This window comes from Mixophyes fleayi, chromosome 1 (assembly GCF_038048845.1).
Source record: "Mixophyes fleayi isolate aMixFle1 chromosome 1, aMixFle1.hap1, whole genome shotgun sequence".
Lineage (NCBI taxonomy): Eukaryota > Metazoa > Chordata > Amphibia > Anura > Limnodynastidae > Mixophyes > Mixophyes fleayi.
The window spans coordinates 408,546,377-408,618,465 of record NC_134402.1 but is presented as its reverse complement, the minus strand read 5'-3'; the positions used below and the strand labels follow the sequence as shown (position 1 = coordinate 408,618,465).

The 72,089-nt window shown below is 40.5% G+C and overlaps 1 protein-coding gene across 1 annotated transcript; it reads right to left on the bottom strand.

The window, feature by feature from the left end:
• Positions 1-42,622: 42,622 nt before the first annotated feature.
• On the bottom strand, positions 42,623-45,053 carry S100Z (S100 calcium binding protein Z). Its single transcript, XM_075182123.1, has 2 exons — positions 44,913-45,053; positions 42,623-42,907 (listed from the first exon to the last, which is right to left on the bottom strand). The coding sequence occupies exons 1-2, from the start codon at positions 45,051-45,053 to the stop codon at positions 42,749-42,751; spliced, it is 300 nt and encodes a 99-aa protein (XP_075038224.1). The 3' UTR covers positions 42,623-42,748.
• Positions 45,054-72,089: the final 27,036 nt, after the last annotated feature.

Genomic DNA, 72,089 nt, shown 5'->3' with positions numbered 1-72,089 from the left:
GCGGTCGCCGCACAGTTTTAAAGTCATTTACCATTCTGTGGCGCCCTCCAGGCGCCCTCCAGAGCCCGGCGCCCTAGGCAAGTGCCTAACCTTGCCTAATGGGAGCGCCGGGCCTGCATCCAGAGCATGTCAACTGGACCCTTGCAGCAATCTACAGGGGCTGAAGAAGAGGCTGATGAGGATGATTTATGTTTCAAGAAGACTTTAGTCTGTTCAGGAGATTCTGAGAGAGTTTGACTGTCAGTAAGCTTCTGTCACAATTCAAATCCGTGCTGCTAATCAGGGTTAGAGCAGGCTGTTGTGAATCTAGTGTCCACAGCATGCGTACTCACTCAGAGAGGCTCCCAGGAGGTTCAGTGACATCATTTAGCTGCACCTTAAGTGTTGTCAGGCATGATGCTAGGAGACAGGCAGCAACAGAAAGTGTTAGAATCTGAGTACACTAAAAATGACTACAGCGATGCAGAAAAGACAGAAAGTGTGAGATAATGACATAGAGCCTCATTAAGGGACGTATCTCTCTTTTTTGTACGTATTGTACGCAATTCCCTTATGCGCATGCCCACACTCGGCCGTCAATGAAAGCAAGTCCGCTGCGTATGCCAACGCAAATGACAGTTACAATGGCCTACGATTTCAGGGAGTGAACGGGGCGGGGAAGGGGTGTGTGTCCGTACTTGATGCACAATGTGGGAGTGCCAAACTCAAGCGAATGCAGCCACGGGTCTAGTCTAAGTCCTGGGTCAGTGTCGTATGCATGTTATAACATGTGTCTGCAAGCAAGAGCAACTGTAACAATGTATTTTACGTACAGTAGACATTAAGGACAGCCTAATAAATATTTTTCAATGGGAAAAAAAATTGTAATTTTTTTTTTTACACAATTTCCATTTCATAAATGACTATATTATTGACAGGTAACATTAATTGATTAATATTTTTTTTGTTCTGTGCGATTTTTTGAGATTTCATAATCCACATATGTACTGTACACATCCTGCAGTGTCTGGTTTAGTAGAGCTGTCACTCACCGGACTGTGAGTGCTTCTTCCCGGACTATTAGGAACCGTGGACGTCCTCTATCCTGAGGGACTGCGCATGCGCAGCCCTTTCCAAACCTTCAGTGTATGTTCCTTTAACTTAATTGGCAGATCAGGCAACCTCCCTATATTAAGCACCTGTGGTCAACACCACGTTGCCTGATCTTGGAGTCTCATTCCCCATGAGTCTCTGAAGGTGTTCCTGTGTTTCCTTGTTTATTCAGCCCAGCTGATTCCTGTGGTTTCCAAACCACTTCTACCTCTGTGGTTTCCAAACCACTTCTGCTACTGTGGTTCCCATACCACTTCTACCATCTACTGTATCATCGTGACTGTGAGCTGATTCCTATCCGCTGCCTCCGTGCACTACAGTCTTCTAACCACTTCAACTCTACCATGTATCATTGGGACTGTTAGCTGATGCCTATCCGCTGCCTCCGTGCACTACAGTCTTTCATTCACATCCACTCACCTGTTCATGATTGTGACTGCCAGCTGATTCCTATCCGCTGCCTCCGTGCACTACAGTCTTCAACCTGCAACCCGTCTGTGTTTCATCGTGACTGTTTAGCTGATTCCTATCCGCTGCCTCCGTGCACTACAGTCTTCAACCTGCAACTCGTCTGTGTTTCATCATCGTGACTGCTAGCTGATTCCTATCCGCTGCCTCCGTGCACTACAGTCTTCAACCTGCAACCCGTCTGTGTTTCATCGTGACTGTTTGGCTGATTCCTATCCGCTGCCTCAGTGCGCTTCAGTCTTCAGTCCTTGTCAACGCTCCCGTGTTTCCTTGAGTCTGCCTCCACTATTGCTACCCGCTATTCTCCGTGATCAACAGTGCCTGTTCAACTCTGCTCTCCCGTGTCCCATCGTTACTGCACCTGCTGGTTGCTATTGGCTACCTCCGTGTTCCCGCAGAGACCCGCTGCTGCTACTCCTCAGCGCTACTCATCCATCTACTGCTGATCCGCTCTCCACGCTTTCCTGTGTTCCCTGCTGGTCTACCTACCCGTGCGCTGCACCTACTAGACCACCGCTTCACCCATCCAGGGACTTCGCATTCTGCCGGCCTCCTGCCGTTCAGGTATCTCTGCACTCCTGTCTGACTGCCTCCTGAACCACGGTATGCATACTTCTCATTGACTGTGCTGTGTATTGCATACCTTGCTGGACTGTATTGGTTCTCCTCTGGAGTGTGCTATCCGCTGAGTCTATTGCCATCATTGACTGTGTTATCTTATGCTGGACTACTTCAAGAGACTTTCTATATTGGCAGTATTGTTCAGTCATCTATACATTTATATTGTGCATATCACTGTGGTTCAAAGTCAAGGTGCCCGTGTATATATTGTGTTGCAGTCTCTCCCCGTGCACCTCCTCACATATATATTCAGTGGTACAACTTGCTAGTGGCAGACCACAGACCCCTGTTTACAGTTTCACCTGTTCCAGTATCCTCTCACATAGCAGTGGTACAACTTGCTAACGCAGACCACTGACTTCCCGGATACCTCCACTTGGATTCCATTCCTTCACTCAGACAGCGGTACAACTTGCTATCCGCAGACCGCTGACTCTCATCACCTCCTCGTTTCTGTTGGACATTCCTCCTCACTATAGCAGTGGTACAACTTGCTACCGCAGACCACTGACTACCTTCACGTGTCCTTTGTCCATACAGTTCCTCGTGTATTACTACCTCCATATTGCCAGTGCTGCTAGTCATAGACTTTCCTGAGCATCTCATCATCTGCTATTTCCTGTTCCGTGATCACCCTGCTACCAGAGTACCATATTACCACCTATAATGCTCTGGTAAGCCTATCACCTGGTGATCCCTGGGTAAAGACTCCTAGTGCCCGTGACAGTAAGATCAGGCCATGACAGACCCAGATACGGAACCTACTGCTAAAGAGATGCTGCAGCATCTGGTCAGCCGTGTGGAGCAACAGGATGCTCGCCAACAGCTGTTACTTCAATGTTACCAATCGTTAACCTCCCAAGGAACATCTGGACAGACTGTTACAGCTAATATTGAAGCTCCTGTGCTTTCCTCCGTTTCCCCAGTGCCATCCCAGGTGTCTACAGCTCCTACGCTTCACCTGCCTACTCCGTCAAAATATGACGGGGACCCCAAAACTTGTAGAGGTTTCCTTAACCAATGTTCAGTCCATTTTGAACTCCAACCTCAAAATTTTTCTACCCATCGTTCCAGAGTGGCCTATCTTATCTCATTGTTTTCTGGACAAGCCCTGGCTTGGGCCTCCCCTCTGTGGGAAAGAAACGATCCAATTCTACAAGATAGTGCCAAATTCATTTCCACGTTCCGAAGTGTGTTCGATGAACCAGGTCGTGTGACCTCCGCTGCTTCCAGCATTCTTCGTTTGCGACAAGGCTCCCATACAGTAGGACAGTATGTCATTCAATTTAGGATCTTAGCCTCTGAACTTCAGTGGAACACTGAAGCATTAGTTGCCGCCTTCTGGCAGGGGCTCTCCGATAAAATTAAAGATGCACTGACTACCCAAGAGCTTCCTTCGTCACTAGAAGATTTGATCTCTCTTTGCCATCGTGTAGATATGAGATTTCGTGAAAGAGAGTCTGAGAAAACAACGGCTGTCAAAGCACCTCTTCGTTCAAACCCTCAATTTCGTCCAGCTTCATCCTCTGTGATTCCCATGGAGATAGGACGTTCCAAATTATCTTCAGAGGAGAGGAAACGAAGAGTAAAGAATAGACTCTGTATCTATTGTGCTGATTCCACGCATATGCTCAGCTCTTGCCCTAAGAGATCGGGAAATGCCAGGCCCTAACTAGTTCTGGAGAGGTGAAGTTAGGGTCCCTGGAGTCCTCTCCATTGTCTATGAAATCTAAAGTCTGCGCTTTCGATGTTACGATTTCCTTTGCTACCAAATCCTTTGAGTCACAGGCATTGATTGATTCCGGAGCAGCAGGAAATTTCATTTCTAAATCACTAGTGAATCAATGGTCCCTACCAGTGATCACTTTAAAAACACCCATTACTGTGACGGCTATAGATGGATCACGTCTCATCAATGGTCTCATCACCCAGAGTACGTCTCCAGTAACCCTTCAGATTGGTGTACTACACCATGAAGAAATTTCGTTTTTAATTCTTCCAGTTACGACAAGTCCGATTGTCTTAGGCCTTCCATGGCTTCAATGTCACTCTCCCCAGATTGACTGGCGCACCCCTCAAGTTACGTCTTGGGGGTCTGAATGTCACCATCGTTGTCTCTCTCAAGTTATTCCTCTTAAAGTACAGCAATCTTCCATCTCATCTTCCTCCCCGGGACTCCCTCCTCAGTATGCTTCATTTGCCGATGTGTTTGATAAAGCTCAGTCTGAACGTCTTCCTCCTCATCGTTCTTGGGATTGTCCGATCGACCTTCTACCTGGCAAGACTCCTCCCAGGGGTCGGGTCTATCCTCTCTCGTTACCTGAAACTCAAGCCACATCTGAGTACATACAGGAGAATCTCCAGCGTGGGTTCATTCGACCTTCCACCTCTCCCGCTGGAGCTGGGTTCTTCTTCGTCAAAAAGAAGGATGGATCATTACGCCCTTGTATAGATTTTCGTGGACTCAACGCCATTACTATCAAGAATCGGTATCCCATTCCGCTGATCACTGAGCTATTTGATCGCATCAAGGGAGCTCGGATATTTACTAAGTTGGATCTTCGTGGTGCCTACAATTTAATTAGAATCCGTTCCGGTGACGAATGGAAGACCGCGTTTAACACCAGAGATGGGCATTACGAATATTTAGTAATGCCCTTCGGGCTGTGTAATGCCCCCGCTGTTTTCCAGGGTTTCATCAATGAGATCTTTCGGGACTTATTATATGTATGTGTCGTTGTCTACCTGGACGACATATTGATCTTCTCACAGGACCTGCCTTCTCATCACCAACATGTGGCAGAGGTCCTCTCCAGACTACGGAAAAACTCGTTGTTCTGTAAATTGGAAAAATGTTCATTCGAGTTACCCCAGATTCCATTCTTGGGGTATATAGTTTCCGGAGTTGGCCTGAAGATGGATCCAGACAAAGTAAATGCTGTACTACATTGGCCTCAGCCAACTACTCTTCGTGCCATCCAGCGTTTTTTAGGTTTTGCCAATTACTATAGACGCTTCATTCAAGACTTTTCATCCATTGCATCTCCCATTGTGGCCCTAACTCGGAAAGGGGCTAATACTAAGCAATGGTCATCTGAGGCTCTCCAAGCCTTTCAAATCCTCAAAGAGTCCTTCTCGTCTGCTCCCATTCTGCGACAACCTGATGTGACACTCCCCTTCTTCCTAGAAGTAGATGCCTCTAATGTGGGCTTAGGAGCTATTCTCTCCCAACGCTCGGAGCAACAAAAATTACATCCTTGTGCCTTCTACTCTCGGGGTCTTCTGCCCGCAGAGAAAAACTATACTATCGGGGACAAGGAGTTGCTGGCCATCAAAGCTGCATTAGAGGAATGGAGATACTTGTTGGAAGGAGCTCGCCATCCGGTGACGATCTTCACGGATCATAAGAACTTGTCATATTTGCAATCTGCTCAATGCTTGAACCCTCGTCAAGCAAGATGGTCTCTTTTCTTTTCCCGTTTTGAATTAATTATAACCTTCAAACCAGCTGCTAAGAACAAGAAAGCTGACGCTCTATCTCGAGCTTTTGTGACGTCCTCTGATGTAGAAGAGGTTCCCAACCATGCTATTCTAGACCCCAAATGTATTTCTCTGGCTGCTTCATCCACCAAAATGCTACCATTTGGGAAGACCCTTGTGCCTCCTACTCTGAGGAGGAAAATCCTTTCGTGGTTCCATGCCTCTCGTTTTTCTGGACACGCCGGTGAACACAAGACCTTTGAGATTCTCTCTCGTAGTTACTGGTGGCCTTCAATGAGGAGAGACGTCAAAGAGTTTGTTGCTTCCTGTGATTTATGTTCTCAGTTCAAATCCTCCCGCAGAACTCCAGCAGGGTTGCTGCGACCACTACCCATTCCGTCCAAGCCTTGGACCCATATTAGTATGGATTTCGTTACTGATTTACCACCAAGTAAGAATCACAATACTATTTGGGTAGTGGTAGACAGATTTTCGAAGATGGCCCATTTCGTCCCTCTGTCCGGTTTACCTTCCTCGTCTACTCTGGCTGAACATTTCATTAAAGAAATCTTCCGTATCCATGGATGTCCGTCTGAGATTGTGTCGGATAGAGGAGTACAATTCGTTTCCAGATTCTGGCGGGCCCTTTGTAAAACCTTGGGCATACGATTAGCACTCTCATCTTCTTACCATCCGCAATCTAACGGACAAACGGAACGAGTCAATCAAGATCTTGAGACCTTTATTAGGATGTTCTCTTCAGCCAACCAAGACAACTGGGTAGAATTGCTTCCTTGGGCTGAATTCGCCCATAACAACATGTACCATGAGTCATCATCCAAAACTCCATTCTTTGTGGTCTACGGTCACCATCCGTCTTTTCCGGAATTTCCTGCCCTCCCGCCCACCCAAGTTCCTGCTGTGGAGACTGCTTGTCAGACCTTCAAAAATATCTGGTCTCAGGTCAAAACCTGTTTAAAGAAGACATCTAACAAATATAAGTCTTTCGCAGATAAGAAGAGGCGGGCTATTCCACCACTAAAAATTGGAGATCGTGTCTGGTTATCCACCAAAAATATTCGTTTGAAGGTCCCATCTATGAAATTCGCCCCTCGTTTTATTGGTCCATATAGGATCATTCAAGTTATCAATCCAGTATGTGTTAAACTTCTTCTTCCTAAGAATCTTCGGATTTCCAATGCCTTCCATGTGTCCTTGCTCAAACCTCTCATCATCAACCGTTTCTCGACTCCTCCCTCAGCACCGCAGCCAGTTCAAGTTCATCAGGAGGAGGATTTCGAGATTACTGAGGTATTGGATGCAAAAATTTCGCGAGGAGTCCTCCGTTTCCTCGTTCATTGGAAGGGCTTTGGTCCTGAAGAGCGTTCATGGATCAAAGCTGAAGATCTTAATGCTCCTGCCCTTCTGAAGAAGTTTTATTCCAAAAATCCGGACAAGCCCGGTTCCAGGCGTTCTGTGCCCACCTTTAAAAGGGGGGGTACTGTCACTCACCGGACTGTGAGTGCTTCTTCCCGGACTATTAGGAACCGTGGACGTCCTCTATCCTGAGGGACTGCGCATGCGCAGCCCTTTCCAAACCTTCAGTGTATGTTCCTTTAACTTAATTGGCAGATCAGGCAACCTCCCTATATTAAGCACCTGTGGTCAACACCACGTTGCCTGATCTTGGAGTCTCATTCCCCATGAGTCTCTGAAGGTGTTCCTGTGTTTCCTTGTTTATTCAGCCCAGCTGATTCCTGTGGTTTCCAAACCACTTCTACCTCTGTGGTTTCCAAACCACTTCTGCTACTGTGGTTCCCATACCACTTCTACCATCTACTGTATCATCGTGACTGTGAGCTGATTCCTATCCGCTGCCTCCGTGCACTACAGTCTTCTAACCACTTCAACTCTACCATGTATCATTGGGACTGTTAGCTGATGCCTATCCGCTGCCTCCGTGCACTACAGTCTTTCATTCACATCCACTCACCTGTTCATGATTGTGACTGCCAGCTGATTCCTATCCGCTGCCTCCGTGCACTACAGTCTTCAACCTGCAACCCGTCTGTGTTTCATCGTGACTGTTTAGCTGATTCCTATCCGCTGCCTCCGTGCACTACAGTCTTCAACCTGCAACTCGTCTGTGTTTCATCATCGTGACTGCTAGCTGATTCCTATCCGCTGCCTCCGTGCACTACAGTCTTCAACCTGCAACCCGTCTGTGTTTCATCGTGACTGTTTGGCTGATTCCTATCCGCTGCCTCAGTGCGCTTCAGTCTTCAGTCCTTGTCAACGCTCCCGTGTTTCCTTGAGTCTGCCTCCACTATTGCTACCCGCTATTCTCCGTGATCAACAGTGCCTGTTCAACTCTGCTCTCCCGTGTCCCATCGTTACTGCACCTGCTGGTTGCTATTGGCTACCTCCGTGTTCCCGCAGAGACCCGCTGCTGCTACTCCTCAGCGCTACTCATCCATCTACTGCTGATCCGCTCTCCACGCTTTCCTGTGTTCCCTGCTGGTCTACCTACCCGTGCGCTGCACCTACTAGACCACCGCTTCACCCATCCAGGGACTTCGCATTCTGCCGGCCTCCTGCCGTTCAGGTATCTCTGCACTCCTGTCTGACTGCCTCCTGAACCACGGTATGCATACTTCTCATTGACTGTGCTGTGTATTGCATACCTTGCTGGACTGTATTGGTTCTCCTCTGGAGTGTGCTATCCGCTGAGTCTATTGCCATCATTGACTGTGTTATCTTATGCTGGACTACTTCAAGAGACTTTCTATATTGGCAGTATTGTTCAGTCATCTATACATTTATATTGTGCATATCACTGTGGTTCAAAGTCAAGGTGCCCGTGTATATATTGTGTTGCAGTCTCTCCCCGTGCACCTCCTCACATATATATTCAGTGGTACAACTTGCTAGTGGCAGACCACAGACCCCTGTTTACAGTTTCACCTGTTCCAGTATCCTCTCACATAGCAGTGGTACAACTTGCTAACGCAGACCACTGACTTCCCGGATACCTCCACTTGGATTCCATTCCTTCACTCAGACAGCGGTACAACTTGCTATCCGCAGACCGCTGACTCTCATCACCTCCTCGTTTCTGTTGGACATTCCTCCTCACTATAGCAGTGGTACAACTTGCTACCGCAGACCACTGACTACCTTCACGTGTCCTTTGTCCATACAGTTCCTCGTGTATTACTACCTCCATATTGCCAGTGCTGCTAGTCATAGACTTTCCTGAGCATCTCATCATCTGCTATTTCCTGTTCCGTGATCACCCTGCTACCAGAGTACCATATTACCACCTATAATGCTCTGGTAAGCCTATCACCTGGTGATCCCTGGGTAAAGACTCCTAGTGCCCGTGACAAGAGCAGAGTGAACCAACATCCATACTCAACACCAGACTTGAGATCCGCTCATTGCTGACTCCGCGAGTATGCACAACACTCGGCACGATGCGCTCAATATGCGTGCCTTAATGAATCAGGCCCATAGAGTGTCAACTCGGAGTATCAACTCTAAGGGGTAAATTTATCAAGCTGCGGGTTTGAAGAAGTGGAGACGTTGTCTATAGCAACCAATCAGATTTTAGCTATCATTTTGTAGAATGTACTAAATAAATGATAACTAGAATCTGATTGGTTGCTAAAGGCAACATCTCCACTTTTTCAAACCTGCAGCTAGATAAATTTACCCCTAAGAATCAAGTGATTATAATTCTCATGAATGAAGAGTAACTAAGTGCTTGACAGGAGAAGTTGGCAGCTGTAAATAAGTTATTGTAAACTGTGAAACCTCATGGTGCAATATTTGGATGGATGCTAATAAAGCAGAGTGATACTAGGAATCCATTGTTCTATCTTCATAATATGAACTTTCAATGTTTCACTACCTTACAGTTTATTTGCATTTATTGTTCTTGTGAGTTTATTAAACATATGTTATTGGATGCAATGAGTATTGATGGTAACAGGAATATGGTTATATAAGCCAGACAAGGTATTCTTAAATGACGCCAGGTGGAATGTAAATCAGGAAGTGAGGACGAGATGTCTGGGTTAAACATTTGGTGTACCCATGGATAATATTATCAAATATCTTCTGTTTTGCCAACCAAATAATTTTTATTCTAGTATCCCTGGATTAGACTCCAAAGCACCTTCTGCATATGGTGCCAAGAGTCACCAATCACTATAGGGGAGGTTATGCCTTATCTATGATCCACCTATCATAATCTGGCTACCACCACTAATCTGATCATCATTAGCTCTACCACAGTGAGAGTATTGAAGGGCATATAACCTGTGTTTTGACTGTATTAAAAGTATTTGTGGATTGGTGACTAGATCCTGCGCTTCCGTCACATGTGTATGATGTACCTGCGAAGGATCACATCTGTCTGGTGATTATATATCCACATGTCTGTATTGCCATCTACAGAATAAACTGTGTTTTGCTTCCACAAATTGCCTAGGTGATTTCCAACAACCCACTAGGACATGCGGTCCTCACATAAATAACTGATCTTATTTATTTAATGTCATTAAGATGGCTTGGTGACCATTGTTTTTATGACTGCTAACAATATGCCACAACCCCCCTCCATCTGCACTACATGTGCTTTACTGTTATCAAACCTGGGGGTAATTGTATCAAGCTGAGATTTTTCCAGTGGGTTTGAAAAGCCAATCAGATTCCAGTTATCATTTATTTAGTACATTCTACAAAATGATAGCTGGAATCTGATTGGTTGCTATAGGCAACATCTCCACTTTCAAACCCGCTGGAAAACTCTCAGCTTGAAACATTCACCCCCTGACTGTGTAGGGACATCTGTGTACTATACCTTGACCCACAGGATCCTGAGCTTGGAGAAACCTCTCTACAGCCAAATGGTTGACCCAAAAGTGTTATGAGGTACAAATAATGGTTAACACACCATATCCATTTTTTCCATTACATTTGCCATAATAAAACAAATGTAATGGAAAACATTTAATTTGTCACCTATATATCATGTGCTTGTCCATTGTGGACAAACGATGCATTGTGATGGTAACCAGTTTTATAAGCAAATTTCCAGGGATTTGTCATGGACTTTGGACTGGACTTTTTTTTTCCTTTATTAACAAACTTGGTATAACATAGAAAATGATTTGGGTGTAAATGTATCAAGCTGAGAGTTTTTCAGCAGGTTTGAAAAACCAATCAGATTCTAGCTATCATTTATTTAATACATTCTTCAAAATGACAGCTAGAATCTGATTGGTTGCTATAGGCAACATCTCCACTTTTCAAACCCACTGGAAAACTCTCAGCTTGATACACTTACCTCTTGGACTTAGTGGGTCTGTATTTCAAAGGGCGAATATCCATGTGGCCGGCGAAAACAGATGTTTTCTCTGGTGATTAGGTTTATCCCTGTCTATCAAGGGGTTACCGCTGATGATAGCACTGCTATCTGGCGATAAAATTCATGGGCGATAGCTTCCCCATGTACATAATATTTATTGCTGATTGTTAATAAAAACACCCGTTGGTACCTAAACAGCTAACAGCCTTATTCTATTGTGCCTGAGCTCCAAGTTTTGACTTATTGACCTAGACTTATTATTATCATATGTGTACCTATTTTTGTGGTATGCTGTTACTGTTATGTCAGATTGTACTTCTCTCACGTTGTAACACTAGCCACATTAGGGGATTTGGAAAATCCTGGACTTAAATGTGCTACATCTTGTATTTTAAACTACATTGACATTACATGTATTGAAATGTACATATTGCTTTTTACATGGATAGATTTAATTAAAATTATTCATATTTTATTTGCACAAACTAACTACAGGTTCTAACAAAGTACTCCTCATATGCAAATAACATTTTCATAAGGTTAATTTGTTAAATGCAAACTCAAAGCTACCGTACTGAGCTGGAAATAGCCTCACAGTAATTTGCATTAAAACATATATTGGTGTTTGTAGAAGACTATCTGAAAATAATACATTACCAATTGGTTAATATAAAAGAGCACAGGTGCAATGTGATAGGGTTAATTGAATTGAGATTAATGCCCCTGGCAGCTAATAGCGATAGCTAAATATATCACAAAAGTCATTCAGTAATATATATGACATGGGCATGCAAATACAGCACAAGGAGAGTACAAAGGTAAATGTTGGGACTATGAATGAAAAAATATATTGGCATGGGTGAGCCGAATAATCAATATAAGCATTGCTTGACTCTTTGGACTATATTTAATTTGTAAATTGATAGAAAATGAACTGGCTTGAACAAGGTAGTGGTTACAAAATCTCTCTAGTAAACATTTATTGTAACCAATGCTGAGTAATTTGTATACATATAAATGTTCCTACCCACAAAACAATGTGTTATGTTAGAGCCTGCAACAGTATGCAGACTTACCTAAGGTCGTGCAGTAGGGCACATGCGCATTCATTGAGTTGCATTCCCAAGTGGGAGTGTGGATGCAAGAGACCATGCATGATTATGAGGAAACAGCTAAGTGGTTGCATAAGTATTCAGCTCACCGACGCGTGAATGTCTGTTGGAAAATGTGTGCATGTACCTAGGTTATAGAAGGAATCAAGCTGAGCTCCTTAGGTGCTTAAATATCTGTAGCCTGTCTGCTGCTCATAGCCAATTTCTGCACCGGGCTCTTATTGTCGACTTTGTTCTGCCTTTGCTACTTGCCTCCGGACCACTGGTATGTTCCTTGGCTGACTTTTATTTACCATTCCCCTTTCTGACACTTGGCATGCCCACGACTTGCCCTCTCTGCTGTCTGCCCTGAATTCTGCCCTGACTTCTAGCATTGCCTGTCTACTGTCTGCCCTGACCTTTGGCGAATCATCTGATACTGCTTGACTGCCGCCTAACCTTAACTTTGGTCTAGCACTTCCTGACAAGGATTGAAGACATGCTCTCTCTTTCATAAATATTGGTGTGACAGGATAGGCTTAATCTGCCACCACAAGGTTCCTTAAACAGAACCTGGAAATACTTCCTTCTAGGTGTTGTGTGCAGCTGCTGCAGCACCTCTTTATTGATGACTGTGGCTGGTCCTTCATGACTGCTTACCCTTGATCATGACTGCAGGGTATCCTGACTCTAAAACAGTGTAAAATTAGTGTTGTAAAGTATGATCTGGAAGATACAGTATTTTCCTGCATGACAAAAAAAATGTTAGCATTGGTACACATTACAGTACAACATATTGTGCTTGCCTGCAACTTCTGTACACAGGTAAAACTGTAGCCTAACTCTAAATCAGCCCTGTGTGTATATCCCTTTCACAAATCGATGTTCTCCATTGTCTCATTAATATTCCTATGTTTGTTTTTCCTGTATTAAGCCAGGTACACACTACAGAAAAAGGCTTGATGAGCATCCTACACAATTTACCTTCAGATCTGTGCTCTTCATCTGTCATAACCATCTGCTGAAAAGATTGTGACTCTGTACACTCTATAGAGATCTGCCGACACTGCTGGTGGTGAGTGCGTACACACTGCCATCGTTACATCGTTGACAGTGATTTTTAGTCAGTTTATAAAATCGAATCAAACAATATGATGTGCTTTGGTGCGATAAAACATGACCTTGGGAGTGTACACACTAATGCGGCAACAGTGGTTTATTGTGGAATTGACACAATAATTAGCACAGGTCCTCCAAATACCTGTAGTGTGTACCCAGCTTTACTCTTCTCAGTGCACCTAAAATGTTTGTAGGACGAGAATGACTGAGAATGACACTGGATAGTGCAGAATATATGAAATAATATTTGAGTATATATTTTCTTAATTTCTGATTTAAATTCTGATACAGAGAATTCTTGGCACACAAAATGTTAATTATAATGCATTCAGCATAGGTATATGAGAGGTTTTCTTATCCCTAGGTTCAATAACCTATTGAAAGATCAGTGTTCACCTCGGGGGGTTCAGGAATGCATTCAGAGGCACCATATCCCATCCATTAAGGTTCCTGTCATTTAGTTTCAAACAAACTACATTCAATTTTTAGCATAGGATGCAGTGTTGCTACAGGCTATGTGTTCTTCCTATCTGTTTATTGAATGCACAAGAGTGACTGGTGTCTCATTAATATCCTAATAAATGCCAATTTTGTGATGATTTTTTTCCCCAGAGTTTATATCCCATTTGTACAGACCATATTGCATGTTAGTTATTGTCAAAATAGAATTTGATCTGAAACAGAGCAGCACTGATGCTTCTGTGTGCACAAAGGGCATATAAACTGTTCATATGAAACTTTGAAAATAATTCTATATAAGTCATTACTTATATATATCATATATATTTCATTCTGTATAAGTCATTACTGTGTATTATTAAAGATGCAATGGAGCATACTTCCCGACATTTGAGGAAAAAATGTTTGATGTCCCTGATCTGCCCCTCCATGACACAACAGTCTCCTTTCAAGCCAAGACAATCGGTACTATTGGGAGTTATAATCAGAAAGATAGATTGACGGCAGTATCATTCATTCAGTATAATCTGGGTCTTTCACCAGCTTCACACACTCAAAGTACAAAAGGCTTTAAATGCGTGATAGAAAAAAAAAATGCTAGAGATGATCCTGCAATCTGTGTGTGTAGACTATTTATGGATCTATCATCCCTTCTACAAAATAGTTCCTGATGTTACCTTTCAGTCTTCCTCCCTCTAATTTCAAAGTGTGTCATCTTGTTCTAGAAACTCTCCGATTGTTAAAAATACTACCTTCCTGAACTATAATCATACCTTTTATATATTGGAATGTTTATATCATATCATCCTGTCCCTTCTCTCTTCTTCTCCACACAGGTCGTCGAGTGTTTCCTAATAATCATTGTTATATAGTCCATGCGCGTATTTCATAGCATGTCTCTTAATTTGTTCTAATTAATCATGTATTTTTGGAAATAAGACCTCCACAACAATACATAGTAGACGAGGGTAGGTCTCAGTAGTGTTGCAGTGCTACAGTGTAGCAGCATCTGATGTGACCAAGAAGGACAGTAAGGACACCAGAGAGGGTGTTATAGCCCAAGGGGCGAGAGAGGCTGCAAGAGGACACTAGTGAGTGTGAGAATCCCAGGCAGAGAGGAGACAGCGAGCATGTTTTATAGTCCAAGGTATACTGACACAGCAGAGGAGGGGGGATTAACTGTGCTGATGTGAGCTCCCTAAGCTACCACACCTCTAAAGAGACTTTGTTGAAAACCTGTATGTACCCCCTGTATATCTACATCCATGCCCAGAAGCTAGAGAAGGAGGTGCTCTCTCTAACCTATGGACCACAACACCACACACAGTGACAGGGGGTTACATCATGAACCCCAAGGACAAAAACTCTACCACATATCAATTCATGCCCTCCTCCCCCCTGAACAGTTAATGACCTCAGATTAATTTATACCCCCCATGTCAACTTATTTTTTGCCATGTGATTCTTTTCTCCACTAGCTCTCTCCATACTTCCTTGGTCCCATGATCCCTTCAGAGATCCACAATCCATCCCCTTTCCCCATCCTACACATCCCCCAACTATCCTGGAACCAGGACAAAAGTCCGGATCCCTTAAATCAGGGCTGTTCTGCCTAAATTGGAACAGTTGAGAGTTTTGTGTAAGGGGCTTATGTTCCCCCACTAAAGCTGAGTACACACTACAGGGTTTTTGTCCAATAATTGGCTCAACCAGCCGACATATGAAGGGAAATTCTGCACGTTAGCAAAATAATTCGCCTCCAGTCCCAATACCTCTGGCAGTTTAGTCCTGGCAGTGAACAGGACATGACTCTGGTCCCGCTGCTCTGTGCTACTGTTGGGAAGTCTTGCATGTCTCTCCAGACTTGGCTGCAGAGAGTGAGCAGTTTGCTGGGAAGGAAAGAGAGGTGTTGCATACCACTGCTGATATTATATAAGCGGCATGCGCATGCTCTCCCTCCTCCTTGCTGCCATACACATGGAGGTAATGGGAGCCTCTGGAAGCTTAGCTTATTTCTTGTTTTTTCTTTTCAGTTTGAAGCTAGGACAGTCTCTACTGTCTTTGGATTTGTGTACTCTAGATCGTCTATGAGTTTTGAGGCAGGTTGGAAGCTTGTGCTGTCTGCTTTTCAAGAGCTTGGTTGGCTCCTGTCTAGGCTGATATCTTCTGTTGGCACAATGGCATGACCTCAGCTACCCCTCCTAGGCCACCTCAGTCAGTATCAGGTACCCCAGTCTCTGTGGTAGTTGAATGTAATGGAGGCAGAACATCTTTTTCACCCTATCTGCATTCAAGACATTTTGAGGCAGAGATAGCTGAAGTAAAGTAATAGATACCCCATGTGGCAGATGCAGGAAGAATTCACTTCTTTATATCAGATATTTACCTATGCTGCAAGTAGTGAAACAGGCTACAGGCCGTACCTTAGAGAACTAAACAAATCTCCCCTGTGAAAGAAAACAGATGAGAGACCTCTAGAGAGTAAGAGTCCTTTAGAAGGAAGGCTGTGGCTAAAAAAAGCTTACAATAGAGATGACAGCGGAGCCAGAGAAAGGCAGACCAGATTGAGTCCTGAGACTGTGATGGTCCATTCTTGTGACAGTAGGGCTTCAGGAGTCAAAAAGAGGACAAGGTTTATCATCTTCCATGACAGAGCTGGTTGGTGCTACTTCAAGGTCTGCTGTTAAAAAGGCAGTTGTCCCTGGGTCTGCAGTTGCACAGCTTGAATGGCATCTGCGGCTAGTATTAGTTGGCTTTCTGTCCCTTCAGACACCATCATACATTTTTACAAGTATTTACGGTAAAAGAGGGTGGTCACCAGATATTGGTGCCTTGTTCTGCAGGTGTCATGCCGTGCCACAAACACTCAGAAGAAATCATATTTTGCTATGAACTTCATCTCATTCCATATACTGGGTTCTTGTGTTAAGTTATCTCATTGCATTCTTGGTCTGTTAATTCATGCATTTCCCTATATTAACATGCAGATTTACCATAAGCACGACATACCAAATTACATTCCAGAACTGAAATAGCTCAGTGGGACAGAGATTTTCAGAAATTACCTGTATTGTCCAGATGAATTCTGTACACAGCTGCTAAGTGGATTTTGCTTGTGGTAAGTTACAGCCAGTGTTTAAATAAAGTCAGGAAATATGAATGTGACAGTGGGTGGTCAGGCACAGAACATGATAATAAGTAGGTGCTAGAGGTGGATGATTGCTAGAGGACTACCCAGGGCTCAAGAAAGTCTTAATCTGCTAATGAAAATCCCTACAATCTTCTCTGATAGTTAAGCTTCAGGCTTGTTTCAGCATATAAATTATTCTCTTTTAACCGTGTTGTTGTGCTTTACTTGAACTTCATTTCCAAAAGTTACATTTATAATTATTATTTCAAGCAATCCTTGAAATGTTGTAAAGTGAATCAAGCAGTTTAGATATTTTAGAATGATCAAGTTATATAGTTTTTATAATATCAATAAATCTATGTTGATACATCTCTTTTTTTTATGTGTTTATTGTTATTATATTTTGGGATCACTTACAATAATGATGACCCAGCGACGGAGGTTTAACACAACTCCAGTCTGTACCACTGTCAGGTCTGCTTGAAAACACAAAGTAAATTACTATCTGTACCTAGAGTCTAGTACCTAGCCGCATTCAGTGCCCATAACCACAGCAGAGGATATCATTAATGCTGATTCTCTAAAAATAACTGCTTTTAGGCCTAGACCTCGTCAGTTTGGGCTGCCTTACAACATACTCATATACTTAAGATATACTCACTAAATGCAATGGGCCTCAGTCATAAGACAGAGCAAAGCATATATAAGGAGTAACTTTCATTATCATCATCATCATCATTTATTTATTTATCTATCGCCACTAATTCCACAGCGCTGTACAGAGAAGTCACTCATATCAGTCCCTGCCCCATTGGGGCTTCCAGTCTAAACTCCTTAACACACACACACACAGACAGACAGACACACAAACTAGGGTCAATTTGTTAGCAGCCAATTAACCTACCAGTATGTTTTTGGAATGTGGGAGGAAACCGGAGCACCCGGAGGAAACCCACACAAACACGGGGAGAACATACAAACTTCTCACAGATAAGGCAATGGTCGGGAATCCAACTCATGACCCCAGTGCTGTAAGGCAGAAGTGCTAACCACTTAGCCTCCAAGCTGCACTTTGCACCTGGGCAAAACCATGTCCAATTGGAGCGGGAGTTAAATTTTAAATGTGAGGACAGATTTATAGTTGGGATAGGACATGTCCTAAATCAACTTTAAATTTCAGTGTAAAAATGAAGCTATCAAGTATTTGTGTGCTAATGAAAAAACAGTCAGTATTTAACTTAAGTGCAAAATAATAAACTAATTTGCACCCTTTGCATTGAAACATGGTTTGTTCCTGGAGAACATTTACTCCTTTTTTGCCTTACTTTCCTTAATGACTCAGGCCCAATATATTCCCTTATAAATATCTATATTCTGGAATGGATCTCATTGATATCTATCCTGTGTCCCTGTAAATCTAACAGAGTTGTAGTCGACTCTGAATACCTTACACAACGACAGGGTAGGTTGTAAAGCCCAACACACTTAAACCCGTGTGTGTGTGTTTGCCTACGTCATGGCACTTACCTATTACGGGTTAAAGTTTTGGCATCCTTGTTCCAGCCAACAGAATACATGGGGAGGTTCTTGGGTTTTCCATAAATCCTCCCCCTTGTGGTTGCTGGGCCTCCTTTGCTGCACAAATGTGGGACCTGTGAGGTAAAGACAAAATGAAACAGGCTTAATATTGTAGTTTAGCACACATTTTTGCACTCTGTTGTATTCTTTCTGTCATATAGCATCTCTTATCCTTTTTCTCCTCCCAGTACCTTTTTCATTTCCTTACCCCTTTCCCTGCTCCTCATGTAAACCCTCCCCCAACCTCCATTGCCCTTGTAATCCAGCTTTCCCCTTTCCACCTTTTTTCTCCATTTAATTTATATTTCCCAGCTCCCTTGACATGTCCTGCCCCATTAGAACCTCTGCACTCCCTGCCCATATTCTCCCTCCCCCCCCCTCCAGAATCCTGCAACCGAATCCTCTGGTGCCAGTGCATCAGGTCAGTAAGCAATGGCCGATGGTCACGTGCTCTGCTCAGCTCTCCATTTACATGCCAGCAGGCACACAACGGCAGGGAGGGGATTCTCTTCTCCTCTCACAGAACGACCTGTTGATCCTGGGAGTGTGGGATCCCCAAATGCTGCCCCTTCTTCTGCTCCCTTCCCCGCACACCTCCTCCAGGGAGGACAGCAGGGAGCACTGAACAACCGGCATCATTAGTCTTAAGGGATGCATTTATAAATCAATGCACCCCCCCTTCTCTAGTCTCTGGGATTGCCATTTATCAGAAGGGAGATTTAGCATATAGGCGAAGCAGCGTCCAAATGTTTCCCTAACTGGCTAACTGAGTTTAGTGATTTTGCGTCCACATACCTTGAGACCAGGCTGCCAGCACACACTGATGTTTGGTGCTACCTTCTCTTCAGCAATATGTTTATCAAAGATGAAGTGTTGATTTAGCGCACATAGGGGCCTATTTAAGACGCATCTACAAATATGATAGTTAGTTTTCAATCCTCCTCACATTGCTAAGGATTGAACTAACTTTCATATTTATTAAAAAACCTTCACACGAACAGCAGTTCCGAAAAACTGCTGTTTCTGTGAAGTGCAACACTCACCTTTCACTGCCTCTTCTCTTCTCCTCCCATTCGATGCTGACTGCGATGATGTTTCCTTCCTGTAATCTCTGTGCGCATGCGCCGACCGAACACCTCAGGCATGCGCACAGAGATCCTGGACTGCAAGAAGGTGAGTCATGTGATAGGGATTGATCGCATGATCCCTCCATGCATGCGCTGTGCAGCTCAGCTCTTCGTAGCAGAGCTGTTTTCAATGAAAGTTTTCAGTTATGTTAATGTACGCCAGCTTGGGGGGAAAACGTTGATAAATAGGCCCCAAACAATGAGTGTTTTAGATGCTAGGTCAGCGGTCAAGCACTCATTCCTCTAGGATACAAGGACATAGAGATCTGGGTGGGTATAATGCGCCCCATTGGAGTCTCCTCATCTGCTGGTGATTTCGAAAAGTTACCAGCACAGTGGAGGCATAGTACTGCCCTTCCGAAAACTAACTGGTCTTCGCCTTTAATATTGTGGCATGCAATCAGGGAACATCTTGCCAAGGATTGCCCCAGGAATTCCACAGGTTCCATTAGAGGCCGGGGAGCTACAGGAGCTCCTCCTCAATGAACCATATTCCCCGATCAATGTTCAGACACTGTAGAAATGACTGCGTCTCCTCCCTGACACCATGCAGGCTGTCTTTTTTTAAGTCAGGGTTTCAATTGTGATTTCCACCTCCCTATTTGTGGTTCTATATGGTCAGCCGTCATGAAAAACCTAAGTTTCGCCTAGGTTTTCCCTGTTATTGTAATGAACAAAGTCAGCAACGATGTTTGTTTGGGCCACCCCCCCCCCCCCCCCCCCCGCCCCTTCGGATTTGGTGATACCCCTAGTTGGAATAGTGCCCAAGAGGGGGCCGCGGGTAAATATCGACTAATTCAACATATGAGTTAGAAGCTTTTACCCCGAAGGGACTGAGTATTGATATTGATCCTTTCCATAATCGAGAACACCACAAATAAAAGAATCACATTTCACCAGACAAAAGGAGCTCAAAAAAGCTAACAGAAAATTAAAGAAAACTCCCATTTAGTGAATACACCTTGCACAAATTAAGAATTTCAAAGAGAAGAAAACCACCTTAGTAAAAGGCCTACTTACACAATTAACTAAAACAAATAAATTAAATTAATGTAGGGTAACACTTTAAGGAACAATCAAACAGTCCGTAATTTCATGTCTATTATGTCTGCTTGGTTAAAAGTTGGACTTATCCTTTAACTTTGCTAGAACAGGTTATGTAAAAAAAAACACGCAGAGGCTAAAATAATCAATGAATGAACGGTCAGATAAAGAGACATTTCATTACCATCTAAGTATCTATATTTGGAATTATTTTGAAATATTATTTAAATAGTATTTGAAATATTGTGGGAATTGATCTCCATGTGAATATAGTATTAGGTGAATAAGCTACACTTTGGTAAGGTATGTAACCAGTGTGCTTACAATCTTTCACTTATTATCCTGGTAAGAAAACCCTGGGAGCATTTTATTAAGAGTTAAACTTCATTCTAAAACTGATGGCCTTTGTAACAATCACATTGTGAAAAGTCATTATTGCTTATTCCAGATCTGAAACCACATAGTCCAGTAAGATAAAAATTCTATTTATAGATTATTATCTGAAGAAGCTGATGAAAAAATACAGGAAAAAATTGCTGGAAAAAGTTATTTCCGTAATTGATTTTGGCTGGGTCTGCGCTCTGCTAAAAATAGCCAGAATAGTATGTTCTGCTTATGTTCATTACACATAGAAAGTGATGGGGTTTTATTATCACACGGCAGCATCTTATGCTGGATAATTAATGTGCTGTGCGGAACACAAATGCTATTTCGCTTCTCGATACATTCTATTACCACCATCAGATATTTCAAAATAATGAATCAATCTCCCACTTCTCACCCACCATAAGATTAAGTCTCTCCTAATTCCCAGTTGATGAAGTTATGATAGCTAAAATAGGGATTAGGCCTTTGTCCCAGGTGTTTACAGATTTGGGTTCCCATTTTTAAACCAGAAAACCAGGACATGTCTATCACATTATGTTTACTTATTTCTTATAGGAGATATCCACCTTTGGGCCCTTCAATCTCCATTGTCACATAGGTGTTTTGTGTGCCAGTTTATTGTGACCCTAGGAACTTAGCACTTTATAAATGCTCAGGCAATTAGAGAGTATATCAGCACTGCTTTAGGCAGTTTCAGAATCACAACACATCGCCAGCGGTGTTCAGCTGAAAATTTCAAGATTTGCTATCCAGCGATTTAGAGGGTGAAAAGTGATCCCGCCAGCTATGTGTGGCAGTGTGCAGCGGCTTAAAAATCCCCAAACCACCGTTGATTTGATTCTGTTTTTTTCTATTGTACTATAAAATATATGCCACTGTCTCATTATAATTGTTAGGGGACTGAGAAGATAGGTGAGAGAAGCAATGCTTTTGAAGTTTTGTTGGTAGTAAGTACATTTCAGATTGTAGTTTTGTGAGGTGCCTTGTGGATGTTTGTGGTCTTTTTATTTTCTGTCTTTTATCATTACTGTTTTGGTATGTAAATTCATTTAAGCTCTGTGTTGTGAAGAGTATAGAAAGAGAAGGAGGGACGGTGAGAGTGTGGAGAAGGAACATAGTCAATTAAAGCAGGACTGGGCTGATGAGGCTTGGGAGGGTTTAGAGGAGACAGGGGCAGAGGGGGCTTGGGATGGTATGGAGGACAAAGGGACAGAGAAGGCTTGGGAGGGTTTAGAGGAGACAGGGGCAGAGGAGGCTTGGGAAGGTTTAGAGGAGACAGGGGCAGAGGAGGCTTGGGAGGGTTTAAAGGAGACAGGGGCAGAGGGGGCTTGGGATGGTATGGAGGACAAAGGGACAGAGAAGGCTTGGGAGGGTTTAAAGGAGACAGGGGCAGATGAGGCTTGGGAGGGTTTGGAGGAGACAGAGGCATAGGAGGCTTGGGAGGGGTTAGAGGAGACAGGGACAGAGGGGGCTTGGGATGGTATGGAGGACAAAGGGACAGAGAAGGCTTGGGAGGGTTTAGAGGAGACAGGGGCAGAGGAGGCTTGGGAAGGTTTGGACAAGACAGGGACAGAGGAGGCTTGGGAGGGTTTAGAGGAGACAGGGGTAGGTGAGGCTTTGGAGGGTTTAGAGGAGACAAGGGCAGAGGAGGCTTGGGAGGGTTTAGAGGAGACAGGGGCAGATGAGGCTTGGGAGGGTTTGGAGGAGACAGAGGCATAGGAGACTTGAGAGGGGTTAGAGGAGACAGGGGCAGAGGAGACTTGGGAGGGGTTAGCGGAGACAGGGGCAGAGGAGGCTTGGGAGGGTTTGCAGGAGACAGGGACAGAGTAGGCGTGGAAGGGTTTAGAGGAGACGGGTAGAGGAGGTTTGGGAGGGTTTAGAGGTGAGAGGGGCAGAGGAGTTTTGGGAGGGTTTGGAGGAGAAAGGAGCAGAGGAGGCTTGGGAGGGGTTAGAGGAGACAGGGGTAGAGGAGGCTTGCCAGAGAAATATCAGATGTTCACACAATGACACAAGTTGGGCCTAATTTGCTTGTTTCATCTTCCCCATCTGTTTCTTTGGCTTTGTTTCTTTGGCTTGTTGAAAAGATTATCTTTGCATTCCCTTTGTTGTGTAACCCTGGACTATGGAAAATCAGTTTGGGAATGAAAGTAAGAATGCTGTCAGTATTCTTAAATAAACCAGGTGGATTGCAGCTATTCATCCCATTGCTTTTAACAATTACAAAATGGTGGATACACAATTTCCTGTCCTCCATTCCCCTCCTTCCCGACAAACAAGCAGTCAGCAACTTTGAAAGTCCCTGCAAAGTCTCAAATGCTTGAAAGAGGTTACAATGAGGAGGTGCTCTTCATTAACTGGCATTAGAAATCTCAGTAATTAGTTTGGGTCACTATTGTTCTCTCCTGAGAGTAAATGTATCAAGCTGAGAGTTTTCCACTGGGTTTGAAAAACAAATCAGATTCCAGTTATCATTAATTTAGTACATTCTACAAAATGATAGCTAGTATCTGATTGGTTGCTATAAGCAACATCTTCACTTTTCAAACCCGCCGGAAATCTCTCAGCTTGATACATTTACCCCCTGGACTCTGACAGACTTGGAGGTACCAGCTCAGCAGGGGAGAGTTATACGTGGGAGAATTCTAATTCATTAGATGCTCATTTTTTGTAATAAAGATACTATTTTCTCCAATTTCTCTATTTGACTGTGTGTGTGACCTAGAACCCCTAGATATCAGGATTTCTTACACTAACAACCTGGGGGTAAATGTATCAATGTCCGGATTCTTCAACTCCGGCGAGATCGGCGTCTTCAGCGCTTAAATTTAAAGCAGCGCTGCCTTGTAAAGGGAAACTTCCCTTTACAAGGCAGCGCCGCTTTAAATTTAAGCGCTGAAGACGCCGATCTCGCCGGAGTTGAAGAATCCGGACATTGATACATTTACCCCTGGTATTGGCACAAAAACTGTGTGCTTATCATTAGTATTATCTCCTGTTAGGAACAGTTATTAGGAAGCCAGGCAGCCAGGGTCCCCATAAATTGCAATAAAACAGTTATGGACAGGGGTCTATTGCTGTTATTGCACTGTGGCTCTTAAAGAGGACTGTGGCCCACTGCAGGATATGGGACACAATCTAGAGCCAAGTGCACTTCAAATACATAGAGTTTGCTAGGGAATCCGCAGACCCTGTGGCTGGTGCTCCTTCTCCTTATCCCGCTTCTCCTCTCCTTCAATATCCTTAATGCAATCACCTATACAACTCCATGAAACAAGATTCCACTAATTGCCATCTTGCCACTCCCACAGTTGCATACAGGCTTGGGGCCTTTTTTATAGGAAGCATAGGCCAATGGCCTGCCTCTCACTTTTTGCTGGCAACAAACAGTTCTGCCAGTTCTTCAGGTAGTTTATCAAACCGCAGCTTGATAAATTTCATGATGAGTATTTATAACATGTAAAGAAATTAGGATGGCAATGTCTTAAGAGGAGCCTGGTGAATTTCAAAGAAAATCGATGAAAAAACGTCAGTTTCACAAAACCCCACTATAGTAAATTTCTACCCATGGCTTTGTGGTTGAGTTGTATCCTGGGAAATTCATTACAAAATAACTGGCATTATTCATGTAAAGAAAGACCTGCCAGTGCAGGGGTGACCTGAATGGTGACATATCCCTATATTATTTTATACAATTTGGAGAGTATATGTATGTTTACAACTTAACTGAGGACTCAGTTGACTTTATCTGACTTACTTTGACATAGAGGTGATGCAAGGATACATGGTTTATAAATGGACTATGCAAAGTTCAGTTAATCCACATAGTGTAATGAGAGGAGTGTTGTGCTTTAGCAGAGTTTGATTTCTGATAGGGAGAAACAGAACAGTGCTTGTGTTTGGATACATAGATAAGAGCAGGCCAAGTGATAAGAATAGTCCTGGCAGTGCAGAGGTGTGTAGAGAACATGCCAACCACCATAATGCAAAATGACACAATTAGAACAAAGAGTGAAATGCATTTATTTCCTTGGCTGTAATCTTTAAAAAGCAATCAGCTATATGTTCTGATCAGTATAGTTTAAGTTAGACTAATTAAATTAAATAATTGAATGATTAATATTGACATTAAAGGTAGAACTATTTGCCCCAGACTTATACCTTTGTATAGGGCTCCTGTGACACTGAAACAGAAAACTTATACAATCAGACCCAGCTACCCTTGCTTCAAAGGAGACAATTTTGTAAAATGATTTGGGATACTGAAGATAATCCCACAGCCCCATGACACCCACCAGCTGCCACCCCAAATTGCAGTCTTAGGGCTTGATTCAAAACGGAAAACAACTTGCACCACAAGATGTGGTTTAAAAAAGAACACAGAACTTGAACATAGTTCCGAATGTATTAAAATCCAAGCGCATATAAAGAGGCGTTTCAATAGGAATTTGAGTGTAAGTACATTCTTCCTAAACAATACTTACCGTATGTTAAAGCATATGTGCACTATAAGGTGAAATAACAAAAATTATATTATAAAATAAATGAACAACTCTATACAGTATATCAACTATATATTAATAGAATAAGTAAGACTTTTATGAGTGACTTATTTCTATGATGCCGTTGTCTGAGCATATACAAAATTAAAGGACTTGGTCTGTAGATTTGCAGAAAAATAATGGCGTTGTAATCGGTTGCATCCTTTCGAAGTAAATGTCTGCCCACCATTTACAACAATGCATTACCATTGTGCTCTAGAAAATGTGAGAGTTGGCAATAAACCTGTGTGCTTGGTGGTTGCTCTGGAAACTGTGACAGTTAGTGAAATTTCCCGGTGCACCTACTGGGTGACCTGGAACATGTGACCTGCTGGGTGGTCTGGAAACTATGACAGTTATTTGCAGCCCTATGTATCAGTGCGTCTTGCGGGGACTTCAATCACGGGCTGCTGTGTTATTTCATTATTCAATTATCGTTGCTTTGTTTACAACAAACATGCCAAGAGGCCGCCCTCGAGGACGTTGATGTGGTGGTGTGATACCCAGAAAACCGCAGGGCATTAGGAGACTGTGGGACAGGACTTTGTCACAGCATGATACAGGAGAGGTACTAGGATTCAGGGTAAACCAAAGTCTGTTAGAAAATTGCAGTTTTGTGGCAGAGACTGGTGAGAGGAAGAGCCTCAGAGTGAGGACTGAGGAGACATTTTGTGAAGAGAGACAAGTTTTTCTGCTATGATGTTGTGAGGAAACGTGAGAGCAGAATTGTTCCTAAGAAATAGACTACTGCTGAGAGGGCTGTGGTGTGTTGCCAGCCATAACCCTGTATTTGGAAAGACCAGGACTGATACCAGTGAGTCAGACTGGAGCTGACAACTAACAACACAACAGGAAACAGGTCTGTGTAATCAAAACTGACTGTGTATTCTCACTCACTACACAGTATATACCTGCAGCATATGACCCCAGATATAACCGAATTACAGATTTAATCACCAGTGCACACTCTGTTAATAACTTGAATATGCTAACAAAGAAACAGTATCATTCCTGATTTTCTCCTGCAAGATCAGTATAAAGTACAATGATAATAGCCCTGGCATTATGTTATACCTGAGATAGTATCTGCTGTTTTTGATCGTTATTCTGAAGCTACAAGACTGCCATTATAATAGTGTGCCGCCATTATAAAAAAAAGTGCCTCCTGTCTAGCTCTAACGGGTATACTTATGAAAGTCTGGCCAGTGAAAACATCTATGCTAATATGCTGTGCTGAAGATGGACTTCATTAAAGGGGACTGTGATATAATTTGCGTGTGGTGGTATTTTGTTTGAAATAAATGTTTTTCATAATATTAAAGGCTAGAACTGTATTAATGTTTTCTTAGACAGTTATGAAAAGGTACTCAGAACACTGTGAAGTATAGTTGTAATCAAACCGTGTACGTTATAGAAATATTAATATATAGGAATATTATTATTGTTTTTGTTATTTTGAAGTAAGACCCGCTCAGGCCTGTGAACATTGTATTTAGATTATACTTGTTGCTAATCATTCTTTGTTTAAAAGTATTTTAGTGATGTATTATTCCAATATAATAAATCTGACGTCACTTAACTGATTTGGGGGTAAATGTATCAAACTGAGCTTTTTACAAGTCGCCGGAAATCGGCGAGATGACAGCTTAAACTTCCCTTTACAAGGCAGCGCCGCTTTAAATTTAAGCTGTCATCTCGCTGATTTCCGGCGACTTGTAAAAAGCGCAGTATGATACATTTACCCCCTGGTGTCCTTTATGATATTGGGATCTTGAGGGTTTTATGTCTCAATGCCGTGCCATGACCGAAGAAGAGCAACCAGCAGGGATACCAGGTACCACAACACCCCGCCTCTAAGGGGGTGTTACAGTGGAACCCTTACAGGACGCCCAGAGTGCGCAGTTCAAAGATCTTCCAGTCAAGAATAAAATTGCCACAGTATTATCGCTTGCATTGGACATGACGTATTCTCCACAATACTACTCTTTGGGTCCTTTGGACGTGCAATGTGTGACCTGTGGTTCCATACACTATTTGTGGAGGAGATTAATGGCCATTTTTGCATTATTACCTTGATTACTCCAATTTTAATAGTCTCTCAGCAGCTCAGTTATGGATCTGTACCAAATGCAGGAATCCCTTCATTAGTAACAAAAAACAAGCATTGAGAATTCAAAGATTTGTAGTCCAGAATCAAGTTTCAAACTGAATCCCAGGAAGTATTTGCCTAGGCAGTGGCGGAACTACCACTGGTGCAGCAGGTGCGGTGCACCGGGGCCCATGGAGATAATGGGGTCCGCTGCACGGAGAACTAGGCAGTTGTTGGGCGCGGTTCCCTCCTGCTCACGTCCCTGCACCGGGGTCCACAGCTCCCTAGTTCCGCCTCTGTGCCTAGGACAGTATCTGAAAATGCTAAAAATTGCAATTCACAATGACACTAACCTCAAACATTTTTTTAGGTTTAATTGTGTCTAGTACAGGTGAATGTATGTAATAGACTATGTATGTGATAGAGTTATCACATATGTGATAGAGTTATGTTATCCCTTTGTGCATCAGCTCTGTGACATATTTTTGGACCTTTCTGGAGGTGACCACATTCTCAATGACATGATTCCCCAATGAGGTCACACATCTGCCTTACCGTTAGGTCACTCCCCCAAGCTACTGTAAAAGGATTATCACATCTCAGTAAAGTGGAGAAGATAAAGAGATTATGTGGAAATGAAACCAAATTACAGAACCAGGCAGTCGTACAAGATAGCTTTATAGCAAGAGTATTCTATAAAGTCGAGCTTTAAAACTTACAAATACCAGAGGAAAAGAAAAAAACATAGAGATAGATTCCGTTTAGCATCTGCCAATATTAATAATCTAAAAAACAAAACCAGGCGAATACATACAGTATACAACAGATAAGAAATCTGTTTCCTGGTACTTACTAATAAGGTAATTATAAAGCGATATATACATTCATAAATCATATTTCTGCACTCCTGGGGTCTTGTTCTAATATAATTAAATGAGCAATTTCATTGTTAATCACCCTTCAAAGGAAAGAGTGTTATTTGTATCATCTGGCTTAAATGAATTTACTGAATCTGTGCACACGACCAGCAGCAGAATGTCTGGGAGTAAGAAAAGATGTTTGCTTATCATGTATCAGAAAAATGGTGCCTGGGAATTCATGGAATAAATAGTGTATATTACAGATAAAGTCCATTATGTATGTGTATTGGGTTTTTTTTACCTTAGAGAATTTAGACATTTTCTGCCTCAATGGTAACCAAAAGTTACCTATATACACTATGCAACATTTATTCTACTTTTTGTTACTTTCCTATAAATCTATTTCCTTTTTCTCTTTTTTTTGGCAATGGTTCCTGGGGAATTGATCATTAAGCAACTGCTTGAGAACCGTGTGTTTACGACTGCATATATGTGTATTTTCGCTTAAGTGTGGTGTACATGAGCCTGCATGATGCAGGTGCATGGTCCATTGTAAGTGTAAGTTTCAGGTCATTTTGCATGTCCTAAGAGCCGTACGGTGCCAAGTCTATTTAATAACAACTTTATATACATATGCACAATTTGCATCCCTTGATAATTGGGTCCATGTCACAGCAATCAGGGTCACCCCTTATCCGTCCAGATCAAGCCATGATTTACTTGGTGCATATTTATCTGTGCACATCCTTGCATAGGTTCATAAAGTTAGGTCATACTCTAGAAAAAACCAAAACAAATGTAGCGCTCTAGAAGCTTTCCCTTTAAAAAACAATAGAAAACAGTCTGCTATGGTTAAGAAATATAGATTCTCCAGAACCTTATTTAATGGGAAATAATAATACAAAACACAACTAAAAGCAAAGAAATAACCCCAAATACATATGAGAAATTCATCATACAAAGAGATAAAAAGGAGTCAGGAATGTTAGCATTCATTCTTTGCATGCTCCTTCTCTTCTTTCTCCAACTCTCCAGCCCTTTATTTGGTGCAGGTTCCCCACCTCTTCCCCCTGGCCCCAGGTCTAAGCATACTGGTGGATGTCATCACAAAAGTCCATGGTGAGCCAGCACTGCATTGGAAGTCGATCCTTTCCTCTTACTCCCGTCAGCCCCATGCATCCCAATTTGGGGGGTCATAGTTATATTCATATTGTAGTGATCTTCAATAAAAATGATTTTTAGCTGACATAACCCCATTACCCCAACTAACAGAACTGTTGGGGTTCAATACAAGGGAATAAGCAGTTTGGAAGAACTTATCCCAGCCAGCACTCCAACAGTTTCAATTTCCAGGAACAGTTTACATTCAGTGTGCAGGTTTAATTTCTATTGCTGGCCACAGCCAATTGGTGCGAGCACTGGACCATCTATGTCCACTTTGGCCACACACACAGTTGCCACATAGGACAAGATTCAGCATTTGGCCTCTTCTAGCATGACTGGTGGTACAGGCATCATATGATGACGCACACACTAGCCGATAGTGTTGATTTGCGGCCATGTTCCAACTGTATTTATCAGCATACCCGATAGTGATCCAATTAATTTCAAAATTGGACTAATTGGCTATATTAATGCAGAGTATGTATGATCAGCATATCACAGATGCTGATTGAACAGAGCCATGGCTCCAGTCAGCATCTCTGTTGGAAACTATCAAGCATGCTTTGGCTTTGTATCTCCATTTCTCCTTTCTGAGCAAAGGAGAGGCTTAGTTGGTGTTGGTGGGGTGACCTCCTGAGCTTCATGACATAGGACCTCTATGGATTTGCGGCCCCTTGTAGCCTCAGAGTGGAAGTAATGGGGAGGGGGATTTGGAGTTCTTTGAGTTCTAGGGCTAGTTCCAGTTTCAGTACAGTGTGGAGAAGAATGAAAGAAGATCCATGTCAAGAGTAAAGAGAGAGGGAGGAGTGAAGGTGAATGTAATGGTAGAACATATATTAATTTTAGGATGAGCTTAGATTTCAGTTGATCCTGACATGTGTGAGAATCAGAATCCAAAAGTGTGGATGCATGTTGATAAAGATTCATGTGACATATATAAGAGAAGAACCCATGCACCCCAGTACATGGGATTACTTTATATAGTGAGGAGAGTTTTATAAGAGGAATCTTAATCAGCTTCCACTCAAGATATAGAGCAGGAGGAGAAATGTGAAAGGCTGATCTCCCATTATGCAGCTAAAGTCATCTCCTGATACAAGCAAACTTAGTACCTCCCTGTATTCCTGAGAAAATGTGGGATGATGTAGACGAGACTATCAAACTACAGTTTCATAATCTCAAGTGATTTATGTTCAAATGCCAGATGCAATGTCAAGTAAAGGCAAGAGAACTTGTCTAGAGACTGTATAAAAAAATATTTGAAATGTATTCACCGTATAAGGTGACCTGTGTTTGTGGACGATCCACCTATCTCCTATGCATCACATTTGTTTCTTCTACATTACATGTGTGGGTTCTGTTGTTTGCCTAGTCTAACCCATATAAATCTGAGCTATAGCCAGCTAGCCCGTCTATAAGGACAATACCAGGTAGTCATAAAGACACATTACTACACCCTTTTCAAGACAACAGCAGTTACAGTCACATTTACACATTGGCGTAAATATACCAAAACAAGTCAAGCTCAACTTGTTGCTTACTGCTACTTTTTCATTGTACAAAATCTTTATTTGCACGTTCCTGTTAATGTTTTTTTATGTGTTGTATGCTTTATTTGTTTGTTTATGATAGCAAATGTATTTAACAAAAAGACAATTTTAAAGATATATACCAAAATAAAAATGTCTAAAATAGTGCATACGTTTTTCATGCATTGAAATTAATTGAAAAATGCATTTTAACGGATGAAAAATGCTGCACTCGGACCTGGAAAGATTGCAAGCTCTGCATTACACTATTAATGCAAAGGCGTGAATTGTGCCATGCAGGCATTAGTTTTTGTTTTTTTTTTAGCCAATTTTAATTTGTCAAAAATGAAAGAATGCAGATTAACTCCTGAGTTGAATTGCAGCTCTCGGGAATGACCTGTTATTTTAGTAAAATGTCCCCAAACTACCATTTATTCAGAAAGATGACAGCTAATTAATAGAACATATCCATTATTTCTTAGTGTAATCATTTTCCCAGAGTGAGCATTCCAGTGACACTGACATAATTGCAAACGACAACATGCAAGCAGGTATTATTAATAATAACAGTAATGAATTACATGGACAGCAACTTGCCCCAGCCAAATGAATATACTGAATGATCACCCTTAAGTAGGTTCAGTGAGATGTGAATTGACAGTTAATGGAAAAATAGATGCATGACCAATATTCACAGTGCAAATACTAATAATCTTCAAACACATTGTAAGTAAAGACTGCAGTAATTATTTATTTCTAGGATGAGATATTGAAAGGATTTAATAGGGATGGTGATTGTGTATATTTGAAGGTGTTCCTGATTTGGTGAGATGTTGAAAAGCATATGGAGGCATATATATACCTGAAATTTAGACCAACTTGGAGGTGGTGGAATTCAGTAGGTTTCTAACTATTTCAGCTAAGTCTCTTGCTACATCTTGGTTAATCAAACCCTAAGAAACAAATAAGACACAATAATATTAATATTTGTATGTAAGCCAATGAAATTAAAATATTTGTCGTTTGAAAAAATAATGGTAGGCTTGGGGGTAAGTTTATCAAGCTGCGAGTTTGAAAAAGTGGAAAAGTTGTTTATAGCAACCAATCAGATTCTAGCTCTCATTTTGTAGAATGTACTAAATAAATTATAACTAAAATCTGACTGGCAACATCTCCACTTTTTCAAACCGGCAGCTTGATAAATTTACCTGCTGAAGTCCACTTAATTTCAGGATTATCAAAGACAAAGAAGGAAAACATGAGCGGCCAATTGGGCGAAAAATACATAAATGAATAAAAGGTTGGGCCAAATGTGATTTAAGAGTGATGTTTTCCCTTGGCAAAGAACATGCCGGATATATAGTGATCCCCTAACAAATCAGTTATGATGTATAAGCATTTGTAATATCGATTGTAAAATTTAAATATCTTACAGTTTGCATCCTGGTTCCTGATAATAACAACCAGGTCAAGCAAATTGTTCAAAGTAGATGACATGTATTGCAAAAACATTATTAATAAAGAGGCTTTTATTGTCCATGTTTTCTGTAGGATAATAATAATTGTTTTTAACAAACGTTTAATAATGTGGATGTTGAGAGTCTATAAATTGCAACTGGTAAATCCCTCTGAGCTGTCTTTTCATACCACATATAATTATTTATGGAGGAAAATATTACATCACAGACAAGCCTCCTATAGAATTCAGTGGGAGTGTAAAATATTATATTGACTTTCTATTCTATTGCTCTAGTGTGACCTATAGTTGTTCTTCTACTCAGATCCAGAATCAAACCACATTTAATGAAGACCTGACTCACAGTAACCCATTGTTAGCCAGTGAGGTACAAATACACTCTCTTGCTGTCAGGGGACTTTCAATGGTCTAATATTCCCTTTGTATCAAGACAGAGCTATTAAAAGCTTGTGGAAGTTATATTAGCTTTATTGCATCATTTTAGCAAAGGCTGAGCCATTATTGTTCTCCTTAACTCATTCATTATGTTTATGATGTGCAGTCTGAACAAGACAATATTCAGATACCCTCATGAACAGGAAAGAGTTACTTAATAATTGCATTGTTGCAGCATCACCTGTGTCCATGGCCCATTGGATATTGCTCTCCTGGGTTTCCTTCTTTATGTTTAACACTTCATAATCAGTCAGTAACACCGTAAAGACAGTGCATATACTATAATTCCTTCCATACAATCTACACTAGTGGTCGAAGTGAAACTTTAGAAGGGATGGTATGGAAATTGTGAGTGAATAGAATGTGATAGTGTTACAATGAACGCAGTAGAAGTGGCGGAATGACATACCGCCGTATACTGGACCACTTCCACCACTGTGTATATATAATGTAAGTGAATGGAATGTGATAGTGTTACAATGAACGCAGTAGAAGTGGCGGAATGACATACCACCGTATACTGGACCACTTCCACCACTGTGTATATATAATGTAAGTGAATAGAATGTGATAGTTTTACAATGAACGCAGTAGAAGTGGCGGAATGACATACCACTGTATCCTGGACCACTTCCACCACTGTGTATATATAATGTAAGTGAATAGAATGTGATAGTGTTACAATGAACGCAGTAGAAGTGGCGGTATGACATACCACTGTATACACCCCCACTTCCACCACTGTATATATATATAATGTAAGTGAATAGAATGTGATAGTTTTACAATGAACGCAGTAGAAGTGGTGGTATGACATACCGCCGTATACTGGACCACTTCCACCACTGTATATATAATGTAAGTGAATGGAATGTGATAGTGTTACAATGAACGCAGTAGAAGTAGCGGAATGACATACCGCCGTATACTGGACCACTTCCACCACTGTATATATATATAATGTAAGTGAATAGAATGTGATAGTGTTACAATGAACGCAGTAGAAGTGGCGGAATGACATACCGCCGTATACTGGACCACTTCCACCACTGTATATATATATAATGTAAGTGAATAGAATGTGATAGTGTTACAATGAACGCAGTAGAAGTGGCGGAATGACATACCACTGTATACTGGACCACTTCCACCACTGTGTATATATAATGTAAGTGAATAGAATGTGATAGTGTTACAATGAACGCAGTAGAAGTGGCGGAATGACATACCGCCGTATACTGGACCACTTCCACCACTGTATATATATATAATGTAAGTGAATAGAATGTGATAGTTTTACAATGAACGCAGTAGAAGTGGCGGAATGACATACCACTGTATACTGGACCACTTCCACCACTGTGTATATATAATGTAAGTGAATAGAATGTGATAGTGTTACAATGAACGCAGTAGAAGTGGCGGAATGACATACCGCCGTATACTGGACCACTTCCACCACTGTATATATATATAATGTAAGTGAATAGAATGTGATAGATTTACAATGAAGGCAGTAGAAGTGGCGGTATGAAATACCGCCATATACTGGACCACTTCCACCACTGTATATATATATAATGTAAGTGAATAGAAAGTGATAGTGTTACAATGAACGCAGTAGAAGTGGCGGAATGACATACCGCCGTATACTGGACCACTTCCACCACTGTGTATATATAATGTAAGTGAATAGAATGTGATAGTGTTACAATGAACGCAGTAGAAGTGGCGGAATGACATACCACCGTATACTGGACCACTTCCACCACTGTATATATATATAATGTAAGTGAATAGAATGTGATAGATTTACAATGAAGGCAGTAGAAGTGGCGGTATGAAATACCGCCATATACTGGACCACTTCCACCACTGTATATATATATAATGTAAGTGAATAGAAAGTGATAGTGTTACAATGAACGCAGTAGAAGTGGCGGAATGACATACCGCCGTATACTGGACCACTTCCACCACTGTGTATATATAATGTAAGTGAATAGAATGTGATAGTGTTACAATGAACGCAGTAGAAGTGGTGGAATGACATACCGCCGTATACTGGACCACTTCCACCACTGTATATATATATATAATGTAAGTGAATAGAATGTGATAGTTTTACAATGAACGCAGTAGAAGTGGCGGAATGACATACCACTGTATACTGGACCACTTCCACCACTGTGTATATATAATGTAAGTGAATAGAATGTGATAGTGTTACAATGAACGCAGTAGAAGTGGCGGAATGACATACCGCCGTATACTGGACCACTTCCACCACTGTATATATATATAATGTAAGTGAATAGAATGTGATAGTTTTACAATGAACGCAGTAGAAGTGGCGGAATGACATACCACTGTATACTGGACCACTTCCACCACTGTGTATATATAATGTAAGTGAATGGAATGTGATAGTGTTACAATGAACGCAGTAGAAGTGGCGGAATGACATACCACTGTATACTGGACCACTTCCACCACTGTGCATATATAATGTAAGTGAATAGAATGTGATAGTGTTACAATGAACGCAGTAGAAGTGGCGGAATGACATACCACTGTATCCTGGACCACTTCCACCACTGTGTATATATAATGTAAGTGAATAGAATGTGATAGTGTTACAATGAACGCAGTAGAAGTGGCGGTATGACATACCACTGTATACACCCCCACTTCCACCACTGTATATATATATAATGTAAGTGAATAGAATGTGATAGTTTTACAATGAACGCAGTAGAAGTGGTGGTATGACATACCGCCGTATACTGGACCACTTCCACCACTGTATATATAATGTAAGTGAATGGAATGTGATAGTGTTACAATGAACGCAGTAGAAGTAGCGGAATGACATACCGCCGTATACTGGACCACTTCCACCACTGTATATATATATAATGTAAGTGAATAGAATGTGATAGTGTTACAATGAACGCAGTAGAAGTGGCGGAATGACATACCGCCGTATACTGGACCACTTCCACCACTGTATATATATATAATGTAAGTGAATAGAATGTGATAGTGTTACAATGAACGCAGTAGAAGTGGCGGAATGACATACCACTGTATACTGGACCACTTCCACCACTGTGTATATATAATGTAAGTGAATAGAATGTGATAGTGTTACAATGAACGCAGTAGAAGTGGCGGAATGACATACCGCCGTATACTGGACCACTTCCACCACTGTATATATATATAATGTAAGTGAATAGAATGTGATAGTTTTACAATGAACGCAGTAGAAGTGGCGGAATGACATACCACTGTATACTGGACCACTTCCACCACTGTGTATATATAATGTAAGTGAATAGAATGTGATAGTGTTACAATGAACGCAGTAGAAGTGGCGGAATGACATACCGCCGTATACTGGACCACTTCCACCACTGTATATATATATAATGTAAGTGAATAGAATGTGATAGATTTACAATGAAGGCAGTAGAAGTGGCGGTATGAAATACCGCCATATACTGGACCACTTCCACCACTGTATATATATATAATGTAAGTGAATAGAAAGTGATAGTGTTACAATGAACGCAGTAGAAGTGGCGGAATGACATACCGCCGTATACTGGACCACTTCCACCACTGTGTATATATAATGTAAGTGAATAGAATGTGATAGTGTTACAATGAACGCAGTAGAAGTGGCGGAATGACATACCACCGTATACTGGACCACTTCCACCACTGTATATATATATAATGTAAGTGAATAGAATGTGATAGATTTACAATGAAGGCAGTAGAAGTGGCGGTATGAAATACCGCCATATACTGGACCACTTCCACCACTGTATATATATATAATGTAAGTGAATAGAAAGTGATAGTGTTACAATGAACGCAGTAGAAGTGGCGGAATGACATACCGCCGTATACTGGACCACTTCCACCACTGTGTATATATAATGTAAGTGAATAGAATGTGATAGTGTTACAATGAACGCAGTAGAAGTGGTGGAATGACATACCGCCGTATACTGGACCACTTCCACCACTGTATATATATATATAATGTAAGTGAATAGAATGTGATAGTTTTACAATGAACGCAGTAGAAGTGGCGGAATGACATACCACTGTATACTGGACCACTTCCACCACTGTGTATATATAATGTAAGTGAATAGAATGTGATAGTGTTACAATGAACGCAGTAGAAGTGGCGGAATGACATACCGCCGTATACTGGACCACTTCCACCACTGTATATATATATAATGTAAGTGAATAGAATGTGATAGTTTTACAATGAACGCAGTAGAAGTGGCGGAATGACATACCACTGTATACTGGACCACTTCCACCACTGTGTATATATAATGTAAGTGAATGGAATGTGATAGTGTTACAATGAACGCAGTAGAAGTGGCGGAATGACATACCACTGTATACTGGACCACTTCCACCACTGTGCATATATAATGTAAGTGAATAGAATGTGATAGTGTTACAATGAACGCAGTAGAAGTGGCGGAATGACATACCGCCATAGAACACCCTACTTTGACCACTGATTTACATTCAATACAGGGAAAGTTTATGAACAATTGTGCATTTCTGCTCAAGTCCCAGGAGAATGTTAGTATCAACATACCACCCAACATCTGAAGTATCTAAATCCGAAATCGGATGTGGCCACAAGCTGTTAGGTTGATGGCCACATCACAATGAGTGTGGCCATGGTATTAAAACAATTGGAAAGTGTCAGGTTCCCATTCTTACATTTTGTGTACCTGCCAGTTGATGGAAGTGACTAGTGCCCTCTTCATTAACTTTGTTGAATATTTATGAAAAGTCTCATCCGCCCGACCATGCTCATATTTTGCTTAAGCCAAGCAGGAATTAATTTTGAAGTCCCTTTTCATGTCCCTATTTTTAAACCCCTTACAGTGACATTGACTTCTCCATTGTTTAAAGTAAGTGACTGTTAGGTCTCTACTTAGGTCCTTTTACCTGTGCCCACCTGATCAGGCAACCTCATTCCCATGTGATAACAACGTGAATGGTAAAGCCTCAAGCGCTTGGGTGCTCTTACATAGGGATTGTGACAAAAATTTAAATATGAATAAGTAATACTTATATTTAATGGAATTCAGACTCTTCTTTGTATGACGTCACTCCTCATGGGGATAATCATGTGAATAAAACAAATAACAAAAACACAGCGTGATATTGTATGAACAAATATACACAAAAGGAAATTATAGAGATATACATACAATACTTATCAAATCACAAATATCTTGGGAGTATATATACAAAAGGGGTGACAAATCCTGAAAAAGAATCTCATGCTGTAGAAAGGCCCTATTTGGAGGAAAGTATATCACATATTTTTAAAGCATATATTTAGTTTTGTTCTTGTAAGTGCACTACCCGAAGGGGTTGAAAGGAGAAGAAACTCAAAAAGATTCATCACAATTTGATTTTGGGTATATTTGTTCATACAATATCACGCTGTGTTTTTGTTATTTGTTTTATTCACATGATTATCCACATGAGGAGTTACTTCATACAAAGAAGAGTCTGAATCCCATTAAATATAAGTATTATTTATTCATATTTAAATTTTTGTCACAATCACTATGTAAGAGCACCCAAGCGATTGAGGTTTTACCATTCACGTTGTTATCTGTTGATTCTACTGAAGGAAGTGTATATCCTTGGTATAATAGTAAAGCTGCAATTGGTAGTAGCGCAGATATACTATCAGATTTTTCTTTTTGATACAACTCATTCCCATGTGGTCTAAGCCACGGACAAGAGGACCAATGTAATTTTAAAGTGGACTTGTCCACTACTAAGCCCCACCTCCATTACTGCTAAATTACCCCATTATGTAATCTATGTTACTGTTAAGTGCCTATTACCACATTATGTAATCTATGTTACTGTTAGGTGCATATTACCACATTATGTAATCTATGTTACTGTTAGGTGCCTACTACCCCATTATGTAATCTATGTTACTGTTAGGTGCCTATTACTCCATTATGTAATCTATGTTACTGTTAGGTGCCTATTACCACATTATGTAATCTATGTTACTGTTAGGTGCCTACTACCCCATTATGTAATCTATGTTACTGTTAGGTGCCTATTACCCCATTATGTAATCTATGTTACTGTTAGGTGCCTATTACTCCATTATGTAATCTATGTTACTGTTAGGTGCATATTACCACATTATGTAATCTATGTTACTGTTAGGTGCCTACTACCCCATTATGTAATCTATGTTACTGTTAGGTGCCTATTACCCCATTATGTAATCTATGTTACTGTTAGGTGCCTATTACCACATTATGTAATCTATGTTACTGTTAGGTGCCTATTACCCCATTATGTAATCTATGTTACTGTTAGGTGCCTACTACCCCATTATGTAATCTATGTTACTGTTAGGTGCCTATTACCCCATTATGTAATCTATGTTACTGTTAGGTGCCTATTACCCCATTATGTAATCTATGTTACTGTTAGGTGCCTATTACTCCATTATGTAATCTATGTTACTGTTAGGTGCCTATTACCCCATTATGTAATCTATGTTACTGTTAGGTGCCTATTACTCCATTATGTAATCTATGTTACTGTTAGGTGCCTATTACCACATTATGTAATCTATGTTACTGTTAGGTGCCTATTACCCCATTATGTAATCTATGTTACTGTTAGGTGCCTATTACCACATTATGTAATCTATGTTACTGTTAGGTGCCTATTACCCCATTATGTAATCTATGTTACTGTTAGGTGCCTATTACCCCATTATGTAATCTATGTTACTGTTAGGTGCCTATTACCCCATTATGTAATCTATGTTACTGTTAGGTGCCTATTACCACATTATGTAATCTATGTTACTGTTAGGTGCCTATTACCCCATTATGTAATCTATGTTACTGTTAGGTGCCTATTACCCCATTATGTAATCTATGTTACTGTTAGGTGCCTATTACCCCATTATGTAATCTATGTTACTGTTAGGTGCCTATTACCACATTATGTAATCTATGTTACTGTTAGGTGCCTATTACCTCATTATGTAATCTATGTTACTGTTAGGTGCCTATTACCACATTATGTAATCTATGTTACTGTTAGGTGCCTATTACCCCATTATGTAATCTATGTTACTGTTAGGTGCCTATTACCCCATTATGTAATCTATGTTACTGTTAGGTGCCTATTACCCCATTATGTAATCTATGTTACTGTTAGGTGCCTATTACCCCATTATGTAATCTATGTTACTGTTAGGTGCCTATTACCCCATTCTGTAATCTATGTTACTGTTAGGTGCCTATTACCCCATTCTGTAATCTATGTTACTGTTAGGTGCCTATTACCCCATTCTGTAATCTATGTTACTGTTAGGTGCCTATTACCCCATTATGTAATCTATGTTTCTGTTAGGTGCCTATTACCCCATTATGTAATTTATGTTACTGTTAGGTGCCTATTACCACATTCTGTAGTCTATGTTACAATTAGGTGCCATTACCCCATTATTTAATCTATGTTACGATTAGGTGTCATTACCCCATTATTTAATCTATGTTACGATTAGGTGCCATTACCCCGTTATGTAAGCTATGTTACTTTTAGGTGAATTTTACCCTGTAATGTAATGTATGAGACTGTTAGGTACCTATTACCCCATTATGTAATGTTTGTGACTTTTAGGCACCTATTTCCCTATAATGTAATATATGTGACTGTTAAGTATTGTATGATGTTATTAGGCCATTGCTCAAGGTTCCTACCTGTAACATAAATTACGTGCATTATACACATTTTGTACACATTATACACAGGGTGCGCTTGCTCCCCTCCTCTGACTCCCTCTGTGCCTACTGTCTGTTGCCCTCCCTTTAGGATGTAAGCTCAAATGAGCAGGGCCCTTCTCCCTCCTGTCTCTCTACCTTCTCTTCTGCTCCAACCTCAATATTCTTGATTTTCCTGGAGCATCTGAAGTCTCGGTATTACTCGTTTATTGTTCTGTACTGTTATTCCCTGTACTGTCCATTGTTTGTACTGTGTTCGGCGCTGCGGAAACCTTGTGGCGCCTTATAAATAAATAATAATAATAATAATAATAATTTTGCCATCCCTATTGCTCCTTGTCAGTTGTTGTCTCGAAGTGGCGGAACACAAGTTGTTGCCCCGCGTAGCGCTCAGTACTATGACTAGTTACGTGTTAGTGCACTCTGATAGGAGCATGCCACATATAAATGGTTGCTCTCATATACACACAATGCCTGTTAGAGACCAAGATGCTCTTTTTTCCCCTCATCCTGTTTAATGGTTCTGCCTGAATGTTTGACTGATTGCACTTCTCCAGCCCTGACCTTTATAATCATTTGCAAAAATATGGCAGTGATTTAAGTGTGGCTCACTTTTTAATGCAAGGTAACTTTTTTTTAGTTTCCCTTTAAGTCACAGGGTCATATGACACTTGACATTTGTTGTGACAGTGGGGTCTATTTATTAATATCTGGTGATAAGTCTGATTTTAATCACCTATGGCTCTAATTTATCATTAAAATATCTCTGAGGCAGCTGAGTGATACTCGCTGTGTCAGAGATACTGGTGGTAAGATCATGTGCAGTGGAATTGAGATCCCAGATTAATGGGCTTTAAGTTCCATTTAATAAAAAATAAATAGTTAATCAGCTACAAAACTGTGCACGTCCTTCTCTTTGTAAAAGTGCCTGAGGTCCTCATTAGCTGCTGGTGTAGGAGAAGGTCTTGAACTGAGCTCATGCAATCATCTGTACTGAAAGCTGTCTCACAAGAATATTCCCAGAAGTATTAAATGGGCTGGTTTACACTGTTACTCATGAATATTCATAACTGGACTAGCTGAGAACATAAATAGAGAATATACTTTACAGGTGTAACACACAGTGGGGGGATTCGATTAGCCGTGTTACTGCCAAAAGTGATGCGGCCTGTGCACTATTACCGTTACTACGGTAACAGTGTGCATTATTACCGCTAGTACGGTAATTTTAACTCTGATTTTTGCTCACGGCTCAGGGAGCTACGAGCAGAAGTCCGAGTTAAAATGACCGTATTCACAGTAATAGAGCACAGGCCGCATTACTTTCGGCAGTAACGCAGCCAATTGAATTTCCTCCCAATGAATAAGTTATGTGCTGGCTGTTTCGATTTCTGTTTATTATTCAGTTGTGTATATCACAGTTACTGTGATAATTTAATTTAGGGCACTTTTTCTTTTTTTACCAACTGCACCATTATAGGAGTGATGCTACAACAACCAACCAACTTGATAAAGATCCAATCAACCAATGACTGTCTGCTCTGATATTACAACCCTTCATGGGGACCACCTGTATGACCACAATAGGTCAAAGGACTGAATCTTCCAAAGTGTAGTCTACCTAACTCTGAATGGGCATAGTACTTGTGTGCACTCATCTAAGCTGCAAAACCAGTTGGCAAAGAGGGAGAATTTGAATTAACTGTAAACACAAAAATACCGGTATCCAGCGTTTATTATTTAACAAGTATTGACATAGTACAATAGATATTCATAATGCTGATGCTCTTCTGTGTTACAATTTGACAATCGCTGCCTGTGGGATTCATCACCTTGATCCTTGTATCACATCTATTTTCCTTTTTTCCTTAGCTGCTCTTCAAAGAAGTCATTACACGCCACGGTCAAGGCTGCCACCAGCACCACAAATTCATTGAAGTCAACTTCATTGTCTTTATTGGAGTCCAGATCGTTCATGATCTTGTCTACCAACTTGGGATCTTTTTGACACTGGAAGGAGAGACAGAGGATTCAGAGCGAGAAAAGAGAGATTGATCCAAAAGGTTTTTTTTTACCATTGTGCAAATGTACAACCAGAGTATATTTCCCAGAGGTCGTAAACTGTAAAATTATATTTAAAGAAAAATATTCAAATCTGCTTTTTACATTTTTCTCTTTAATTATTTTTTCTGCTGCAATGATTTAGGCATGTAAATATATCTGAAAGCAAAATGTAAGTCCGAACAGCCTCTGCTGGTAATTCAAGACTGCTTCTTTTATCGTTGTCATTTCATCATTTCTACATTCTGCCATTTATACAAAACATCCACTAATGGATTATCCTTTGTTCAGACAATAATATGCTAGAATCACAAATGTGACTTTCTATGCGCCAATCCAGGAAATAGTTTAAAATAAATGAATGCATAGTTGTTTTATTCAACTTCCACAAATGCAAAGTAAAGTTTTAATGCAATCACTAAAATCATTTTACTGCACCCATGAGACTGTTGCCATGCTACAATATGTGTTACCTTAGAGTCTGCAAGTGTACTTTATCTGTAGGCTGCGTAAAATGAACGCTTAAATGTGTGTATACAAATGCAGGGCTAAGCCAACTGTAGTTATATCGTTTAGCATAACATTTCTTGCCTTGCTCTTTATGTATTTACTTTTTATGCCAGGACCAGAATATTATGTACTATGTTTTAAAGACAATTCATTCATAACCACAATCGATTTGCGTCATTGTTTAGTAATGAATGACCGTTAGTGAGAATGACTCAGGAGAATTAGTTGTCAGAAAGCATGAGCCATGTGTAGTGAGTAATGGAAAGTTCTATTTAGAGATCAATATAATTGTTATTGTTTAGTTAAATGGAACCAGAGAATACTACAAGCAAGAGATACCAAATATTTGCAGTTATAGTATATGACTGCCCCCTGGGCTAGTGTCCGTCAATAAGGTCAGTGCTAAGACAACATCTACTGCAACATATGGTAATTGCTGTTCTGCTATATGATATTCTAACTGCCAGCTTTTCTTCCCAAGAGGCTCTGAAGCAGCTGAGGATCTTCCTCATCTAAGATGATAAAGATGGACTGAGTCAGTAAAATTCTCTATTCACAGCTTGCAAAACAAATAAGATTGGAAATGTATACTATAAATTTTGGCCATTCTATGTATGTCTAGTTGTATTTAAAAGCTAATTAATATATAAAGTACATATAAACCCTTCACTGTCCTGCATTTAGAACAGAAGTTGAAAAGGTTAATTTTTCATACTTTAGGCACTAGAGGAAATTTAAATGAATGACAGCCATGCAAATGAAAGCCAACAGCACTAGTAAAAGCCTGTTGTGGGTGGATAATCCACCTAGATCAATATACTGCACAAAGCGTATGTTTCTTGTCATACTGGATAGAAATGACACATTTAAATAATTATACAATAATATAACTAATACTTAACACAAATATCTTATATTACTAAGACTTTTGAAGTCTGCAAAATAGGAAATTTAAAAGACAGTATACCAAACTTAAGTGACTTGTAGTTTTACAGTTGCTGTTGAACTACAAATCCCAGTATGCTTTACTGGGCTAGCTGGTATAGGAGACTTTTGTAGTGCAAAACAGCTGGGAAACTGAGCATACTGTGAATGACTCTAGTGTGGAGGTCAGTGAGAATGGTAATGACTTAGAGCGAAAACTTTGAATAGGACATTTGGGGGTATATTTACTAAACTGCAGGTTTGAGAAAGTGAAGATGATGCCTATAGCAACCAATCAGATTCAAGCTGTCATTTATTTAGTACATTCTACAAAATGATAGCTAGAATCTGATTGGTTGCTATTAGCAACATCTCCACTTTTTCAAACCCGCAGTTTAGTAAATATACCCCTTGGTCTATAAAATATTGTCATCTCTCTGAAACTCCTATTGAAAAAAAATAAAATGGTCCTGTATCCATCACTCCCATAATCCCCACCACATGTGAGCTGAATACTTACAGCAAGGAAGTCTGTCAGCTCACTCTGCAAGAGTTGCTTCAGCTCCCCTTTGTTCAGCTTGTATTTGTCACCTTCTTTCCCAGAATAATGGTGGAAGATTCTGATCATGGTATCCATGGCTCCTTCCAACTGGGTCGGCATAATGAAGATGGGTGTCTACAAGAGGTGTAAGAGAAGATATTGAGATTGGTAAGACTAGTTTAGGATTTTTTCTAAATATATGGTCTCTTGCCACAGGCCACTAGGTTAATGATGTTTAAATATTTTCAATAAAGTTAGGGTAACATGTTTACATTTTTAAAAAAAAAAAAAAAAAAAAAGATAAAAAAACAATAAAAATGTAAATAGATAAAACTTAATGAAGAAAACAAAGATGGGTCTTCTACTGTGTATCATAATGCAAATCCATCTGGGTGAAATTTGAGAGGAAATATAGTGAGACTTCTTTAGAATGGAGCAAAAGGGATTCAAGGCGACATAAAAGAGTTATCTTCATACCTGAGCGTCCACAACAAAAACAGAGCAGAGTAAGCAGGTAAGGAATGCTCAACAGCTCTCTTATTTATACATTGTGTCACATGCAGTCCCTAAATGCAAAGTCTTTAAGATCACCAATAAGGACGTGTAGGTAGCCTGCGTCACTCATTACTGCACATGGATTGGCTGCTGGGTTCCATTTTCACCTCCTAAACTGTATGAGGGTTTCTGTACCTTGCATAGCACACCTAGGTAGGCGGAGACCTGTCACTGTACATCTGTTCATTAAAGCAGGTAGGAAGTGAAGGCAGTTGCTAGGAAGCTAGGCAGAGGAAACATTCCAAAAATACATCTAAGGAAGATGGGAATATATTGTTGTTGCTTAAATGATTGTTTCCCCCTAGGGAGGGACCTGCAGTGCAGGGAGAGGAAAGCTGCACAAATAAGAAATAATCTTCAAGTCTTGTTCCATATAACAAAATATCTTCCTCCACAATTCTCACATCGTTCTCACTGATACAATTACAATATAAAAATGCTTCAATTGCAAGATAGAATATGTGATGGAGAAGTGGGGCGGACTGTAATCTCTCTTTTGCTGTATTTAAGTGTAAGATAAACACAGATAATTATGTACACAACACAGGAAACAATTATTAAGACTAAGAACAGGGATTGTTCTTATGTAATAGTCAGAGTATCATAACTGAAATGGCAGCTAGTGATAACAATCCTGATATATACACACAAATCAACGTTTTCATTTATATGTATATAAAAAAAATGGACTGTGGGTCTGGGATCACAACCAATCTAACACCGGGGACTCTAAACCAAACTCCCTTTGATGCACTGAAGTCTTACAAGGATATAACATGACATAACTAGCAGGTTTGGATTTGGCAAGAACTTTGAAATGTATGATGAGTTAGAGAGAAAGAAAGTTGCTGTTTTATATGAATACGTATCAAAGGATGTGTATTAACAAGTAGAATAATATGCATGAAATAACTTAAGGATTGACATCTAACTAGATATGTCCATTATGCTCTCTGTCCCTCTCTCTGGTCCTCTGCATCAGGTTGCCATATTAAGAGGGAGGAGCTTCTCTAAGTAACTATGCAGACAGTGACTGACCGCTTGGCAGACTTGCTTTGCAGAAATATACTGTGTGGATCAGGGCCATCTTTTCCATTGGGCACGATGGGCAGGTGCCTTGGGGCCCCACGGGCAAGGGGGCCCCATAGGCAGGGCTCTTAATTAGAATAAATAATCCTGCAAAAGAAAAAAACCTGCAAAAAAACCTTCAATGGTCACTGAGCAAGTACACCTATCTATCTCTATCTCTATATATCTATATCTGTATGTAACAGTGTCAGGTGTACTGTAATGCATGATAAGTCAAATATTTAGAAACAATAATTCTTATCCTGTGAGTTGTGACTCAAAAAAGCAGTTCTTGTGTAATTTAACATAAGTTCTACTTTTGTATATTACTGCCAACTAATTATAACGTTTACATATTTTTGTACATCTAAATTCTTAAAAGTTACATTAAATTAGTATTGAAATTAATGAATAAACTGAATCATAGTTACTGAATATAACTGACGGTCCCTTGGGCCATTGAGCACCTCCTGCTAAAAGCAATAACATGTTCATTATACCTTGTTATGTAATGTTTGTGTTTTATTTTATCCAAATGTTGTGTGTCCCCTGAATACATAATAATGCAGTTGGGCTTTTCTGGAGAAAGTTTTCAAAGATGAATTTCAGGAAAAAAGTATTTTTAAAAATTACAATAAAAGGTTCAGATTGAGAGGAAATCTATCAAAGGCAATAGCCTAAGAAATTTAGCTGATTTTGAATATTGTCCAGCTATAAAGCACCACTTCTCTTGTTTCTATTTACTTTTAGTTTGTTTGTGTATATGGCTTATTAAATTATTATGAATTTTATTTTTTACTTTTTGTTTTATCAATGTATCCTTAACCCCTTGAAGAATAGAGAGAACTTGTCCCATACTTACTTTTATACACTGAGAGCCTGATGCCTACTTAGAGTTAAAAGCAAAAACAAGGAGCAAATTTGCAGCTGGACAAACCATATTACAATGCAAGGGATACAAATTGACTAATTTTTTCGCATACAAAGAAAAAACTGTCTGTTTTATCATATAGCCAACAAATACTTGATAGCTTTATTTTTACACTGAAATTAAAGTTGATCTAGGACATGCCCTACCCCAACTATAAATCTATTCTTGTATTTTAAGTTTACCTCCCCCTCCAATGCAACATGGTTTTGTCAAGGTGCAAATTTGCTCCTTTTCTTTGCTCCTAACTCAGCATCAGACCCACAGTGTTCAGTTAGAAGTACTGACCCAATGACTGTCATTGATTGCCATGTTTGGGAGACAGAGCCACACAAGAGCGGGATTGCACGATCTTCATGATGACATGTCAGTCTGTAGTATGTCACTGACAGCTATGGCATTACTAAACATCATTTTGTGTGAAGGTGTGATATCTTCATTTATATTGTTATGCAATTTTAGCATTTTGTGATTGGTAAAACATTGCACATCAGATCTCATCTCTCGCTTTCGAATGGAGATTTGCATGCTCTGGAATATCCACCTGCACTACACTGCTCCATTACATGACTTGTACATGTACATATCATTTTCCTATTTTCATATCATTTTCCTTGACATTTATTGTAGTGCCTATACTGCCATACACAGATGTGCCAACCTTATATGACAAAATATTTGCAAATGTGTGATTTTTGAAGGTGAAGGATCGGGAAGTGTGTTTTTAAATCTAATTCGCACAGCTGCTTTGCACCTGTGTATGCTGTGTGCTTTTCTATTGTTTTTTAAAACAGTAAATATGCCTTTGATGCAGTGGTCGGGTTGGGTACGATTACCTGGTACTTATAACACAGACATTTAGTTTAACAAGATAAAAGGTCCGATGGTGACATGGCTGTCAGTAAATAAATCTAGACTCACCCCAATAATGACAATTCAAGTATCCGAGAGTGTTCTGCTAAATTCCGAAGAAAAGTAATCACGACACAGAGTTTTTATGTCATTTAAAATGGCGACCACCATATTAATGTTTTTAAAGCAGAAATGATGGTTCCCGATCCTTAACCCTAAACCTAACCTGATCCCTAACCCTAAGCGGTAATATGACGGTCGCCATTTTAAATGATGTAAAAACCCTTGCGTTGTCATTATTGAGGCGAGTCTACATCTATTTACTGTCGGGTATGTCACAATCGGACATTTCATGTTGTTATACTAAGTGTCGGTGGTATAAGTACCGTGCATATGACTACCACCACTGTGGTGGAAGTTGGTGTGTATATGGTGGTATGTCATATTGCCACTTCTCCTACTGCTTTCATTGTAAAAACCATCAAATTCCATTCACTTACATTCCCATTACATTTTCCCTACCGGCACTTCTAAATTTCCACTTTGACCACTGCTTTGGTGAGTATTTTTAGTATAAAGGAATATAAAGGGGAGATGCTATTGTTTGGAAGGACATAAATGGAAATGGAATGAAAGAATATCTGAAGCTGAGAGGGTTAATACCACAGGCTGGTTCCAACAAGACTAACAAGTCTTGGAAAAACCAACAGGACTAAATCACTTCATCCCCCCAGTGAATATCTTACTAAAATAGATGAAGATATCATGGGATTATCAATTATAGGGATTTTTATGCTCCATGCACAATATTAATATATAGATTTGCACTATTGTTATTTTTATCGGGTAAAGCATCATCTAAATGAATTTTGACATTTAGTCAATTTAAGAAATATGATCTACAACTAATATTTTCCTTCCAATTTGAGTCCTTTTCACAGTGTTTTAATACTGTGTTTCTACTATTTTCATGTATTTTTTAGTTGCAATAAACAGATGTTAGTGGGAAAACAGAAAGAAATGTATTAAAACACTCTAGAAAGACAGTTATGGTATTAATAATTACACACGTGTGGATTATAATGTAGCCTAAGCCATTGCTAAATACACATTTGGATAAGTCGGGACATTATTAAGTGTTAGCCTTTTTCAGTGCCCTTAGGATTTCACTTTCAGTGTCTATGGTGGAATAGATGAAAGAAAAGCAGTCCTGTTCTACGGACAGAGATTCCCATTTTACCGACAGTTGTTATTGTGGTGGATTTGTATTCAGCTGGGATTTGCAAGGCTGTTTAGGAAGGATTAGTCTGTTCTGGTTATAGCAACATAACTTAGCAGCAGGCTGCACCTGGATATAAACATACCTGCCTGTTTAGTCATGGAGAAAACATTGTACAGAATAATACTGACAGAGGAAATCTGGGATAACTCTGTCCCACATATTTTGTATAGAAAAATCTGCCACCTGTCCCATCTCATGATGTGTAAAGCTTCACCCTGACATATATTTTAGAAGACCTTCTGTTCAACATAAGCCTACAACCTGACACCAGGCTAGAGACATCATAACAAGTTAAAGTTACAAATCTGGAAACCTGTTATAGTGGAACTGTGATTATTGCTGTTCTCATCAACTTTGCACTTTTTTAACTTTTAATTTATTGTCAATTATGGGACAACACTATCTGTGTGGTGTTTACGTGATCTCCTTATGTTCACTTTGGCCTCCTTCTCCATATCTGTAGGTTAATTGGTTTCTGATGAAGTTGACATGTGTGTGAGAGAATTTAGAATGTAAGCTGCACTAATGTGAATGATTAAAATATTTTCTGTAAAGTTCGGTGTAATATGTTAGATGAATAAAGGATAATAATTATAAAGCAATATAACTGGGAGAGGCAAATGGGAAAGTGAGCAGGGGGAAAGAATGGCGGATGGGGAGATGGGAAGGAAAAAAGTAAATATGTAATAAAAATAATAAAGCATAAGCAAGAACGAAGACTCGCCTCACAATACAGTATTATTAGGTCTAAAATGTCAAATTTAGACAGTAATATTAGGGCTACAGTTCAAATGTAAACAATATTATAGGGTTAGGGTTAGGATAGGGATAGGGTTAAGGATATTATTGTCTACCTAATAATACTGTCTACATTTCAATTGTTGACCTAATAATACTGTCTACATTTCAATTGTTGACCTAATAACACTGTCTACATTTCAATTGTTGACCTAATAATACTGTCTACATTTCAATTGTTGACCTAATAATACTGTCTACATTTCAATTGTTGACCTAATAACACTGTCTACATTTCAATTGTTGACCTAATAATACTGTCTACATTTCAATTGTTGACCTAATAACACTGTCTACATTTCAATTGTTGACCTAATAATGCTGTCTACATTTCAATTGTTGACCTAATAACACTGTCTACATTTCAATTGTTGACCTAATAATACTGTCTACATTTCAATTGTTGACCTAATAATACTGTCTACATTTCAATTGTTGACCTAATAATACTGTCTACATTTCAATTGTTGACCTAATAACACTGTCTACAATTCAATTGTTGACCTAATAACACTGTCTACATTTCAGTTGTTGACCTAATAACACTGTCTACATTTCAATTGCTGACCTAAGAATACTGTTGATGTCATTGTTGTCGACTTTCCAACCCTTTCTATATTATGGTGGTAGTGACAAGGTTGAATTCCACACTTTATATGCTTCAGAGATTTTCTCAAACCATTTCAGCTGTGGGGGGCCTCCCCTACCCTGAGATATCTTCCTTTCTACAATGACCTTCCTATCAGCCAGTGCTCTGCCTGTATGTTTTATAGGCGTCCTTTACTTTATTAAACTGTCATCCTGTCTGCAACTGCTGTGCCACAATGTATCATATGGATTGTATCTTTTATTGAACTGTTCTGTCTAATTTTAGCCAACCAGCTCGCTGCAGCCTTTGGCCAAAATTTTGACAGTTGTGAAGAGATCATTAGAATATAGACTGTAAATGACTGCAAATAAATGTTACTGCTAGAAATACTAATGCAGGAACAAAAACAGCTAAAATCACATGATTTTACTTGTATTTCACAATTTTTAATGAAATCCAGATCCAAAACCAAAACATGGAGATGGTTTTAGAACCAAAACACAGGGGTCTGCGCAAATCTATATTTTTAACTATCATTTACCTATACTTAAAGTGGTACTAAACCTAAAAATAATATTTTCAATTGTTGTCAAAGCCCAACCTTCTACCACTTGTGGTCGACCCCTTTCATTCAAGTTCAAGTGCAAGTTTGTTTCCTAAAATCCTCTCAGTTTAGAAGATAACTAAAATTTTTTCAAATAAAAGGCAGATTTATTAAAAGATGAAGAGCCCTATTTCCAGAGAAAACTATAGGACTTGTCATTACTTCACCCAATACATGAAAAGGGCAGTAAGTTTCACCGTCTAACGTTTCCCCATGCATGGTTAAGGCTGGGTATACAGTTTACACTACAGTGTATTCAGACAATTCTTGGGCACAATCCTACAATAAACAATCGGTCAGCCCGATATCACATTAGTGTGTTTGATCCAACAATGAACGATTATTTTTCAATAGCACATTGTATCATTTCATTTGATTTTTAAGCTGAACTAAAAATCCTGTTCACTGATGGAACAGTGCCATTCCAATCCTGCAGTGTGTATGCACTAGGGACCGGCAGTGTCCATAGATCTCTATGGAGTGTTCAGAGTCCCAAACGTTTCAGCCAATGGTCATGACAGATGTAGAACACAGATCTGAAGGTAAAACGTGTATATTGTGTACACATGAATCGGCTGCTGATCAGGACTTTTTTTTTCTGTCGTTGGTAAAATCATTAAAGGTAGCATCATTAGGACTTTCCTGTAGTGTGTACCCAGCCTTAGGGCTAGATTTACTAAACTGCGGGTTTGAAAAAGTGGGGATGTTGCCTATAGCAACCAATCAGATTCTAGCTTTCATTGATTTAGTACCTTCTACAAAATGATAGCTAGAATCTGATTGGTTGCTATTAGCAACATCCCCACTTTTTCAAACCCGCAGCTTAGTAAATCTAGCCCTTAGTCTGTTTAAGAGGTATAGCCGTGATTCCTTGGTAACACCTTGGTCCTGATTCATTAAGGAACGTAAATTAAGAAGTCTCTTATTTAAGTCTCCTGGGCAAAACCATGTTACAATGCAAGGGGTGAAAATTAGTTTTCTGTTTTGCACATAAGTTAAATACTGACTGTTTTTTCATGTAACACACAAATATCAACTTTAAATTTCAGTGTACAAATAAGCTATCAAGTATTTGTGTGCTACATGACAAACAGTCAGTATTTAACTTACGTGTAAAACAGAAAACTAATTTTCACCCTTTGCATTGTAACATAGTTTTGTCCAGGAGACTTAAATAAGAAACTTCTTAGTTTAAGTTCCTTAATGAATCAGGCCCCTTGTCTGTTATCTCCATCCTAAGATGACAAGATAAAAGAAGAAAACCATTTACAAAACCTCAGAAACATGCAGACAGGCAGGAAACCAGTCTTATGTAACATCTCTAAACACTAACACAGAGCTGCTGCCTGCATTGCTTTTATCTAAGCTCATTGCATAAGCTTTTAAAGTATAATTGATTTTAATACTAAATCCGTGAACAAATAAAAAGCAGAAAACATAAAAAGTTTAAGGGGAGTATGCAATCCAAATTTTGCTTAATGCAAATTACACATCATCCTTAAGGATACAGAAACAGATGGAGGATGGGGATGAAGAGAACACAAATCCCAGAGCAAACAGGTGATATTTAAAGCAGATTTTACTACTTCCTGTTCAGCATTTTCCACGCAGATAAATATATATTTTATACAACTAATCTAAATCTCATCTAAAATCTTTATTATTACTGTATTATTCAAAACAGACAGCAAAAATACAAACAGACAGAATAAAGCAACGTAGTTACGCTATCACATGCATCATATATCTAAAGAGATTATATTGATCATTCATCCTTTCACCCATGTCATGTTGGGTAGGTGTAGTGTGGAGTGTACTAAAATTATATTATATTTATATCCAGTAGTCATGTCATAGTATAGCGAGTAGCAGAATTGTATTATGACCATGGTCAGTGGTCAGGTCATGTTGGCTAAATGTATTGTCCTATACCTTTATATCTAATAACAGAATTGTATTATGACCATGTCCAGTGGTCAGGCCATGTTGGGTAAGTGCACTGTCCTATGCCTGTATGTAGCGCTGGCAGACACGGACGTCTGAACATGCGCATTAGGGAACTGTAGTCAACCAGGAACTACAATTCCCGGTTTGCACTGAGCTGCTGCCGGAGGATTCAGTAAGAGCTAAGGGGCTAAGGTGTGATAGGAATGACTTGAAAACTGGCATTTGGAGTGCAGAAGTTGAAAGAGGAGAAGGAGTATGGAAGAGAGCAAGAAAAGACAGAGCTGACCGAGCAGTGAGTGTACCCCTGTACTATTGCTTGGGAGCAAAACAGAGGGAGCAGAGAAGCAGGACAGAGACTGTGAGAGTACCAGAAGTCTGAGAAGAGGAGGGAGCAGTATCTATTAGACCCCTGTATACAGTGGAGTGATATTGGTAAATAGGAGCTGTTGGTGAGGGGAGTACACCTCTGTCAGTTGTTTAAAGTAAAAGTCTGGAATAAAGAAAATACCCCAGAGAGATATAGAGAGACACAGTGAGAATAAGGAAAATATCTTTTTAAAAGAGAGAAACAACTGGAGTCCTGACTGGAAAAAGCCACCTTGGACTAAAAGGTTGATCGTTATATGGATAAGTAACATCTTATTATCTGTTTATTGATTTATCGGGACTCTGTATTATACCAGTAGTCAGATAGGGACTAGGTGGGAAGGCCTGAAGATTGTAATGTAAATAAACCCTTTTGCTGGACTGAGATAATATTAACAAGGGATTAGTGCAGGAACAGTTAGTTAGGGGGCAGAGACTGAATTACATGTATGAGAAACTGTGCAGACTACCTCACTATACTACCAGTCACATACAAGAGAAATTCACAAACCTGTGGTGTGAGGAGCCTACGATATTGAAGTGACTATATGGTCTTGTCTAAGGGATTTATGGTGAAATCCAAAGTGTAAACATATGTCTATTTATGCTGCTGAACTTATTTCATGTTAATGATATTGATGATAGTTATATTTGCCAGATGTAGTTTAAAGAGAGGTACCTCTTAGTAGTAGAATAATAGAGGAGATAATATATATGTATGGTAGTATAGTAGAGATGGTCACTGACCCCCGTGTTTTGGTTTTGGATTCGGTTTTGGATCTGGATTACCGTCGTGTTTTGGTTTTGGTTTTGGTTTTGCAAAACCGCCATTGCGTGTTTTGGTTTTGGTTTTGGTTTTGTTTGGTTTTGTTTTGCTATTTTTTTGGAAAATCCATGTTTTTGGGCCTAAATTAACCCAATTTAGTGCTCCAACTGTTTTAGAAACAAGTAATCTAATTGTTGAGGTAATAAATCATCCAAAAAAACAGTTTAATTCTTCGTTGGTAGGCCTATTCTACACACAAAACAGATTGTCTTCCTCTCCAGCTATGCATATTGGCAATGCAGCCATCGTCTTTGAATGTATATTACACCCTACACTTATAGTTAAATATGTAAAGAAATGGAAAAAGCCAGTTTGGTTTCTGTCTCTCTAGGCCCCCCTCCACTTGTATAAAATACTAAAAAATTCAGCCATTATAGACTGTACAATAATAATTGACATGGAGAAAGACAGTTTGGGGTCACTCTGTCTCTCTAGGCCCCCCTCCACTTGTATAAAATACCAAAAAATTCAGCCATTATAGACTGTACAATATTAATTGACATGGAAAAAGCCAGTTTGGTTTCTGTCTCTCTAGGCCCCCCTCCACTTGTATAAAATACCCAAAAATTCAGCCATTATAGACTGTACAATATTATGAAAAATGGACAAAGCCAGTTTAGGGTCACTCTGTCTATGACACCCTACCCTTAAGGATAAATTGCCCTAACAGCAGCCTTTCAAGATGGTATGTGATATGGAAATGCCACAAGTCCCTTTCCTCTTTGGGGGTAGATTGCACCCTACACTTGCATAGAAAGTTTTAAAAAGATGTTATCGGCATCATCTTCAGCTTAATCCTCACCCTCATCAGTGTGTACGTCATCATCACAGACTATCAATTCATCGCCGCTTGAATCTGCCATTAGAGAACAGTCAGTGCTTGGATGTCTTGGATGGTGAAGGCCTTCCTCGTGGAAGATGTAGTTCATTTTTATAAACATCATTTTCTCCACATTTTTGGGAAGTAACCTTCTACGGCGATCACTGACTAAGTTCCCTGCTGTGCTGAACACTCGTTCAGAGTACACACTGGAGGGTGGGCAGCTTAGGTATTGCAAAGCAAGTTTGTACATGGGTTTCCAAATGGCCTGCTTTTCTTCCCAGTAAGGAAAGGGACTGTCTGACATTTCCATATCAACTACCTCTTGAAAGTAATCCTCTACCATCCTTTGCATGTTTATACTCATATTGGATGGAGTTATGGGCAAAGTGACACATTTTTTTGAAAAATCCTTCAAACCAGCCCAGATGTTAAATTGTTCTGGTCTGCCCCCTGTGTCTTCCCTGCTTCTTTTTTGGAAATTTAATTTTTTACGAGCAACAGCTTGAGAAAGTGAAGGAGGACAGTTCAGCGGCCAACTTGCTGAGCAATAGCTCCTTGCAAAAGTTCACATCTCGCTCATTTACAAGTAAAGACTCAATGTAGGTTTTAAACCTTGGATCAAGCACAGTGGCCAAAACGTACTGATCCGAGTTCAAGATCTTAATAACGCGAGGATCATTGTGAAGCGAATTAAGTACTTGATCGACAAGGCCAACATACTTTGCTGAATTGCTTGCTTTCAGCTCCTCCTTCATTTTCTCAAGCTGCTTTTCCAATAGTCTAATTAAAGGAATGACTTGGCTCAAACTAGCAGAGTCTGCACTGACCTCACATGTCACAACTTCAAATGGTTTCAGCACCTTGCACAGCACTGAAAGGATTCCCCACTGTGCAAGAGTGAAATACATCCCCCCTCCTTTCCCAATGTCATGACTTGTGCAATATGCTTGGATGGCTTTGCGCTGTTCCTCCATCCTCTGAAGCATGTACAGGGTGGAATTCCACCGAGTTACCACCTCTTGCTTAAGTTGGTGGCAGGGCAAGTTAAACTGCTCTTGGAGCTGCTGTAATCTCCTACATGCTGTGGCTGAATGCCTGAAATGGCCTGAAATTTTACGGGCCACCGAAAGCATCTCCTGCACCTCACGGTTATTTCGTAGGAAGCTCTGCACCACCAAGTTGATGGTGTGAGCAAAACAGGGAATATGTTGGAAATCACCCAGCTGTAATGCTCGCACTATATTGTTGGCGTTATCTGAAATGACATACCCTGGGGAGAGTCCGAGTGGTATAAGCCATGCATCAATCACATCTCTCAGTTTGCGTAACAAATTGTCAGCCGTATGCCTGTTAGTGAAGCCGGTGATACAAAGAGTGGCCTGCCTGTGACAAATGTTACGTAGTGGTGTACATGCTGCTGTTCCTGCTGGTGAAGGTGAATGACCAACCCAGTGGGCTGTCATAGTCATATAGTCTTTGGTTTGGCCACTTCCACTTGTCCACATATCTGTGGTTAAGTGAACAGTGGGTAGAATGGCATTTTTCAGCGCAATCTCTACATTTTTACACACTTTTTGGTATAGTTGTGGAATAGCTTTACGGGAGAAATGGTGTCACGATGGAATTCTGTAACGCGGACACAAAACCTCAATTAACTGTGAAAAACCAGCTGCGTTTATTGTGGAGATTGGACGCAGATCTAACACTAACATTGCAGCCATGGCGTCTGTGATTCGCTTGGCGACTGGGTGACTGCTGTCATATTTGCTTCCCCTCGCAAATGATTGTTTCACAGTTAATTGCTGAAATGTAGCACTGCTCATTTTATTAACCTGCCTCTGGGATGACGATTCACCCCCAGCAGCAGCAACAGCAGCAGCAGGACTAACGCTTTCTTCAGAGGAATCAATAATAGTGCCGGAGTCATCCAGCCTTAAGTGGGATGCCGGGCTAACTCCGAGCGCTACTGAGGATATTGATGAGGATGGTGTGGTGGGTGTATTTTGTAGCCGTCGGTATGTCGGTGAGCGGAGGGTCTTAGCTGATGAGGGAGTGCTTGTATTCTTTTGGGAAGAACTTTCAGCTTTTCCCAACACTTTGCCATGAACTCTCGTTAAATGGCGTAACATAGATGAGGTTCCAAGATGGTTAAGGTCCCTCCCTCGACTGACTGTGGCTTCACATACACTACAGATGGCTATACAATTGTTGTCTGGATTTGGGTAGAAATAATTCCACACATAAGAAATGGATTTTTTTGTTTTATGCCCAGGCATGACAATGGCCTTTTTCTTGTCACGTGCCAGAACTGCTGCCACTGGTGCAGGACTTACACAAACAACCTCATCCTCATCAACATCCTCATTAGCGCCCTCGTCGCCTACACAAATCTCCCCCTCATCCTCTTCTAATTCCAAAGTGGCATCCTCAATTTGGGTATCACCGGCTACACTCGGGCTATTAAGGCACACATCAGCAGAATGCTCATGATTAGACATCCCACTGTTGGATGGACTCTCCACAGGGATTGTTGTCATTTGTGAATCAGAGCAAATATTCTCCTGTAATGCCTCACTGTTATCTTGCAGCTCGGCTTTGACGCGTAACAGTAGTTGTGCACCAATTGTAGGCTGGGTAACTTTTTGGGATCTGCCACTAATAGCCAAAGGTGAAGGCCTCATTCTCTCTTTGCCACTGCGTGTGTAGAATGGCATGCTTGCAATTTTTTTTTTATCGTCACTTAACTTTTGCTCAGTTACACTTCTTTTTCGCTTCAATACAGTAAAAAAATTTTTGTTTTTTGTTTTTTGCACTAATTTGAAAACACTATGTTGTTTGACATCGCCTTGGCCAGATGACGTACTGGGAACACTAACATCAGGACTGGTGACAGAACCTGGTTGCTCATTCAGATCATATGTGGACTGCTTTGAATCCATTCTGAGCGCAAACCACTGGGGAGTGCTAAAAATTATTTAGTAGATACTGCTGACAGTTATGACTTTTGACAGCCAGAAATATTAATGCACAATTAGGGAGGACACCCCAAAAGCACTGAGGAGTGCTAAAAATTATTTAGTAGATACTGCTGACAGATATGACTTTTGACAGCCAGAAATATTAATGCACAATTAGGGAGGACACCCCAAAAGCACTGAGGAGTGCTAAAAATTATTTAGTAGATACTGCTGACAGATATGACTTTTGACAGCCAGAAATATTAATGCACAATTAGGGAGGACACCCCAAAAGCACTGAGGAGTGCTAAAAATTATTTAGTAGATACTGCTGACATATATGACTTTTGACAGCCAGAAATATTAATGCACAATTAGGGAGGACACCCCAAAAGCACTGAGGAGTGCTAAAAATTATTTAGTAGATACTGCTGACAGATATGACTTTTGACAGCCAGAAATATTAATGCACAATTAGGGAGGACACCCCAAAAGCACTGAGGAGTGCTAAAAATTATTTAGTAGATACTGCTGACAGATATGACTTTTGACAGCCAGAAATATTAATGCACAATTAGGGAGGACACCCCAAAAGCACTGAGGAGTGCTAAAAATTATTTAGTAGATACTGCTGACAGATATGACTTTTGACAGCCAGAAATATTAATGCACAATTAGGGAGGACACCCCAAAAGCACTGAGGTGTGCTAAAAATTATTTAGTAGATACTGCTGACAGATATGACTTTTGACAGCCAGAAATATTAATGCACAATTAGGGAGGACACCCCAAAAGCACTGAGGAGTGCTAAAAATTATTTAGTAGATACTGCTGACAGATATGACTTTTGACAGCCAGAAATATTAATGCACAATTAGGGAGGACACCCCAAAAGCACTGAGGAGTGCTAAAAATTATTTAGTAGATACTGCTGACAGATATGACTTTTGACAACCAGAAATATTAATGCACAATTAGGGAGGACACCCCAAAAGCACTGAGGAGTGCTAAAAATTATTTAGTAGATACTGCTGACAGATATGACTTTTGACAGCCAGAAATATTAATGCACAATTAGGGAGGACACCCCAAAAGCACTGAGGTGTGCTAAAAATTATTTAGTAGATACTGCTGACAGAAATGACTTTTGACAGCCAGAAATATTAATGCACAATTAGGGAGGACACCCCAAAAGCACTGAGGAGTGCTAAAAATTATTTGGTAGATACTGCTGACAGATATGACTTTTGACAGCCAGAAATATTAATGCACAATTAGGGAGGACACCCCAAAAGCACTGAGGAGTGCTAAAAATTATTTAGTAGATACTGCTGACAGATATGACTTTTGACAGCCAGAAATATTAATGCACAATTAGGGAGGACACCCCAAAAGCACTGAGGAGTGCTAAAAATTATTTAGTAGATACTGCTGACAGATATGACTTTTGACAGCCAGAAATATTAATGCACAATTAGGGAGGACACCCGAAAAGCACTGAGGAGTGCTAAAAATTATTTAGTAGATACTGCTGACAGATATGACTTTTGACAGCCAGAAATATTAATGCACAATTAGGGAGGACACCCCAAAAGCACTGAGGAGTGCTAAAAATTATTTAGTAGATACTGCTGACAGATATGACTTTTGACAGCCAGAAATATTAATGCACAATTAGGGAGGACACCCCAAAAGCACTGAGGAGTGCTAAAAATTATTTAGTAGATACTGCTGACAGATATGACTTTTGACAGCCAGAAATATTTATGCACAATTATGGGGGACACCCCAAAAGCGCTGGGGAGTGCCAAATATGAAGAAAAATAAGAAACCTCTATTCTCCTCTCTGCTCTAGCGATTTTGGTTAGAGCAATTGCAAGAACAATATTGTATTCTCTGTCCCTGCTCTAATTAGCCTATGACTACACCCTGCTCTCTCCCTCTGTCAAATGGCGATGGATTGCTGTGGAGGCGTGTATTTATAAAGTTGAAGTATCGCGAGAACCGAGCCCCGAGATCCGACGACGTCACAATGACGTTCGGCCTCGATTTGGATTCGGAATGGGCGGGAGAGTACCGAGCTGCTCAGCTCGGTACTCGGATACCCAAAGTTCGGGTGGGTTCGGTTCTCGGAGAACCGGACCCGCCCATCTCTATAGTATAGGTATTGTATAGTTCTATTTATGGATTATATACAATTGTTTGTTTAAACTACAATTTTTATTTTTGATTTACAATGTTTGAAAATCCCTTTAGAAGCTTATACCACACTAATAAATGTGCCAGTGTGGCTTCTAAACATAATTCATGGGTGATATTATTCATTTGTGTGTGCCTTTGGTCCAGTGAAGGGAGGCGGAGGGTTCCTTGGTCTCCCTCTGGTGTTACTACAACCAGGACACTGCCCAAAGAAGACCCTTCGGTAATCAGACCAAGGTGGAGGCATTGTGCAATCTGGGATACAAGGTACTGAATTCATTTGCAGACCGCAAACACAAATTGATATATACACCCTAACTGGAAAAAGGGGTGTTACATGTATAAAAAATAATATAATTGTATTATGACCATGTCCAGTGGTCAGGTCACGTTGGATAAGTGTAATGTCCTATGCCTGTATAGCGAATAATAGAATTGTATTATGACCATGTCCAGTGGTCAGGTCACGTTGGGTAAGTGTACTGTCCTATGCCTGTATAGCGAATAATAGAATTGTATTATGACCATGTCCAGTGGTCAGGTCACGTTGGGTAAGTGTACTGTCTGATGCCTGTATAACGAAAAATAGAATTGTATTATGACCATGTCCAGTGGTCAGATCACATTGGGTAAGTGTATTGTCATATGCCTGCATAGCGAATAATAGAATTGTATTATGACCATGTCCAGTGGTCAGGTCATATGCCTGTATAGTGAATTATAGAATTATTTTAAGACCATATCCAAGAGTCAAGTTATGTTGGGTAAATGTAGAGTGAATACAGGATTGTATTATGGAAAAAAAGAAGAAGAGTGAGCGTTGTTTGTGTACTAAAGCTGGGTACACACTACAGAAAATACTTTTTGCAACAATTTTACGAGCGACTGAAAGTCCTGATGAGCCTGCCGATTTATGTGTAAACACCTATACAATTTACCATCAGATCTGTACTCTTCATCTCTCATAACCATCTGCTGAAAAGATAGTGACTCTGCACACACTATAGAAATCTGCATACACTGCCGATCGTGAGTGGATACACACTTCCACATTTGCCCTACTTCGTTCCATCGTTGATAGTGATTTTTAGGAAGTTTATAAAACCAAATCAAACGATGTGATGTGCTTTGGTGCGATAAAGCATGATCATTGGAGAGTACATATTATTGTGATATCTTACCAAATGTTTATTTATGGTGTGATCTGCGTGATAACTGCATGAAGTTGTAGAAGGACCAGCGCAATGTTAAAATAAAATGTGTATCAAGTGAAAAATGAAAATAAAAATAGGGTTGCTCTTTGAGTGTCAACATTAAATGTCACAGTCATTTTAACAATAATTGTCTTAATCAATACATTTTATTTTTTTAAGAAGTTGTTTATCCTTTACTACAATTTTGAAGCACGATATTGAGATTCTATTTGTATGCAAACTTATGATATTTTTATAGGAGCAATCAATATATTCTCATAGTGTTTCCCTTGTTACTCTACATCATCATGAAAGCAATGCTAAGTAACAGTTGTGGAGGTCTTGTATCAATTTTATATGTTACAAGGTAGTTTGTTGTTGTGTACAGAATAGGTGAGGGATTAGGAATTCTCCATTTGATCAATTACTAACAAATATGTTCTTAATCCTGCATTTATTTAAAGTTAGACAGGTATACGCCATATCGCACCATTATTAAATGGAAGTGTCTGACAATGAATATATTTTTTGCGATGTCCGTTTCCAAATTACCATCAGAGTCTGTGTGCTAGTCATTCAAGATGAATGTGTACAATAAGTATCTAACTATATTATCCCTCGAGGTTACTATACCGCATTCTAATACTCCATCTGATCTATCTAATATCGATAGTAAGTAACCTCTTACATTTTTATTCTATTTCAGACTTAGATACTCAGGGTTTGATTTCTCACGGAACGCAAAACGGATTTAATATGCATTTAAAAAAAAACCTAAAAAAACGTACCTACATCAGTCTTATGCACATCCATATTCAAGATGAAGTGTCTGTAGGAAATACGTTTCTTGGTGAATATGGGAGGAACTTACTTGAATCACGTAAAATCGAGCATGTACCAATGCGTTTTTATTTGCTCCTCCATCTGATTCACAAGCAGATGTAACTTTTTTGCACTACCTTCATCTTTATTCCCAACAGAGCAACACACAGTGTGTAATTCCTTCATTACTCTCATTCACTGTATTATTTCTAAACACTCATGTTTCATGACATAATTCTCATACTAACCTTTTTATAATGCATTACCACACCAACCTGTATTGTTGCAAGATGTAATTGCATGATATAAAAAAAAACATCTAGCACATACCTCTGTCACATTAGTACACATTTTCTTATAAAAGATAAAACACAAACAAAGTTTTTTTTTGTAACTAAATAACTTCTTTTTTTTTATAAAGAAACACTGATAATAAACTTTGTGAACAGACCAACTCATTAAATTCTAACTGTAATATTTTTCTTACATTTCAAAATATTTCATGTTTTTTATTTTGCTCTCCCCATTGTCTGGAGGAAAATGGGGGAGGGGGGTATTTCTTCACCACCTGGAAAAAAAACCTAAAATCACAATATTATGACATTCTGTAAACATATTTTAGCAATACTGGTGTAGTTTGTTCCCCCATTTTTTAAGCTCAGCTGACTTCAGAGGTGCTAAAATATTATCTGCAAAGTTCTTATCCTGAACACAGTAGCAGCCAAGTGACTGCATATTGGAGGCACAGGCAGATATATTGGGGGGAGGGGGGATTCCTTGGCAAGAAACACTTATGAGGCCCATGAAGTCAGACACCTGTAGAATAGCAATCATTGCCTCGGCCTAGGCCAAGACTCACTTAGTAAAGAGACGTTTTCTGAGGCCTACACTTTTATGCTGCAAAACAAAATAATTCATATTATACTAGATTATAAAATCAAGATATTTCCTCTGCCGGGGCCTGGGATATCCCTTCCATTTCCTCCAGGGGCTCCTCCACAATAATTAAAGGTTCCCCGGCACTTTTCAGCCAAGGACTCTTCCTCCAGGGGTTTGAAAAAGGATTGATGGGGGATGGGTAAAGACGTTGTTGGGGGTTGGGTAAAGGGAATGTTGGGGGAATCTGGAAAGGGATTTTTCAGGGGTGAGAAAAAGGGATTGGTCGGGGGTGAGAAAAAGACTTCCTCCTGGGGCTCATCCTGGGGCTCCTCCCTAGCTTCCTGATTCCAGCGGCGTATTCAGCGAAGGCGTTTTATTGTAAGGAATATGACACATACGTTTTTTTTTATTAAATATTATCTCTGTCTCACACATACATTGAGATATACATATAATGTTAGGTTTCAATGTTAATTATCCAATACCACAAATGGTCTAGTACACAAAGTCTATTTCACTCAGATCACAAACTATCACGACGCTCATCATTGCTAACTACAACTCACAGTACTAACTTCCCTATTTCCAATATAAACACCACAATTGTTACTATACAAAAACATGTGCTGTCCTCCATGTTGCTTCTCATATAAAGACACTGAGTTAATCATATTTGCGCCACCAAATCAAAGGCGGAAATTGCATTCATCATCATCATCTATTTACATAGCACCTCTAATTCCGCAGCGCTGTACAGAGAACTCATTCACATCAGTACCTGCCCCATTGGAGCTTACAGTCTAAATTCCCTAACATACACACACAGAGAGACTAGGGTCAATTTGGTAGTAGTCAATTAACCTACTAGTATGTTTTTGGAGTGTGGGAGGAAACTGGAGCACCCGGAGGAAACCCACACAAATACGGGGAGAACATACAAACTCCACACAGATAAGGCCATGGTTGGGAATCGAACACATGACCCCAGCGCTGTGTGGCAGAAGTGCTAACCACTACGCCACCGTGCTGCCATTCACTAAACAACTGCAATTGTGGGCACCTATGCAAAGCTGCAAATATCGCTAGATACGCGCAGGTCAGCACCGGTAGTATATGCACTTGGTTTATGCCAGGGATAAGTCATATACACTTATAACCATATTTATAACCATTTGTTGTGTTTGCAAAATACATATTTGCTATTAAGCTTTAAGAGCATTTCAAAAACCTCTCTAATACAGGAGACACAACTCCCTGTCTCACATGCATGGAAAAAAATAGCTTAAACATGCACACAAAAGCATGCGCAGAGCGATTTCTTGCAAGATGCGCTCTGCAAGCTGGGGTAGTACTCACAGCTTCCATAACATTATTACACCAAGTACTAAAACTCTCATTTTTGCTAACAACTCATCACATAAACCATATGCTGTCAGATGTATCTATCCAAGTACAGATGCACAATACCAATATCCTTACTCCACATATGCAATCATATTCCCAAGTGTACAGCTCCCAATACCAGCAGTAATGTTCCTAACAGTGTTAACCCCTTGTGCACCATCTCACAAGTATCACATTCTCCATATTCTCATATATATCACAAACTATCAGATGAACAGCATAACAATCTTACACATTATCAATATCAATAATATTTTCAGAATCTACATTAGTTCATAATCAGCCATCTCCCTATGTCTCTGGACTCCATTAGCCATGACGGTGGGGGGAGGTGATATAAGCGGAGAGTGATTTCATGTTGTGTTCTCCGTCCATGGGGACAAATAGCCTAGACTCTGAGCTGTTTTGGTTCTAACATTGCTCATTTTCCGCATGTCATAGGGGCAGTGTATGGTATTCATACAAGGCTGGTACCTTCAGGAGCAAATGAAATATTTTCATACCATTAATGTCTAGGCTCTATATGATACATCTCCCCTCATCCATAGCATTGTTGCCACATTTACAGGGAGTGCCCATGACTCCTTTGTTATGAGGTAATCGGTCACATGGCAGAAATGATCACGTAAACATGGTTATTTGTTCATATGTTTTTTTTTTTAAAACCACATATTAGTGAACATTGGTCATGTAATTATTATTATTATGATTATTATTATTATTATCCTTTATTTATTAGGCACCACAAGAGTTCCGCAGCGCCGTACACAGCACAAACAGTAGACTAAACAAGGTGAAACATTACAAATGGTTAACAAAAAATACCAAAACTTCAGAGACTCCAGGCAGGCTAATGCAGTAAAGACGGAGCAGAAGAGCAGGTATGGAGAACAAAGGGGAGAGGGCCCTGCTCAAATGAGCTTACATCCTAAGGGAGGGTAGACAGAACTCAGGCACACAGGGAGCAAGTTGATGTAAGTGGGGAGAGAACAGGGGGGGCTGGGAGGAGAGAGGGGAAGAACAGGTGGAGGAGAGGTTAGGTGGAAGGTTGGTAAGTCTTTAGGAACAGGTAAGTTTTGAGTGCCCTCTTGAAGGAGGACAGATTGGGAGAAAGACCGATGAAGCGTGGGAGGTCGTTCCAGTGAAGGGCGGCAGCACGGGAGAAGTCTTGGATTCTGGAGTGGGAAGAGGTGATCAGTGTGTAGGAGAGGCGACGGTCATTGGCCGAGCGCAGGGAGCGGGCAGGGGTGTGAATGGAGAGGAGGTTAGAGATATAGGGAGCAGTAGACTAGGAGAGAGCCTTGTAAGTGACGGTCAGGAGTTTGAAAAGGATTCTGTAAGGAATGGGGAGCCAGTGTAGATCAAGGCAGAGAGAGAGGAGGCAGACGAGGAGGGGCGAGAAAGGAAGATGAGTCTTGCAGCCGCATTGAGTATAGAGCGTAGGGGGGTGAGATGGGAATGGGGGAGGCCGGTAAGAAGGAGGTTGCAATAATCAAGGCGGGAGATGATGAGAGCGTGGATGATAGTTTTGGTGGCATCCTGGGAGAGGAAGGGCCGGATGCAGGCAATGTTGCGTAGCTGGTAGCGACAGGCTTGGGCAAGGGATTGGATGTGGGGGGCGAAGGAGAAAGAGGAGTCAAGGGTAATGCCCAGGCAGCGGAGTTGGGTGACAGAGGTGATGGTGGTATTGTTAACAGTGATAGAGAGGATGTGGTGGGAGGGGAGTCAAGGGGGAGGAAAGACAATCAGTTCAGTTTTGGAGATGTTAATTTTGAGAAAGCGCGATGACATCCAGGAGGAAATGGCAGAGAGGCAGTCAGATACACGAGAGAGGAGGATGGAGGAGAGATCAGGCGAGGAGATGTAGAGTTGGATGTCGTCAGCGTAAAGGTGATACTGAAGACCGAAGGAGGAGATGAGAGCCCCCAGGGAGAGAAGGTGTAGAGCGAAAAGAGTAGAGGGCCAAGAACAGAGCCCTGAGGGACACCAACAGGGAGAGGGAAGGGGGTGGAGGAAGAGCCAGACGTGGATACTGAGAAGGAGCGGTTAGCAAGGACAGATCCAGAGAGGCCAAGAGAGAGAAGTATTTGTAGCAGGAGGGGGTGGTCCACGGTGTCGAAGGCAGCAGAGAGGTCATGGAAGATGATAGGGGCCCCCCTGTCTATAATCCCCTGTGCCCGGGGCCGGATTAAGGGAATGGAGGCCCCTGGGCTAATGGGGCCCCCATTCCCCCGTGAGGCCTCCCCCCCTGTTAGCCACCTGCCGCCCACCCCCCCATGAGGCCACCCCCCCTGTTAGCCGCCTGAAGCCCCCCCCTGTGAGCCCCCTTCCCAAAGCGCTTACCTTGTCCTGTCACTGTTGTCCTTCCGCTGCGCACTGTAAGCTCCTTACTGAGGAGATCTCGTGACACTCTCGCAAGATCTCCTCAGTATGGAGATTACTGAGCGCCGCGGAAGGACAACAGTGACAGGCTCAGCAGCACTGATCGGGCCGGGGCATGTGCTTGCTCCCTGGGCTAAAATCTGCCAGCCAGCCCCTGCCTGCTTCCTATAGTCTAGACAGCTGAAACATGCTGTCTGTGTTATCTTACAATACAGAACATCAGAGGAGACGCCATTGAATTATGAACTATTGTGCCAATCAACATTTAATGATTATGGGGACAAAATTAATTTATAATTAACTTATGGGGACAAATTTTACTTTTCATTATATAAGGGGGTAATATGAATATATAATTATATTTAGAGGTAATAATATTTGATTGCTAATGATTGCTAATGGGGACAATAATTATTTATAGAGGGAGCAACACTGATACTACGCACATGTGGCACTACAAGTCACAGCTTGCACATGGGCGTAATTTCATGATGGCACTTGTTGTGCCATATAATAAGTGTTGTCTCCACAATAATTAATTATTGTTCCCGTGAGCAGCCAAATATTATTGCCCTTTAATATAATTCATATTGCCCTATAATATAATATTGTCTCCTTAATATAATGAAAAATAAAGTTTGTCTCCATAGTTAATAAATAATGATTTCCACAATAATACATAAGTGAAGTCTCCTCTTATGTTTTGAATGGCAAGATAGCTGAAATCGCATGCTGTTAGTAATCTATCGCTTCACAAAACCGCCAAGAAAACCACAGAAAACCACCCTTTTGTAAATCTGCCCCGCGTGTTTGTCTGTGAGCTCATATACTGATACACTATTCTGTGTTGTGCTGCTCTGTATGTAATTTACAAACTTTTTTACACCCTAAAAAGTCAAAGATCTATGAAGAAAACACTTGTCCTCATCATTCCTTTCCATTTTGGCATATGTACATCCTTGTGTAACTTCCAAAATAGTTTTGTTGGTCTTTTCTGTTTTCAAATTTATGTGCTATAAATATGTATTAAAATGTTACATTTTTTGTATTTTCATATGTGCACTTCACTGTTTGCCTGATGATGTAGTACCACTGCTCCCCCTACTGTTCAAGTGGTGTCAGAGCAATGTAGATGGAAGGGTTTAGTCTACTCCCTTTTACACAACACACTGCTCCATAAAATACAAACCCCCATGCCATTCGGGGATGGGTGAGTTTAATCCACCTGTGGCTCTCCATCTGTTGCAGAAATTTCCAGCAGCTTATAAAAAATGTGTAATGTAGAAAGAAATCCACTGGGTAAGAGAATTTGATGCAACATGCTAATGGCGTTAAACTGCGAATGTAAATGGCTTGTCTTGCTTTAGAACTGCAATTCTAATGGGAGCATTATCCATTAGGGAACTTCTTAAAAACACAGAACACAACTATAAATATAGAATAATCATGTAAGTTGCCTTATGATCATTTCTAGAACACGGAGGGGTCTATTTATTAAAATCATGCGGTGTCAATCAATATGTATCGCTGAAATGTACCATGACAGGGCAGCTGTGGGAGTCCCTGCAAAGTCCCCCCCCCTCCTCCTCCATGAACTGTTTTGAATGGAAGATGGGCTAGGCGAATGTGTATAACACTTCCATGGGTGAGGGATCAGACTATAGGACATAACAGTCAAACCATCCTGAAATGGCATTACTTTGCTGCAAAAAGCAAAGCTTTTCAAAGCTTAATTAATTTGAGAACGTCGCAGACCTCATATTAATATATGGGGGTCTGCGTTGAGAAACCTTAACTGGGTTATGGCTGGAGAAATCTATGCTTTTCCTGCCTTGAACCCTTCATAAATTATGCCATGACCATTGTACGGAGAAAGCAGCTGTTTTGTCTGTTTCTATGGCTGATTGCAAGTTACTAAATAGTCCCCTGAGTGTCCAACTGCACCCACAACTGACTATGCTGGATAATTAGCTACTGCTTTTCCAAGGTTTTGTGGGCCTGTGCACCGTGGTAAGAAAGAGATAGAAGATGAGGCTCAGAGAGTCAAAGAATGGCTTTTCACACAGGTGTTTGTAGTTGCTGAAATGAAACATATATAGAGTACATTCCGTTGTCCAATCCCAAGCAGAGGTTATAGCTGTAGATGTAATATTAACTCTGAACAAGACGTAATGAGCATGATGCTCAGCTTAATCTTCTGGAGAAAAGAAGTATGCAGCATGGTCATACTGTAGTGCATCTAGTCAGGACCGTCGTGCTGGGCAAATAAGTTACCATAAATTTTATGCCTTTAATAATATATTGAGGGGTCTACTTAACATTAATGTGCTGCTATACTTTTCTGATTGCAATAACACCAAATGTTGTACTGACACTATTTAAGAATAGATATCTGCCTGCCGCTCGGTGGAGAAAATCCCTCTCTGCAACAAAACTGGTGACTTACTGCATGCACTCATGTTCATCACTCATCACATATGCGCAGTAAATTCTGTCCTAATGAGGGGAGGAGCATGCAGCCCGCAAAGAGGAACCTCTCCTATGGGACTGCACTCCACTGGAAAAAGTAAGTATTCAGGAGATGGCATTAAGTTTGAGTGCTAGTGGCAAAAATCCAAGCTTTTCCCTTCTTGATGAATTGATTCAGTTCGCTGTTCCCCTAGAGGTGAATGGGGACAGGCCTAAGCATCTAAAGGTAAGTTAAATCTTTAATTTCTCCAGCGTAAAGCCTTTGTTAAATAAAGATTTTGGTAAATTGGACGGAGAGGTGAAAGAGCCTTTTACTGGCTCTTTCCCCAGACTATAGGCTCTTCACTGGTTCATAAATAGACCCCTTAGAGGGCAAGACTAAAAGTTATTAAAAAGGAACCTTTTAATGGCATGGGTATTATAGAGTGCATGATGACCAATTACTTTCCTGAATGTACCCACAAGGAACAGTAACATGCAGGAGCAGAGGTGGCGGTGGAGAGCAGAGCCGTAACTTAGAATTCTAGCGCCCTGGGCGAGAAAGACAAATGCCACCCCCCTAGCCCTCAATTTTAACCTAAAATATTCCTAAATTGCGCCCCCCTTTCAGCGTTGCGCCCTGGGCGGTCGCCCCTGTCGCACAGCCCTAGTTACGGCCCTGGTGGAGAGTGACCTAGTTATACAGTTAGCATACTGGGCAGAATAAGTGAGGCCTTACTATCCTTTCATAATGCAATCCTAACATCCTTAAGGGCCAATAAGAGGGTCACAATTGGGAGAATAACTTTATCCAATGGGCTTAGAATTGAACTGAGGAATGATCAGCTGGTCTGGAGCTACACCAGAAGCTAGGACCTCCTAAGGTGCACAGAGGCACCACTTATCAATGGGTCACTCCCTGCATACATGTAAAGTTCCCATACCATCACAGAAGATATGAACAACTCATGACCCCAGTGCTGTGAGGCAGAAGTGATAACCACCGAGCCACCGTGCTGCCTACACCCTTGAAAACACAATTTTTTTCATGTGATTCATTTCCAGTGTTTTTTGCATCTCTTATTAGCATTTGCGTGTGAAGAGCACAATACTCACAATGATTTTTCTATACAAAGTTATGGACAGCTCTGAAAAGGCAAATTCAGTTGGTAAAACCTGAGAAGTTATTACAGTATATGTCATAAATACCTCATTACACATGTATATATAACACAAGTTAACCCGTGCATGATACACATGCATTCTAGTCAAATCAAGCTACTTAAGGTGTTAAAAAGGTTCTTGTCATGCATTTGGGCCATAGCCCAGGCCTCAACCACCAACCACTCCCCACTGTCACCCCCGGCAACCACCAACCACTCCCAACTGTCACTTCTCCTTCAAGAAATATATATATATATTTTTTAAATCTTTATAAACACTTTTAACAATTAACAAATTAAATTAACAAATTAAAAACATCTTAGTATACCAAATTTCAGCCCTTTCTGAATTTTTTTTCCACACACACAAGAATTTAGTAGGTCAGTGTATAACTCTGCCCAGCAGGTGGCGCTGCAGCTCGGTTTTATTTTTTCCACACACAGACAGACAGACTAACACACGCCACTAGACATTTATATATTAGATATCACTGTGATGACACCTAGTGGTTATTTCATGTAGAGGCATATGTGGTGATCATACCATGGTAAATACTTTAAATAAAGCAATACACTTTTATAAGGGGCGATCCAATTAGGCGTGGACCGTGGTAATTTTATCATTGCTATAATTTCACAATCACAATAATGTCCTTCCATTATTGTCTGATTTGCAGAAACAAAAAAAAGCCACTTTGCCATAAATATATAACAAATATATTACTTTTTTCTGGCTGCGGGCTCGTGTGTCTTTTTTCCGTCTTTGGAGTAGTGGGCAATGACGGGCTTGGGGTAGTGCTGATCCTGCTGCCAAGTGATGAGGGCGCCGTGACAATAATTGGCCACAGACAGACAATAAATTTACAGAAAGTTCTCAAACAGCCCCAGTTAGATTGTTTCGTCCTGTGTTCACTTGGATAAGGGTTGAATCTATCCTTTTCAAGGGGGTACACATACTTTGTTGTGTGTCTTGTGTATTGTGCAAACATCTAAACCCTTTTGCTAGCTGGCACGGTATAGCCCTCAGGGAGTCCTGATGGAATGCCACCAAATTTTCTTGTACCCGACTAA

Excerpts from the sequence above, each read along its gene's own strand:
- S100Z (XM_075182123.1), bottom strand. The coding sequence starts at position 45,053 with ATGCCGACCCAGTTGGAAGGAGCCATGGATACCATGATCAGAATCTTC. Across the intron at positions 42,908-44,912 it reads AGCTGACAGACTTCCTTGCT|TGTCAAAAAGATCCCAAGTT; the intron begins GTAAGTATTCAG and ends CTCTCCTTCCAG.